The sequence below is a fragment of the Mustelus asterias genome, chromosome 9 (genome assembly GCF_964213995.1).
Source record: "Mustelus asterias chromosome 9, sMusAst1.hap1.1, whole genome shotgun sequence".
NCBI lineage: Eukaryota > Metazoa > Chordata > Chondrichthyes > Carcharhiniformes > Triakidae > Mustelus > Mustelus asterias.
In genome coordinates this window covers 20,194,603-20,266,691 of record NC_135809.1, presented here as the reverse complement: position 1 = coordinate 20,266,691, position 72,089 = coordinate 20,194,603, and the positions used below count along the sequence as shown (strand labels likewise).

Sequence of the window (72,089 nt, the reverse complement as noted above, 5' to 3'; positions counted from 1 at the left end):
AACATTCCACAGCTTGGAGTCGAAGCAGCTGAAGACAAGGCTGCCAATGGTGGAGTGACTGAAATCAGAGATGCTCTCGAGTGAGGCCAGAATTAAGAGAGTTCAGATACCCCAAAGGCTTATGGGGCTGGAGGAGTAGGAATGGGTGAGGTCATGGAGGGAATTGACAACAAAGATGAGAGTTTTAAAATCTAGCCTTTGTTTAACTAGGAGATTTAGGTGAGCAATCATAGGGGTGATAGAATAGGACTTAGAACCATAGAATCCCTGCAGTGCAGAAGGAGGCTAACTTGGCCCATCAAGTCTGCACCGACTCACTGACAGAGCATCTAACCCAAGTCCCCCCACCCTATCCCCGTAACCCCAAGCACTTACTCCACTAATCCCCTTAACCTGCACATCTTTGGACATTAAAGGGCAATTTAGCGTGGCCAATCCACCTGCATATCTTTGGATTGTGAGAGGAAACCGGATGACCCAGAGGAAGCTCAAGCAGTGAGAGTGTGCAGAGGATGCTGAAAGTCTGCAGAGGATACTGAAAGTCTACAAAGGGATATAGATAGCCTAAGTGAGTGGGCAAGAGTCTGGCAGATGGAGTACAATGTTGGTAAATATGAGGTCATCCATTTTGGTAGGAGCAACAGCAAAATGGACTTTTATTTAAATGGTAAAAAATTGCTGCATGCTGCTGTGCAGAGGGATCTGGGTGCCCTTGTGCATGAATCACAAAAGGTTGGTTTGCAGATACAGCAGGCAATTAAGAAGGCAAATGGAATTTTGGCCTTCATTGCTAGAGGGATGGAGTTTGAAAACAGGGAAGTTATGTTGCAGCTGTATAAGGTGCTGGTGAGGCCACACCCGGAGTACTGTGTACACTTTTGTTCTCCTTACTTGAGGAAGGATATACTGGCACTGGAGGGGGTGCAGAGGAGATTCACGAGGTTGATTCCGGAGTTGAGAGGGTTGGCTTATGAAGAGAAACTGAGTAGACTTGGACTCATTGGAATTCAGAAGAATGAGGGAGGATCTTATAGAAACATATGAGATTATGAAGGGAATAGATAAGATAGAAGCAGGGAAGTTGTTTCCACTGGCAGGTGAAACTAGAACTAGGGGGCATAGCCTCAAAATAAGGGGGAGCAGATTTAGGACTGAGTTAAGGAGGAACTTCTTTACCCAAAGGGTTGTGAATCTGCGGAATTCCCTGCCCAATGAAGCAGTTGAGGCTAGCTCATTGAATATTTTTAAGGCATGGATAGGTAAATTTTGGAACAGTGAAGGAATTAAGGGTTATGGTAAGCAGGCGGGTAAGTGGAGCTGAGTCCACAAAAAGATCAGTCATAATCTTGTTGAATGGCAGAGCAGCTCGAGGGGCCAGATGGGCTACTCCTGCTCCTAGTCCTTAGGTTCTTATGTGTGTTAGGACATGGCAGCAAAGTTTATGATGACCTGAAATTTGGAGAGAGGTGATCTGTGGGAAGCCAGCTCAGAATAGATTGGAATAGTCAAGAGGTAACAAAAGCATGAATGAGGGTTTCAGCAGCAGATGCGTGGAGGCAGGGGTGGAGTTGGACAGTCTTACGGAGGTGAAAATGGGCAGTTACAGTGATAGTGCAGATATGTGCTCAGAAACCCATCTCGGGGTCAAGTGTGACAGCAAGGCTGGTTCAGGATGCTTTTCTTTTGAATGTCCTCTTGTGTCTTGCTGACCATTACTGGAGTGATGCGGAGATGCCAGCGTTGGACTGAGGTAAGTACAGTAAGACGTCTTACAACATCAAATTAAAGTCCAACAGGTTTATTTGGTAGCACAAGCTTTCGGAGTGTCACTCCTTCAGGTGAACCTGAGTGATGGACAGTTGAAGCACATTTTCTTTCCGTTACCAACCCCTATTTTGATTACATATCTCAGTTTTTTGATTTACTTGTTGCCCACAGTACTGCAGTCTTTGGACATCTTAAACATGTCGACCAATACCCTGAAGTATCTTTCCGCGTCACCCTTGGGTATTTCCGGAGGACTTGCGTTATATTATTATCTGAAAGTACTTCATAATATATAGTTTATCTGTCACCATTTGGCCCACGTCTATGTTTTATCTGGCTCATTTTGTAATTTCCATGTACTTCTTCAGATTGAAAACTCCTGTTCTTTCCCCCAATCCGCGCACCCCTCCCTCTGCTCACTTCTGTAACCATCGGTTATATAAGATCGGTTGAGAGCAGGCAAAAATGTATGATGCATGTACAATGGAAAAGATTAGTCAGTTTTTTATTGTCCAATGCTTTTGCAATTTTCCTCATAAATGCATTTTGGGTTGATCATTTGGCTAGCAATCTCAGAGGCCCACTGGTATTGATTAAAAAGCAAACTGGTAAATAAGTGGCGCATTCATTTAGAACGGGAGGCAATCTCTTTCAAATCTAGTTTATTCAACTAATAGATAAATACTGATAATCATTTCATTTAGATTCAGACTCGTGTATCTGCAAAGAATCATTTGGCACATACAGAAGCAATTTGCAAATGTTGACTACTTTGCAAATGTCCAGTGGAACTTGGGCATTGTGCAGCCGTCCCAGCTGTTGAGCTTTAGTTCCCTCTGTTCGCTCATATTCTGTTAATACATTTGTTGCCTGGAGTTTTGTTGCCATGATGTCAGTCACTGCATGTCCCTACCCACCTCCCCCCCCGCCAACCTCTTTAAGGCAAACTCATTTTGGAAAATGGTCCAACAAAAAACACTCATGTAGCTAAAGAAGGGACCAGATCCTTGTCTTAGGCAAATTTAGCAGTGATCCAAATGTTTGATTAGATTACATGCAGGAAGTCCCCCTGATTCATAAGTACGGGGGGGGCGATTCTCCCAAAAACATTCTAAGTGCCGAATTCGCGTGAAAACAGGAGTGACTCCTGCCGCTATTTTTAGCAGGATTTCCAGAATGAATCTCCCACACTCTGCGCACTGCAGAGTGCCCGAGAGAGATTCACTCTGAAAATCAGGTGGCGGGGCCTATTCCCGCTGGAGAGGCCAGCAGCATAGCGCTGAGCAGGTCACTGCGCATGTGACAATCTGTCAGAGCAGAGATCAGCACAGCGCAATAACTCCGCAGTGCTGGCCTCCCGATCGCTGGCCAGCGCCCCGTGACCCCGCATAGCTGCCACTACAATACCCCCACCCCATGATCGCTGGCTTCCCGGACCTCTCCGGGCAAGCCCATATGTCTCCCCACGCCCCCCCCCCCATCCCCTCTGGCCAGCCTTGATCTCCTCGGCCAACCCCCCTGGCAGTCCCAACCCCCCCAATCCCCCAGGCAGTCCCGCCCCACCCCCCAACAGTCCCTATGCCCGCCCACCCCCCCCCCCCCTCCACCGGCAGCCTCAACCGCCCGGCAGCCCCAACCCCACTGGCAGCCCCAACCCACCCCAATCCGGATGGCCAGCCCCAATCACCCCCTCCCTCTCCTAGTGATTTTCTGGTACAGTGGCAGTAGGACCTCCCATCCCCACTGATCAGCCCCGAATAGGCCCGACCCCATTATGCCCCACCCCCTTGGCACTGCCCAATGCCCAGTGGGCAATACCAAGGTGCCCCTTGGGCATTGCCAGTTTGCCCCTTGTGCAATGCCAGGGGGCCAGGCTGGCACTGCCCGGGGGCCTTCCTCCTTACTTCTGACCTCGGGGTGAGGGTGGGGGCAGGGGGCTTCAATGGCCTCTGTTCTCTTCAGCGGGATTGGGCCACCTGTTTCCATTAGTGGGGAGCAGTTGTAAACCCCACTGGAGGGAACCAGTCCCGGGCCCGCTAATGGGATGTAAATATTAATTTCAATATTTAAATCAGCTCTGTGCCAATTTCAGGCATGAGGCTGATGACTCCAAAACACTTCGCGGTAGAGACACGTGGAGGTCTGGGTGCCCAATGAGGAGCCCACTAAATGGCCTCCACAGATGTCTCCCGGCTCATTGCACTGCTAAAGCAATGTAGTGGATAGTGTAAGTTTTTCGGGCAACTCAGGTCTTTTTTATGAGCTGGGAAAAGGACTTGAACCCTAAAGAACTGTGAAAGTGGCCACATTTGGCTGCAGGACTTGACCATAAATTTCCCAGGGAGCTCAGCCAGCCTGTGTGTGTGTGTGTGTGTGTGTGAAGGGGCCCAGTCCAAAAATTGCAAGCAGCCAGAAACCAGACGGACTGCTGATTAGGTTATCAGCAGCACATCACCAGACTAGGCCGGCAGCAAGACAATACACCTGGTCTAGACTCAATACAGGTGATAAGGCCTTGTCCCAGAGCGAGGAGAAGCCCATTTCCATAATGGGAAAACAATTAAACGATCTCCGATGGAACAATAAAGGACAGCAAGAGACCTATCACCTGGGATGGGATCATTGGTCTCTATGGACTGTAAGATCGCAGCTACAGATAACACTAGCAAGCCTTTGTCTGTGGAACTGCCGGTTGGAAGGGGGCGGAGTTGGCAGGAAAAAAATTCAAGTTTTACAATATAAAAGGATGGTCAGGCCGGCCATCTCTCTCTTTTTTTCTTCGGACCAGCATGACAGCACTCACCACTCTCTTCTCCTGTTCCTGCCTCTCATTCGTCTCCAGCACGCAGCCCGAAGCCCACTGAGCAATTTAAACTAGGATTGTGACTATCCCCTGGTAATTCGCGAAGTTCCCGAGATCATCATAGTGAATGAGGCTTTGGGGAAAGGGGGGGCTTCTGCATGCACCTTTCATAGTTTAAGACACTGGTAAACTTGTGTAAAGTAAACATTCCGGTGTGTCCGTTTTAGTATTCCTTCCATAGCTACAGTCTTATAGAGCATAAGGCATTGTGTGTTGTTTTCCTGGTGTTTGGTGATATTGACCTTGATGTTTTAATAAATATATATATATATATATCTTTGACTTCCATTGGAGTCCGTTTTGATCTTTTCAATTTCTCACCAATGATCTCTGACCAAGTCACAATATTTAAATATCCCTTACCATAATTCCGGAGTCTAGAACTGAGGGTACCCTGGGCGCTTCGAAACCGCCCACTCAGGAAAGGCTGCCAGGTAGTGGATAGGCAGCAGTTTCCTTTTCTCTCTCTTGGGAGCGCTACTCTAGTGAAGTAGACGCAAGGTGGCCGTTGTTCCATCGGCGAGAGAGAGAATTACTCGGGCATTGGTGGGGTTTGGGTAACGGAGAACCAAACCTAAAATAAGCCCAGTGGAGTTAAAAAGGGGATCCCGCTACAATAGGGAGAATCGCCCCCTACACCTATTTCATACACAGAAGGGCACAGAACATGTACCAAATTCTATTCCTTTGTTGGCTTCAAATAAGAAAGGTGTGACCTTCTTGGTGCCTGGCTTAAGGGTAACCATCACCTGGAATGATTTCAATTGTAAGGAATTCAGGGCAGTGGTAACTTTCGGGGTACTTTTGGTTTGTGTGTCAGGTGGGGGATTGGCTGCCCCTCAGATTTCCATTCCAGTGACGCTACCCATTTCAAGTCATCAAAAATTATAACTGTAGAATTTTGTGCACCTGGAGGTCATGTAGCGCAGTGGTAGCATCCCTGTACCTGAGCCGGAAGCTCCGGGTTCGAGTCCCACATAGGATTTGAAGTCCAATGTAGTTGTGTTCATAACGTGGCCGAACAGGTGGCGTCAGTCTGAAAATCCTTCCAAACATGCCAGTGGCTGCTGACAAGAGTGGGAGAGACTCCTGGTCAGCCACGCTTGATGCGGACTGGCACCCCTCAAGCTATAAGCCCCTGGTGATAGACTAGCGACCTGTTCCAGAGGTGAAAATTCAGGTCTAAGTCTTTCACTTATGTGGAATACAAATAATTTAATTGGCTGTGATGATGTGGAGACACCCCACTAAAGCAAATGCTTTTGCCAGCACTGGGTAAAAGTCATGTGTTCATTTGCCACATGTTTGAATGCCACATGATAAAGTCATATATGAACAAATAACACATGACCAATCAGTAATAGCTGAGGTTTTGACCACAATCTGTCCAACTGATGCGCGATTAATTCACTCGGGAGGCAGGATCGTACCCGGGAAATAAAGGCTTTTATTAGCAACAAGAATGGAGCATACTGCTTAACAATACAATGATGTGGAGATGCCGGCGTTGGACTGGGGTAAACACAGTAAGAAGTTTAACAACACCAGGTTAAAGTCCAACAGGTTTATTTGGTAGCAAAAGCCACACAAGCTTTCGAGGCTCTGAGCCCCTTCTTCAGGTGAGTGGGAATTCTGTTCACAAACAGAATTCCCATTGTTTTGTTTCTTAAAGACTGGATTAGTTGTAAGTATTCACATTCCAACCATTATTCATGTAAATTGAGTCTGTGTCTTTATAAGTTCTGTTTGTGAACAGAATTCCCACTCACCTGAAGAAGGGGCTCAGAGCCTCGAAAGCTTGTGTGGCTTTTGCTACCAAATAAACCTGTTGGACTTTAACCTGGTGTTGTTAAACTTCTTACTAACAATACAATCCCAGACTAAAGGGTCACGAGGAAGTGCAGTGACCTTTATACTCCTATAGGTAGGCGGAGCCAACCGGAGTGTACCACAGAACAATACCAACAGGTGGAACACCCCAACCCTAACCCCAACAGTAACAAGAGTAACATATGTACAAGTACCCATAGTGATAACCATCTATGGTTCACCACACCAACATCGTTGGATATGGAAATTGGGTAGGGGATTGGAAGGTGACAACTCCCATTGAAAATGGGGAAACAAAACAAGGAAACCAGAGGCCTTTAAACAGGTTTAAATTAATGTTCACCTAGTAGTACTCTGCAAGTTTATTAATGTCCTTTGCAATTTGATTCTGGAGCTCTCAGCATTGACTATCTCCCCATTTCCAAATTGGTGTCACCTGCAATTTAGAAATTATGGCCGCAATTCTCCCATCGTGACCCGCAACTTTTCTGTCGGATCACGGTGGGAGAAGCGCTTCTCCGGCCTTGAACATGATTTGCACGTGTCCCGGGAATGCATGCGCAACTTCCAGAGCCGGAGAACAGTCGCTGGTCAGACCACGCTGGAAACTGGTGGGAAGGCAGATAAGTAATTTGAATCCTTTTTTAATATGTTTTAACTATGTTAATTATCGGGAACTTTCAGGTCCCGATTGAATCTCCCACCCACCAGGAGTATTTCATTCTGGTGGGGTTCAGACTAGCTCCCCTTGTTCGGGGAACTAGCAGGAGACCCCGCCAGAATGAAGGGGAGGGCAATCAGGGCCCCCCAGGGAGTCGGGTGGTGGGGGGATGGTGCCCCCTGGGCATGGGCACCCTGGCACTGCCCACGGGGCAAAGTGCCTATGCCCGGGGGCACCTTGGCACTGCCCATCAGGCATCGGGCAGTGCCAAGGGGGCAGGGTCTATTGTGCGCAGAACCTAGGAACGATCAGTAGGGGTGGAGGGTCCCGCTGCCACTCTGCAGACAGGATCGGTCTGGGATGGAGGGAAGGCAGCGATTGGGGGCGGGCTGGGAGGGGGTGGTCTGCCGGGGGGGGCCTGCCTCCAGGGAGGTGAGGGGTGGGCCAGCATGGGTGGGTCTGCTGGGATGAGGGGGGTTTGGGGATCACCACTGCTGAGGGAGGGGTGGGTGCTGTGCATCGGGGCATTCTGAGATGGGGCAGGGTCAGGGTCAGGGCTGGCCCGGGAATTGCTTTGGTGGCCGCGATCGGGCCATGCGGGGGGGGGGGGAGCTGGAGGGGCAGCACTGCGGTGGTTCCAGGCTGGCGAGCGATCAGCTGACCAGCAAACGGGGAGGTTGACAGTTTGGGGCCACTGCGCATGCACAGAGTTCCGGAGCTACCAAACCCCAGTGCGAATAGGCCCCCCCCCCGCCCCCGGGATTTTAATGAGATCCACGACTGGGACCTCTGCAGTGCACAGAGTGCGGAGATTCAGGTGAGCAGCTGAACTGACAAAACAGTCGGGATTTAGACAGTTCTCCCACCAATTCAGCACTTTTGGGAGAATCGCGGCGTATAATTTTACAGTTCCATCACGACGGCCATAAAATGCAGCAAGCCATTCAAAGGTCCATTGTCTTCGGCGGGACTGGAAAATCCTGCTGGTTGGAGGGATGGTAAAATTGCACCCTTTGAATCCAAAGTCCAAATTGGCAAGGTAAATTGTGAACAGCAGTGTTCCCAGCCCTGAACTTTATGGAACACTACTTCCCCCCCCCCACCCCCCCCCCCCCCCGTCTCCCCCCCCCCCCGTCTCCCCCCCCCATCTCCCCCCCCCATCCCCCCCTCCTCGTCCCCCCCCTCGTGTCCCCCCCCTCGTGTCCCCCCCTCGTTCCCCCCCTCATCCCTCCCCGCCCCCCCCTCGTCCCCCCCCTCGTCCCCCCCCCCCTCGTCCCCCCCCCTCGTCCCCCCCCCTCGTCCCCCCCCCCTCGTCCCCCCCTCATCCCCCCGTTCCCGATCTTTATAGAACACCACTTACTCCCCCATCCTTTAGCCATTCAAAGTAACTACTTTTTACTGCCAATCTTGGCTTTCTATCTTGCCGCCGGTTAGCAATCCATTCAGCCACTTGTCCCTTGACTCCACACTCTCTGACCTTATTCATTAGCCTATAAGGTGCACCTTATCAACAGCCTTTTGAAAATCCGGATAAATTATATTTTTTAAAAATTCATTCATGGGACATGTGTTGCTGGCTGATCAGCATTTATTGTCCATTCCTGATTGCCCGAGGGCAGTTGAGAATCAACCACATTGCTGTGCCTCTGGAGTCACGTGTAGGCCAGACCAGGTAAGGACTGCAGATTTCCTTCTCTAAAGGACATCAGTGAACCAGGTGGGTTTTTCCGATAATCGGCAAGGGTTTCATGGTCATCAGTAGATTCTTAATTCCAAATATTTTTTTATTGAATTCAAATTCCACCATCTGCTACGGTGGAATTCAAACCCGGGTTCCCAGAACATTAGCTAATGTCTAGTCTAGTGATTAATAGTCCAGTGATAATACCACTAGGCCATCACAAAAGATAAATTTATCTTGCTCCCTCTCTCTTCACGCCACCTTCTCGCTCTCTCTGTTATTTTGTAAAGAGACTGGTATTTGTGCACATGGGCACAATGTGGTGATGTTTAGCATAGAGCTGGCACAGAGATGTTGGGCTGAATGGCCTCCTGTGCTGAAACCTTCTTTTGTTCCAAGTTGTTATATGGTCTCATTTCAATTGGAACATTGTATTTTGGCAGTTTTGATGCAAGTGGAGTGAAGGGAAACCTACAACTGAGGCATCGAATTGTACACATCCAAGCAACACAAACCTCCATATTCCCATGAAAACTGATCTCTGCCACTGTTGTAACAACAAGCATCAGCTGCCAAGGGGGAAAAAGTGCATTTGGCATTGGCTACACTCTTCTAATGTTAAAGGCCCTCAGGGTGTGTGTAAAAGTGAGCTGGCCTCTTATTTTTCTGCTGCTCCTAGAGGATTGCGCTGTTCCGTTTCAAGCAAGGTAGCCATGATGTGGAGATGCCGGCATTGGACTGGGGTAAGCACAGTAAGAAGTCTCACAACACTTTCAGAGCGCTGCCCCTTCACCAGGTGAGTGGGAGTTCTGTTCACAAACAGGGCATTGTGTCTTTATCTGCCCTGTTTGTGAACAGAACTCCCACTCACCTGATGAAGGAGCAGCGCTCAAGCAAGCTAGTCAGAGCACTGATCTGCCACCCTGTTACTCTGCGACGGCGTGGCATTGTGCATGAGTGCACCGTATCAATGTTCTACCAGTCGCAACCCCAGACTGGGAGCATGGTGACACAGTGGTTAGCACTGCTGCCCTCACAGCACCAGGGACCCGGGTTCAATTCCCGGCTTGGGTCACTGTCTGTGCGGAGTCTGCATGTTCTCCCCGTGTCTGCGTGGGTTTCCTCCGGGTGCTCTGGTTTCCTTCCACAGTCTGAAAGACGTGCTAGTTAGGTGCATTAGCCGTGCTAAATTCTCCCTCAGTGTACCCGAACAGGCACCGGAGTGTGGCGACTAGGGGATTTTCACAGTAACTTCATTGCAGTGTTAATGTAAGCCTACTTGTGACATTAATAAATAAACTTTAAAACTTTAAAATCAGAGTGTTTTTTGTGTACAGTGCAGGTTGTGGGGGTGATGGGCAGTTGCATGGCAACCACAATGCCTGTCTGATGGCACCAGCGGCAATGGAGTCAAGATGAAAACGGTTTTCAAAGTGGGGTGACCGAGCGACCAGAGTTGTGATGCTGGACGAACACAGAAATCAGCGCCACAGTTTGTTATGGGCATTTCAGACCAGTTCAATTGGCCTCTTTAAGAACCTTTAAAGTTGCTCAACACTTGGTTCTGCCAAAAAGCACATGAACTCTGCCCTGTGACCCCCAAAATTGTATTTGATTCCTGCAAATGACACAGGATCCCAAATTAAATAGTTTACAAAATCTCCTGCCTAGTCTGTGCAGGGACACTGGCCAACTATTTTGAAGCCCACTCAAAAGGGGTGATCTTACAAAAAAATGATGGGCAAAGAACAGCTGGATAGTCAATATCTTTTCCCAAGGGCAGGGGAGTCTAAAACTAGAGGGCATAGGTTTAAGATGAGAGGGGAGAGATACAAAAGTGTCCAGAGGGGCAATTTTTTCACACAGAGGATGGTGAGTGTCTGGAACAAGCTGCCAGAGGTTGTAGTAGAGGCGGGTATAATTTTGTCTTTTAAAAATCATTTAGACAGTTACATGGGTAAGATGGGTAGAGTGGTTTATGGGCCAAACGTGGGCAATTGGGACTAGCTTAGTGGTTAAAAAAAAGGGGCGGCATGGACAGGTTGGGCCGAAGGGCCTGTTTCCATGCTGTAAACCTCTACGACTCTATAATTCTGGCCGCCACATTACAGGAAGACTTTTGGAGGGGGTGCAGAAGAGGTTTACCAAGATGCTGCCTGGATTAGAGGGTATGAGCTATAAGGAGAGGCTGAACAAACTAGGGTTGTTTTCTCTGGACAGCGAGGGCTGAGGGGAGATCTGACAGAAGTCTATAAAATTAAGAGAGGCATAGATATGGTTGACAGTCAGAATATTTTTCCTAGAGCTGAAATGTCTAATACTAGAGGGTATGTACTTAAGATGAGAGGGGGAAAGTTCAAAGGAGATGTGAGGGGCAGCTTTTTTACACAGAGAGTGGAGGTGTCTGGAACACGCTGCCAGGGGTGGTGGTGCAGGCAGATATGATAAGGGCATTTAAGGGGCTTTTAAATAAGCACATGAATATGCAAGAATTGAAGGATGTGGAACAAGGGCAGGCAGAAGGGATTAGTTTAATTTGGCGCCATGTTTGGCACACATTGTGGGCCAAAAGGCTTGTTTCTGTGCTGTGCTGTTCTATGTTCTAATAAAGGGCTAGACATCACTGTTGATCTTATTTTGAAGTAAAAAGAAAATCCAGTGAGTGGGTGAGATTTGGAACACAATGCCTAACAGGGTGCTGGATACAGATTCACCACTAACCTTCAAAAAGGAATTGAATGAATACTTGAGTGAGAAAAGGTTGCTGGGATATGGAAAGAAGAGGGGATTTGGACACACTGGATTGCCCATGGAAAGAGCCAGCATCGACTGACTGGGCAGAATGGCTGCCTGATGTGTTATCCTACGACTTCATGTTGTTGTTGAGCCACCTAATTATAAGGTTGAACTGTTCAAATTGAAAGAGCATTTAACATGAAAATACAAACCAATCGTGAAATGGAGGACTAGGGGATTTTCACAGTAACTTCATTGCGGTGTTAATGTAAGCCTACTTGCAATACGAATAAATAAACTTTTAAAAACTTTATATAATCCTGCAGTCGCGAAGGGTGGGATTCTTTGGTCCCGCGGACCTTTTGCCGTTCCGTCAAGTTTTCCATCCCACCTGCAACAATTTCCACAAGAGGCAGGACTGGGAAATCCCGCCCTAAGTTCTGGATGATGAAGCATCTATTGAACTTTGCTTTCATTACTCAAGAAATGAAACTGAACTTGGGAGATAAAAGCCAAGATCATCCATTGCAGTTACACCAGGGATTGGGTATAACCCACACATGATATTATGGAGCTCCTCACTTGCCCCTGCATTTACTGCCAGGAATGGCAGGTAGGGGTATAAGGCATTTGTGGTTTTATTTTATTCCAGCCTGGGTGAGCATATTCATAAACCATCCTTTTAAGCAGATCTTCACACACTTTTTCCCTTTGGGGAATAGTGGGGAAGCAGTGGAATGACTCCCAATCTGATTATCAGCTGGTTATGGAGTTTTACAGCACAATAGCCAACAAGTTCTGCCATTGGACTTGAACCAGAGCTTCTGGTCCAGAGATAGGGGCGCTAACACTTAGCCACAAGACCTCCACATGAACCATGATGACAACACATCAGAGGGCATCCTTTCAAACCTTGGCAATTGCAAAGCATCACGATGGATAGTAAGGGTTAATGAATGTTAATGAAATGTGGTGGGGTTAATCTTGTGACACGCGCAATGAAAATTGCTGCAGCTTTCATTCAGAACATCCTAATGCATGACACATAGGCCCACTTTCACAGGGTGGCACAGTGATTAGCACTGCTGCCTCACAGTGCCAGAGACCTAGGTTTGATTCCCAGCTTGGGTCACTGTCTGTGCGGAGTCTACACATTCTCCCCATGTCCACATGGGTTTCCTCCAGGTGCTCCAGTTTGCTCCCACATTCCAAAAGACATGTTGGTTAGATGCATTGGCCATGCTAAATTCTCCCTCAGTGTACCCGAACAGGCTCCGGAGTGTGGCGACTAGGGGATTGTCACAGTAACTTCATTGCAGTGTTAATGTAAGCCTACTTGTGACACTAATAAAAAAAGTTAACTGAATATAATGCACCCTTTCACTGCAGAATTTTGCCATCTTTTTTGCAAGCAAAGCAGTTGTGATGCAGTGTTAATGTAAGCTTACTTGTGACACTAATAAATAAAAAGAACACAAATTCGAAAGCTGAAGCCTTTGCAATCGATTGCAGGTTAAGAGGAGAGAATAATGCCTGAGTGGCCTCCAGCTTCTCCTGGCAACACGCAAGCATCTTACATTCCAATAGCACACCAGAGGAGGAACATAAGTAAGATATAAGTGCAAATGATCAAAGAACAGTATTTAAGTTTGAAGAAACCTCTTTGGAAACAAATACAGCCACCAGAATAAAACAGACAAACGTAGTCCCGAGCCTCATCATTGGGTGTTTAATGTCACATTAAATATAACAAAGGGCTACAGAGCTCCAGTAGAACTCAAGATCCTAAACCTTCCACTGCGGGAAAAAGTAAAGTGGTACCTTTACTACGAGGAAACCAACTTAACAAAATTAACAAAGAATTTCATCAAAGGCCTTATCAGTGCTGAAAAAAGCATTTTTTTTTTGCATCAAAATGTTCAAACAAATCCAGACAAATATACATATGTACACTTTGCAATATGCAATATAAATATATAGCTTGTTCACTAAATATTCTAAACCACAATAAATATCTAAAATAATTAGGCACCAAATTATAACTGTACTAATCAGTCTGATAACAGAGTCAGTTCGGACTCTTGAAAATAGGGCTTTACCTCTTCAAATTAATAATAGCAAACACTTTACACAAAATATACAGCCAGTTTAAAAATTACAGCTCCCTCTAGCTATCTGTAGCTCATGCCAGCCACTCAATTGTGGTCACATAGCAGAGAAGCACAAAATCTCCATGTTACATACAACTGTTAAAGGGTAGATGCTGTTATCAGGGCGGGAAATTCCTCTCCTCAGAAAAACAAAATCAATGGGAGTATGCCTGTCTTCAACCAGAATTAACAAACTAGCTCAAATAAATTGTGATAATGCATGGCATTGACATATGTAAATTTTGAGAACATTTTGTTACGTTATCAATTATGGAGCATAACAGGAATTCTTCGGGAAAAATTCCCATGATTCCATCCCTCCCCAATAAGGGGCTGCAAAGCGAGTGCCGGCCCAGAAATTCGACCTCCCCAAATACGGGACGTTGGGCCTTGTGGTAACAGCTGACTGGCAAAGTGCAGTGAAGAACTAGGGTGCTGATATGGTACTAGTCATGAGGTGGAGATGCCGGCATTGGACTGGGGTGGGCACAGTAAGAAGTCTCACAACACCAGGTTAAAGTCCAACGGGTTTATTTGGAATCACGAGCTTTCGGAGCGCAGCTCCTTCATCAGGTGAGTGGCCACTCACCTGATGAAGGAGAAGCGCTTCAAAAGCTCGTGATTCCAAATAAACCTGTTGGACTTTATCCTGGTGTTGTGAGACTTCTTACCATGGGACTAATGATACATGGGTCCAGAGGAATAAGACTGGGAGGGATCAGGAATCTGGCTGGAGTAAGTGCAGGGGCATGTGAACATGGGGACAGTAAGTCCAGCCTGGATTAGGGACGATGTTGGGGATTGTGATTGTCAGTCCCACGACTGGAAGCAGTGATGATTGAGTAGGGAAGGTGCAGGGCTGGGAGGGGGTTCACCTTAATGAAGCATGCTCCTACCAGCTCTACAATTGCACTTACTCTTTGTTGCAGACGATTCCTTGGGGCCGGTTTCCCCCGAGTGCAGGCCCACAATGGAGTGGTTGACTCAGAATAAACCAATCTTGGAAAGCTGAGCTCAAACAGGTGCTGAGGCTATTTGCATTTGCAAATGAAAGGCCTAACGCCTGGTTCATTTTTGTTTGTGGGATGTCAGCATCGCTTGCAAAAACCAGCATTTATTGCCCATTACTAATAGTACTTGAGAAAGTGGTGGAGAGCTGCCATCTTGAATTACTGGAGGCCTTGTGATGTAGGGACATCCACAGTGCTGTTAGGGAAGGGAGCAACCTCTTGGTAATCCTTACCCAGTCCAGCAGGCAAATGAAGCCATACATGCTTGCTGGTCCACCATATTGGGCATTGGCGATTGGAGTAACAGCCAAAAATGGGTGCTGTGTGGATTAATTTCTGGGCTTTTGTGTCAGATAATTGGGGATCAGTATACTGTAGTCTAACAGACAAAAATCTGCCTTAGTGGACCACAGGGTGCAGGAAGAGAATTGGAATGGAATACTGTCGTCTTAACACCATCAGTGCCCCCTGCGGATAGAGCTGAGAAATTGCCCCTTACATGGAGGTAAAAACAGTGTTCCCTGCTAAATGCTTTTTCTTCTGAAATAAGATTTTGTGAACACACTGTCGTTTGATAAGCTACCAAATAATTTAGGATGATATCAATTCATATATTGATTCACTGTTTGAAATCCATTTTAAATATTTGCATAAGTTACAGAATGAAAAACTCAAATTTACTAATCTCAGTGACATGGTGAGAAAGAATACTCTCTGATTAGGAAGCAAATTGGTGTCTTTGAGAAAAACAACCAATTTTTTTTCCTAAAGAGGGATTACTGAATAAAATCTGTTGGATGCAGAAAAGTATAATGTTCAGTTTTGCTCACAGCTACTTGTAGGCAACAGTATTCAGACAGTATCATTAATATGGAAAAATATAGTCTATCTACAGGATATACATGATACATGTGCCACATTAGTACTTTGCGTGCTCTTAAGTGGCAATTCTGCTCAACGTAGCAACATACATATAGACGGGCAAAGCTTGCTCAAAAGCTACAAGTCTGATTCAGGCATGTCAGCCATTAAGTACCCAATGCCATAGCGGCCGTTTGGAGCCATGTCTGCTTCTGGAGTGGGAGATCCATTTTGTTTGCGGTAGATGCTATTTCCAGCCACTGGGGAGTGCGCCTCGCTTGGGGTCTTGCTGTGCAGAAGACTGGCGTCGTCTTCCTCCAGGTTGGAGTTCTCCTTCAGAATCCGCCCTTTCTTGTACGAGACTGAGGCCAAGGAGTTGGAGCCGTCATCGATGATGTTAAAGTAACGGATGACAAAGACGATCGGGACAGGGAGAATTGCCACTAACACGAGGCAGATACAGACAGCCAAGCCCCACGGTGGGTAATTCAGAAACCTCTCATCACCCTAGGAAAATGGAGAGAAGAATTCTGTAACCGTGTCACTTGAATAATCTATTATGGGTTCAGTAAATCCAGAGCTAGAATTTTACGCTCCCTGACAGCGGGTTCTGAGATGAGGCGGGGGGGGGGGGGGGGGGGGGGGGGGGCCGGGGGTGGTGTTAATCGGGCGGGAGGGGAGGAGTGCAAAATTTCATGGAGGGGATTCCATCCAGGATTCTGCCTGCCCTAGCTGATAGTGATTTTACACTGGGCTGATCAGGCCTCAGATGGGAGGCCCGTCCTTGCCCCAATTAAGGCACTTAAGTGGCCACTTAAGGGCCTTTTCCTGCCCAGCCTCAATCTTTAGGCCAGTGGGTGGTTGGCAGCTCAGGGAGGGAAAACCATGATTGAACGCAGTTCCATCTTGGGTGGGACGAGGAAAGGCACAGGAGCCACCCTTCCAACCGCAGCCACCCTCCCGTTAAGGCCCAGTGATTTCCGGACCTCCTCCCCCCAATCCCAGCCTATGCCCAAGACCCCGATTACAATCTTCATGACCCCCCCCCCCCCCCCGCCGGTATTTCCTACCCTTCCCATCCTGGGACCCCCTGACATTTACCTATGGTCACGCTAAATTCTCCCTCAGTGTACCTGAACAGGCGCCGGAGTGTGGCGACTCGGGGATTTTCACAGTAACTTCATTGCAGTGTGAATGTTCGCCTACTTGTGACACTAATAAATAAACTGAAACTTATGGTCCGGTTTCTGGCAATTAGTTCCAGGCAGCTCCCTGCAGTGCCTCTTCCGGCCACTGCTGCGCTGTGCCTGGAGGGCAGGACAGCAGGCAGCCAATCAGATTGGCCAGCAGCTCTCCAAAGTGAGACTTTCAAAGCCGCCATATGCCAATCAATGCTGGTTAGAGCGTACTTTGGCGCTGGGGGCTGCTGGAGTTGGTGGGGATGTGTTCCCTGCGGACTTTGCGGATGGCGGGAGCCAAGCTTCTGTCATTCTGCAACCTCAGACCTAGGGTTTTGTTTCAAATTAGTATTATTTCTCACAGGGGGTGAAATTGGTCTGTGTCAGCACTCAAAATTGGTTCATATTGGGATTGGGCAACCACTCCTAAATGGAAAATGGTTTAAAGTGATCTGCCAACTCACTGTTAGCCTGTTTCGTAATCCTGCTGTGGACAAATATTGCCCCCCAGAATCTCACTTTACAGTTTTTCAATATTTCTAAAATCGAGGCCAACTCCATTCGCTTAAGCAGCCTAGGTGCAATCTAACGTGGCAAACATTGATAAACAAATGAGATGCACACAAGTATTCACTTCCAAGGTTCACATAATGAATTAGGAACTCCCCTAAAACATTTCAGGTTTAGAAGTTGCCAGGACTCAATCTTAAAGCATGCAACTAGTAAGGGTGACCCATCTAGCGGCGTTGGGCAGGAATTTCCAGCCGCATGCAACAACCCCGAGACTGAAAATTCCCGTCCAAGGTCAACAGACCTTTAAATGATCATCAAATTTTCTGTCCTGCCTGCGATGATTCCATAGCTGGCAGGACTGGAAAATTCACTCCGTTACATTTGACCCCAAGATGAACTTCTGAATGCATATCTGTGCCATCACTATAGAGGGTGCCTATTTCCACCTGCGTAACATTGACCAACTCCGCTCATCTGCCACTGAAACCCACATCCATGCTTTCGTAACTCTAGATTAGACCATTCTAATGCACTCCCTGGTTGGACTTCCATCTTCCACCCTCCATAAGTTTAAGATCCTCCAAACTGCAGCCTGAATCTGAACTTGTGTCGAGTCCCATTAGCCCAATACCTCTGTGCTTGCTGACCTAGTTTACCTCCAGGTGGAGCAATGCATCTGTTTTTAAAAATTCTCACCCTTGTTTTCAAATCAGCCTCTGGCTTGCTCCCCCTACCCTACAACCATCCAAAACATCTGTGCTTATCCAGCTCAGGCCTCTTACGCATCCCCAATTTTAATCTCCACCATCGGCTGGGTCTTCAGCTGTCAAGGATCCAAGAACTCCTCCCCTACATCTCACCACCTTCCTACCTCCCTTTCCACCTTTGAGACGCGCATTAAAACCTACCTCAGAACAAGCCTACTTGAGATGTTTTACTATTTTAAAGGTATTATCTAAATACCAGTTGTTGTTTATTATGGAGAGTAATCCCCGACCCGAAAGCTCTGAAAGTGGTGCATATCCTGAGCACTGTTGCTTTCCAAGTCTTTTATGTAAATCTGGTGCCCTCTCCTGCCGAAATTCAAACTATTTCTGCCTCATGTTGGAATATTATTAATCTATGCTACAGATAAATGTACCTTTTTTAAAACCCTATTCAAATAGCTGGATGGAATTAATTGAATCCTGACGTTAATGCAGGGGAAGGGAGGGGGTAGTGCACTGCGGGTGAGTATACTGAAGCAGGGATAATCCGTTTGTCGTCACCCCCACCCCCCCCCCGTAACAATTTTAACTCCAGAGCCTTATTGGTTGCCTCGGCATTGACTTTTGATGGGAACAATGTCAGGCGGGAGTAGAAATTTTCAGGCAGTCCAGCCGCCACCAGGGGTCCACAGGAACAATTCCCAATCGGTTAAGGGGTTGGAGAGGGATTTGGAAATGGGGACTTTGGGGATGGGGCAAAGACAGAGGCAAGGGGGGCTCCTTAGGGCAGCACGGTGGCACAGTGGTTAGCACTGCTGCCTCACAGCAGCAGGGCCCTGCTTCGATTCCCAACTTGGGTTACTTTCTGTGCGGAGTCTGCACATTCTCCCTGTGTTTGCGTGGGTTTCCTCTGGGTGCTCAGGTTTCCTGCCACAGTCTGAAAGACATGCTGGTTAGGTGCATTGGCCATGCTAAATTCTCCCTCCGTGTACCCGAACAGGCGCTGGAGTGTGGCAACTAGGGGATTTTCACAGTAACACCATTGCAGTGTTAATGTCAGCCTACTTGTGACACTAATAAATAAATTTTAAAACTTTAAACTTTATGGGGTCAACGGCAGAGTTCCTGTTCCACTTGGCCCACAAGAAACTGGTAAGCAGCTAAAAGTACAAGCTTGCCTGGGCATCCTGTGGTCAGGATGTTGCCTCTTGCCAGCTTTAGTTGGCAGGTCAGAGATCAAGCTGGCATATGTGGCCTGAGGACATCGTCAAGGCCTGGTCCGCGGCTGGGAATATCCGGTCCCGCTGCTGCGAACGGCGATTTTGCTGAGCGCCAAATTCTCCGTTCTCGCTGGCAGCGGAGCGTGCAGGACCAGAGAATTCTGGTTGTGATTTTTTCCCATTATCAAGTAAGCCCTGCTCCTCTGTGGCAGGCTGGTTTCAGGCAAGTTAGGATTGTGGGGCTGATGTGGGGACACATGACCAAAACAACCGGTATTTTTATACCTATCCAGTTTGCCCACTGAAGTATCCCTTTTCAGTTCTAACTCTGAACACAAATACAGTATTTCCTTTGTAGATCTCACCTGCCATTTCCTTAATGTGGTAATGCTATGATCCTGTCAATGTTGTTCCAGGATTGCACGTATAAAACCCAAGACCAACCTTGCCCTGACAGATCTTCCTCCTGCAATAATAGGTTCTGAAGTGTCGGAGGTCAGAAGGCGAAATGATAGCTATGATTGGGGTTTAAATTTATTGCCTTTGGGGGTACCCCAGCATTAGCAATACAAGGTTAGTGCCCCAAATAATACATCTGTACATGTACACCCACAGAATCATCCCCTGGGCTCACAGGCAAAACCACAATGCAACAGAAGATTACTAATGGGTTTAAACAGAACTCACCAATTCACTAATCCAGGCTTGGTAGCCAGGTGGACTCAAGCACATCTGGACAATGCTTGCACCAAGTAAAACAATCAAAATAAACGGAGAAATGTATTTCCATGTGTAATAGTAATATCGGAAAGGAGTGAATCCAAGCATATCCTTCAAGTCCTCCATGAACCTAGGAAAATTCAATACAAAATCAAATGGCCCTCTCATTTGGTTACTTGACGCAGTCTATGAGAAAATGTTTCCAACGGCTCAGAATCTTAGTGTTAACTTGTGTGGCATATTCATTTGTGATGTCATTCTCCACAGGTGAAGCTGGGATATTTTGTAAAGTGCTAAGTGGAGATAATGTTGTTCCTTCCAGGGGGGGTGAGGTGAGAGTTAGCCAAGGCAGTTCATGCCCAGACCCGAGCAATAATCTAGAAAATGAAATTGCCGGTGATACTGCCAGGCCAAATTTATGCACATAGAGTGGGACAATAGAATGAACACTAATGAAATTATGATGACTCTATCCACGGTGGCACAGTGGTTAGCACTGCTGCCTCACAGCGCCATGGACCCGGGTTCGATTTCCGGCCTCGGGCCACTATCTGTGTGGAGTCTTCACGTTCTCCCCGTGTCTGTATGGGTTTCCTCCGAGTGCTCCAATTTCTTCCCACAGTCCAAAGATGTGCGGGTTAGGTGGATTGGCCATGCTAAATTCTCCCTTACTGTCAAGGAGACTAGCTAGGGTAAATGCCTATTATGGTTTTGGGGATAGGGCGTTGGGGGGGGCGGGAGAATTGTGGTCAGTGCAGACTCGATAGGCCAAATGGCCCCTTTCTGCACTGTAGGATTCTATGATTCTATAAGAAATTGATTTGTGCAGGTTGTTCCAATGATGAGACCTTTAGAGTAATACGCCTTTAAGGGTGGGCGATATGACATCACTAAAAGGGAAATGTGACATGCAATCCAGTCTTAGTTCCTCTTTTGCCTGTGAGCAGAACATATCTCTGCTGCCGATGTCTTCAAGCTGCTTATCCATGTCTATCTGTTCTCATGTGCATAGTTTAAATAAGTGAACCCACAACATGATTACTCAATCCCTTACGAGTGATCGGTGCTTTTAATAGCATTATCACAACACAACAGGACACACTTTCCTTCTAAAGATGCCATGCTGCTATCCCTTAAAGTGATATTACAATCACCTTCTGCTTGAGTTCAGAAAGACCAAGCATAAGTATTAGCCTTCACTCAGGTGAACTCCAAGTTACTCTATAAGAGTGACTGTTACTGGTTCTCACTGGTGTCACTAGATGGAGCAGTATAGTATGACAAGAAATCCTACTGTAACTCATAAAGAATAACCACTGCCTGTGCTGCGCTGTGATAAAATTGGGACGTAGCTTGTGGAGAAAGCAAAATGAGCAAAATGCAATATTCTTCAGTCACTCTCTGTTACACATTTTACCAAAATGTAGATGAATCATTCGCACCACGGGTACGTACTTGTCTGTGCCATAAACCCAAGCAATAACGACATTCTCCAGGATAACCACAATTAGTAGGGGAAGTGTGGCTGAGTAATCATCAAACATGGTTACAAAGTAGTTTCCAGAACGCTGAACAAAGAGGAGGCCTACACTGAAAGCCATGAGACAGCAGCCAACTGGAGCAAAGGAAAATATATATTACAAAACCTGACACATGGCCAAAGTACATTGCAAATCACCTACAAATAAGTTGACTGTAATCCTGTAATTGCCAGCAGAGCAAGCGTGAAAAGGAAGTAGAATTTAAAAATCGTAAGACTTTTCCACACAGTACGCTACTACAAGCAATGTTCCTTGAATAAAGACACCAGTGTTCCATGTCCAAAGCCTTTCATGGGGTTACACTGAAAATAAAAAAATTATACATTGTCCACTGTGAGAGTTCCAATTTTTATTTCTTTCACGTACAAAGTCAGAGACAGAGAGCTCGCTTGTTGGCCGATCTTGAATTTGAAGAATTGCCCTGAAGTCAATGGCTGGACAAAGCTGGACAATGAGATACTGAACCTTTAATATAATTCCCATGGAGGATCAGGCCATTGGATCAAAAGGAAGTTATGCTGAGCAAGCAAACTTTCTGTTGGCTCAATTGTGGCCCTTTACTCAATGTTTTTTTTCTAATAACGGGGGTGGGGGGGGGGGGGGGGGGGGTGGGGTTGGGGGGGGGGGAATCTCCCATTAGATTTACCATCATTTTCAAAGCTGTTGATAGCGATCAGTAGTCAGCATGTTTAACTGAGTGAGTGCATGGTGTGTGAGAGTTCCCATTACAGCGTGTGGGGAGGGGGGAGATTCAGGCCGTGGCGTATTCATTGGACTAGTAATTCAGAGACCCAGGGTACTGGTCTAGGGACATGGGTCCAAATCCCACCATTGCAGATGGTGAAATCTGGAGGTTGGGGGGGTGGGGGGACGGCAGGGGCGATTTTCCCATCCCGCTGCGTTGATATTTTAACGCAGCGATCCAGGAGATTCGAGCGGCGCCCAATTAGCGCAATCTGTGCTGGACACCCGGCCCTGAGCACGTCTCCCAGCGCCGGAATTCCGGAGCTGTCAATTCCGCACTGGAATTAGGCACAAAGTTACATTATATCTGCAGGACCAAATTTAAATATAATTAGCGGACCCGGGACTGAAATCTCCAGGCCCGCTAGCATCTCCCCCAAGCCAGGAATATTTCACTCCAGCAGGTTTACAGTAACTCCCACCAGAGGGTTAGGAGTGGGGGGGCGCACCCTGGCCATTGGCACATTGGCAGTGCCAGCCTGAGCAGGTCCCACCCGGTCTGGGGCAGTGCCAAGGGGGCGAGGCCAAATGGAGGGAGAAGTCTGATGGGGGCAGGATGCCTGGGCAATTGGTGGGGGTGAGGAAGAGAGCTCCCACTGCCACTCTATAGTCAGGATCAGTGGGGGAGGGAGGCCAGTGACCCGGGCTGGCCATCAAAGTGGGGGACAAGGGGGGGCAGCCTGCTGGGTGAGTCAAAGCTGCAGGTGGAGGAGTCAGCACTGAGGGAGGGGTGGTTGGGAATGTCGGTGGGAGGGGATCGTGGGGGAGGTGGGGGATGTCTTGCGGTGGTCGGGGGACTGACCAGCGATTAAGCTGGCTAACTATCGGGAAGCCAACAGGCAGGGGCCACTATTCATGCATCCTCTGCGGGTGAATTTTGACGTTCCGATGGGTGGACCATGGAAAGGTCCGTTGATCTCAGGCGGGGTTTTCTGGTTTCGGAGTGATTGCGGCTGGAAAATCCCAAATCCTGCTCATTTATATTCAACCAAAGCCTTTTGCACATATAAGACATTTATCATGGTAAAAATGTACAGTTTACTTTGAAACAATGCTGAAAGTTTCACATCGTAACGGTGCCACTTACTGGTGAGAATTTCTTTGCGCACTTTGAATGTGTCGACAAGAGGTGTGAGTATTCCTTCAATAGTGCCAAACATGCTGCCCAGGCCCAGATTCACTAACATCAGGAAGAACAACACTGACCAGAAAGGAGATGCTGGGAAGTGAGTCATTGCCTCGGTGAAGGCAATAAAAGCTAACCCAGTTCCTTGCACAGCCTACAAAACATAAAGCAAGTAAAGAGTCTGTTAAACTTAATCCTGACTGTATACAGTAAATGTGACTGAATTCAAGCACCTCAGAATGCAACATGGCCCATGTATATAATTTGAATAGCACTGTACTCTCTGTAATGAAAATATTGAAATTACATCAATCAATCACTGGGACTTTTTTCCCTGAAGCATAAGAGGCTTGGGGATGATCTCATAGAGGTCTATAAAATAATGAGGCGCATAGATCAACTAGATAATCAACACATCTTTTCCCAAAGGTAGGGGAGTCTAAAACTAGAGGGCATAGGTTTAAGGTGAGAGGGGAGAGATACAAAAGGATCCAGCGGGGTAATGTTTTCACACAGAGGGTTGTGAGTGTCTGGAACAAACTGCCAGAGGTAGGAGTAGAGGCAGGTACAATTTTTTATTTTAAAAAGCATTTAGACAGTTACATGGGTAAGATGGATATAGAGGGATATGGGCCAAGTGCGAGCAATTGGGGCTAGCTTAGTGGTTAAAAAAAAAGATGGCATGGACAAGTTGGGCCAACGGGCTTGTTTTCATGCTGTAAACCTCTATGATTCTGGAATCCTTACAGTGTAGAAGGAGGCCATTCAGCCCATATAATGTTCTCATTACAGCACCTCAGAATGCATCTTGATCTCTGTAGACAATCTGAATATCAATGCACTTTCCTATTGTGATAATTTGAAATGTTTTATAGTGTTTATTTCAAATATTTAATGAATAAAGTATACCTTTTGCAATAAAAAGAGTAAAGAGTGTGTTAAGAATAAGATGGTGGGATGCTGCCTTTCTTTCTTAAATACTGCAGTGGCGTCATCGTGCTTATGATTCTTCCAGAATGTCTGGGACCCCACAGGCAAATTAGACATTTTGCAGCCAGTCTGAGGGATGCAATGAAGTTTCATCACAGCTCCAGAGACTGTAGCTAGTGCCTTCAAGAAGCTGAACAACTTACGTTCAGATGTCAGAATTGTGATTAAGTGTATGAGAGTGTAACATTCACTGCCACCTTGATCACGTGTGGCAATCACAGGCACTGGAGATCTGCCTGTCTCAGGAGCTGATGGACCACGCCCGGGGTGTACGTCACTTCTGGATTGAGCACCGTCTGTAGTGGCTATAGAGGCCGACTCGTGAATGCCAAGCACAAATATCTGCTTTATTTGAGCATTGACACTGTTGAGCCCTTGACGGGTAGAAATGAAGAGATTTCAGATGGATTATAATCAATCCTGAAGCTGTCCCATCATCAGGACGGCACGGTGGCACAGTAACTACCACTGCTGCCTCACAGCTCTAGGGACCCGAGTTCAATTCCGGCCATGGGTCACTGTCTGTGTGGGGTTTGCACATTCTACCAGTGTATGCGTGGGCTTCGTTTGGGTGCTCCAGTTTCCTCCCACAGTCCAAAAATGTGCGTGTTAAGTTAATTGGCCATGCTAAATTGCCCCTTAGTGTCAGGGGGATTAGCAAGGTAAATACGTGGGTCACGGGGACAGGGCCTGGATGGGATTGCTGTCAGCACAGGCTCGTTGGGCCTCTTTCTGCACTGTACGGATTCTATGGTTTCCAGGCACCCACTGGCAGCTGGAGGAATCTTCTGGTCCTATCCCCCTGGGGACCAGAAATCCTTACCTGAAGTCAGACTTTTTAACGGTCTGTTAAATTGTCCATTCCCCCCACGAAAATTTATCCCAAACGTTTCCAGCATCTGCCTTAGTTGAAGCAATATTATTCACATACAGTTAAACAGTTCAGCATCCTTATACCAAAATACCCTCTTCCACCCCCTCCCCCGCCTCACCCTTACCCAGATAGTGTCAACCTTACTCCGAAAAATTGGAGCAACTCCAGCACTCTGTTCTCTTATTAGTCTGTTTTACTGTAGACTGACCTGGTTAAGTTCATCCTCCAGTTTACATGGATCCAGACCCAGTTTTAGGAATTCTTCTTCCTTCACCTCCTTTATAATGGTGTACATCTGATGGTAATCTGTTGCTGAAACATCGGACAGATTAACATGCCGAGGGATCAGATCGTGACTGACGGCGCCGACTTTTAGCATCTCCAGGATCTTGTCTGCATTTCTGCAAGGAATACCAACACGGGAGCTGAATCAGCATGAGAAGCAACATGCAAACGTGAGCAATGAAAGAGATGGGATATGGAATTTTGACCTACCTAGCAATGCATTTTTCATTGATAATGTTTGCCTTAAAGCCCAAGACGGCAAACACCACAAGCGTGGCTAAGACAGATGTGAAGAAATTGATGAAGGACACGAGGACTGCGTCGAAATGGCAGTTGTTGTCTCGTTTATTGTAGCTGGAGAAAGCAATCACGCCACCAAATCCCAGCCCCAGAGCAAAGAACACTTGGGTTGCGGCTCCTCTCCAGACCTGGGGGTCCAACATGATCTCCAGCTGCGAGGTTTGAAAAGAGTTTGTGATTAGAGCATTGTGTAAGCTCAGACTATCCCAGAAACACACACCACAAAAACATGCTCGAATCGAAACTGATTTTTTAAAAATGTGGAGTTGAGGTTATAATCAGATCAGTCAAGATCTAATTGAATAGCGGAGCAGGTTTGAAGGGCCAAGTGGCCTACTCCGGTTCCTAATTGGTATGTTCCTATTCAAAATTGGCCTGAGGACACCAGGTAAATAATACTTGTCCTCCCCCCACACCTTCAACTGTCACCCTCTGATTTCAGCTTCTCTGCCATTTGGCCATTCACATCTTCTATATGAATGGAGTGGGAATGGAGGGATACAAAAGAATGGTCTAGTTTGGACCAGGGAGCGGCATGGGCTTGGAGGGCCGAAGGGCCTGTTCCTGTGCTGTATTGTTCTTTGTTCTATGCTCTCTATGGACTGCCATTAACAGCCTTGTTTTTGTGGCTATGACTCATCTTTCATTCCCTCACCCTGCAGTATAAACATCTCCCCTTTCTGTGCCTTTTAGCTTTGGCACAGGGTCATCTGAACTCAAAACGTCAGCTCTTTTCTCTCCTTACAGATGCTGCCAGACCTGCTGAGATTTTCCAGCATTTTCTCTTTTGGTTTCAGATTTCAGCATCCGCAGTAATTTCCATTTATTTAAATAATAATTAGAAATAAGTGGCACTCTTGCAATAGAGTGATGATTTTCAAAAAGAGGCACGTGCCTGAGGTTTGCTATTGTAATTTCCACTGGCTGGAAAATATTAACCATTCAGCTTTCGCATGACCATTGCCAGTGTGCACTCTATGGGCGAGATTTTATGCCCTCGCTCGAGCGAGACCGGAAATTCCCGCCTGAGATCAACGGATATTTCCGTTGTCCAACCTCGTCCGCTCCGATTCCGTGGCAGGCGAGACAGCAGAATTCTGGTGTATATGAATTTCTGAGATATAGGGCGAGATTTTCCAGCTGCGCTTGCCTGGGAACCGGAAAATCCTGCCCAACGTCAACGGACCTTTCCACGGTCCGCCCCTCACCCGCTCCGATCCCTGTGGCAGGCGGGATGGTAAAATTTGCCCCATAAAGGCCAATAGTAATTCAAAGATGGCTGATGATTGCCACAGAAGGTTCCAGCTGAACTTGTACTCAGTATTTTCTTTTCCTAACCAATCTCCCCGCTTGTCACTCTGAAGGTACTGGGAATGATTTCTGGGCTTTCCTTGCACGTGTTACAAATGGTGCTTTGCCTCTTTGCATATACAAGTGCAGGTCAAGCATCTTTTATCTGAAATCCTTAGGGTCCGATCATTTCAGTTTTTGGATACTGCAGTTAGGACTAGGCTTATCACATTATAATAGCCAAAGCCGAGGCTTGCTATAGTCTAAACTAAATACAATGGCTAGAAAAGTAAGATGTCCCACTAAATAATAAACACAGGTCACCTTGAAATGTTTCTTGGGGCGGCACGGTAGCACAGTAGTTAGCACTGCTGCCTCACAGCGTCAGGGACCCAGGTTCGATTCCCGGCTTGGGTCACTGTCTGTGTGGAGTTTGCAAATTCTCTCCATGTCTGTGTGGATTTCCACCGGGTGCTCCGGTTTCCTCCCACAGTCCAAAGATGTGCGTGTTAGGTTGATTGGCCCTGCTAAATTAACTCTAGTGTCGGGAGGTTAGCAGGATAAATGTGTGGGGTTATGAGAATAGGGCCTTGGTGGGATTGTGGTCGGTGCAGACTTGATGGGCTGAATGGCCTCTTTCTGCACTGTAGAGGTTCTATGAAAATGCTCACCACAAAGATCGCAAGGTAAACAGTGCAGACAAACAACTAGACTAAACTTGCTAAAAGTTGATGAGATTTTAAAACGTGCATTTTTTGGACACGATTTTTGGATTTATGGATGAAGAAAAGTGAACGTATATTATCTTCAAACTACCATAAAATAGGAGGGACAAAGAACAAAGAAAATTACAGCACAGGAACAGGCCCTTTGGCCCTCCAAGCCTGCACTGACCATGCTGTACGATAGCAAAATGAAACAAGCTGCCTCCTTGAATAAGTGCAGTAAGTAGCAGGTGCTAGGCTTGTTTGGTACATGACCTCAGACTTTTGTATCTTTTTTCTGACGGAAGAAGGTGGAAGGGAGTATGTCCAGGGTGCGTGGGGTCCTTGATTATGCTGGTTGCTTTTCTGAGGTAACAGGAAGTGTAGATGGAGTCAATGGATGGGAGGCTGGTTTGCGTGATGAAACCTCTCCTTACAGACTCCAAGGCTATTCACCTCATCTACTCCACGTGGTAGGAAGTTCTACATTCCAACTACTCTCTGGATAAAGAAGTTTCTCCTGAATTCTTTATTGGATTTATGAGTGACTAGCTTATGTATCTATAAACATATATGTGAGAACTTTGCCTCTGGTAACTGTTATAATCGCTTCTCGGCCTTTTGGCTAAGATCAGGTGTAGTATGGATAGGAGGATGCTGCGCTTGGTTGAGGTCATTAGGTTACATTTAAGCTTCATTTGAAGCAATTTTTAAAAGCGGCATCTCGGCCTTTTGGCTAAGATGCAAATGAGATCAAGCCTTGGAGGAGGTGAGTCTGCACCTACTCCAATCAGCTTGGCTCATGTAGATCAGGTCCAAGACAGGAGTGGAGGCCCTGTCTTGTCAGCTTGGATCGGAAATGTCTCAACTTGTTGAGACTCTGAATTGGACTTGATTTGATTGAATTAGAAAAGTATTTTAAAAAACTGTTATAACCCTTGTATCATTTGCTGATGTAGTTTTAATCCTTTCCACAATATAATCAGCACCCATTATTGAAACTGTGATCGGAAACAGCCAATAATTATATTGACAGATCCATTAATTAGGCAGCATACTCTTTTCTGAGCAATACTGGGCTTGACTGTGATTTTCTGCTGATCTTTGTAAAATAAATCAAGATCTTAGGTCCTTTTGTTATTTTTGTATCAGCTTGTGTGCACAGCTTGATTTGATTACATTTATTAAACTAACAGAATAACCTGGTTTGTGATTGTCAGCGTAGATACTAGTACATTGTGCCACTAGGTGGCATGCAGTATAACAATCATTTATAACAAGCATTTATCGGAAATCCCATCACCAGATCGTACCGGCAGTGTCAGTAAAAGAAGCATTTCCAACTTAACAATGAAACTCAGTACAGCATACCTTTGGAGTAAACATGTAACGGATGCCATCGAAAGAACCTTTCAGAAGGAGACCTCGAGCCAGAAAGCAGATAAGTACAACATAGGGAAACAGAGAACTAAAATACATCACCTGAAAAAAATGGATCGAGAGGTCAATTGTTTCAGCAAAAAAAAACACTTTTTCTTTACTTCTAAATGATATTTGAAAGCTTAACAATTCGATAACTGCATTTCAACCAACACTGCATGATTGAAACTTTGCAAAATGCAATGATAGAGAAGTATCAGGATTAGTTGTGCTGGTATCCCAGTCACAGAATTGTTATGACGCAGAAGGAGACCATTTGGCCCATCATGTCTACACTGGCTCTCCAAGCGGGCATCATGATTTAGTGCCATTCCCCTGCCTTTTCCCCGTACCCCTGCACATTGTTCCTATTCATCCAATGCCTTCCTAAGTGCCTCAGTTGAACCTGTTCCCACCACACTTCCAAGCAGTGTATTCCGGATCTCAACCATACGCTGTATGAAAAAGTTTTTTTCTCACAGTGTCTTCTGTATAGTCATGGATTTTAATACAGCTGTACATTTGGAAGTTGTTAAACTTCCGGTGTTCTGGTGTTGTTAAACTTCTGGTGTTGTTAAACTTCTTACTGCATTTGGAAGTATCCAGATAACACCAACATTGTCGAGATTAAAGATACACTGAATGTACAAGATGATCAGCTATTAAGCCTTTGTTTGTTTCATCCTTAACAATGATCTCCATCCTATCAGCATTCACCAATCTCATAGAATCCCTACTGTGCAGGAGGAGGTCATTTGGCCCATCAAGTCTGCACTGACCACAATCCCACCCAGGCCCAATACCCTTAACCCCACTTATTTACCTTGCTAATGTCCCTGACACTATGGGGCAATTTAGCATGGCCAATTAACCTGATCCGCACATCTTTGAACTGTGGGAGGAAATCGGAGCACACGGAGGAAACCCATGCAGCCATGGGGAGAACGTGCAAACTCCACACATACAGTGACCCGAGGCCAGAATTGAACCCGGGTCCCTGGCGCTGTGAGGCAGCAGTGCTAACCACTGAGCCTCCTGTCCTCCTGAAGGCACATCTTCAGTCTCCTAAAGGCACTGGCTCTCCAGATGGCGTACAGTGGTATAAATGCCAGTCACTCACTGGCATCTCACCCGAGTGGCTATTCTTCACATTGAGCTTCACCAGATAATTATCCTGTGTGTGTGTGTGTGTTTGTGAGGTGGGGGTGGGGGGGGGGGGGGGGGGGGGGGGGGGGGGGGGGTGGGAGGTGGTCAGCACTCATAATGCCACATGTCTGCCCGAAAACAAAAACTTGAATTTGTGTGCTTCTATTAACACACAGTGACTTTTCCAGTCCAAAATACTCGGGAGCAAGTCATTTCTGGATCTCGGAGTTTTCTAGATTATAGAATGATGTTGGAATGCGGCTAAGTCCAAACATTTCACCCGCTTTGTGGATCAGGGCAGACATTAACCATTATATCAATCTTAATTTCGAGAAATGACTGGGAGGTCAAATCTTGGGACCTTCCACAGCGAAGTATTCTACAGATACATTTCTTCCATTGCTTTAGCAACATTGTTTGGACCTCTAAATTTCCACCGAGTTGTCAGAAAAAATAAACCTTATCAACACTTCAATTTTTAAATGCCACAGGATCTTTAAAAAAACATTTATATTGGATCACTGTCACTGCCTCACATCGAATAAACATAACCCTGGAATGGTTCGGGGGTATCAGACGAGTTATTTATTTTGGTGAACAGTATGCTCTCTAATAATCTTCCCAATCCAGAACGTGGCTTTCATTTGCTTTCGATGACCGAAGCTGACCTTTGAACTTCTCTGATAAAATTACTATCAAACCCAAAAATATCTACTCAGCCTCCAGACACTGGAGCCAGTTCAGCGTCAATTAAATCGACCTATTTTATTACTTTTGTTGAATGGGAGGAGTTGAATAGTTAGCATAGTTTCTGCCTCATTGACTATGAGTGCACGAAGGGCCCATTGTGCAGTTCTCCAAGATAGAGGAGCCTGTCTCTGAGCTAATTTCATCCTTTAAATCAGAATCTGAGACATCCCAAAGGCCCTTTTTTTAATGATTTGAGTGCTCCTTACACTGGGTGTTTTTTCTATCAATCTGCTCTTTCCACGATTTCTAATACAAAATTAAGGATAACTATACAAGATATGGGAGCATAGAACATAGAAACACTACAGTGCAGAAGGAGGCCATTCGGCCCATCAAGTCTGCACTGAGAACAATCCCACCCAGGCTTTATCCCCATAACCCCACATATTTACCCCACTAATCCCTCTAACCTACGCATCCTGGGACAATAAGGGACAATTTAGCATGGCCAATGCACGTAACCCGCACATCTTTGGACTGTGGGAGGAAACCAGAGCACCCAGGGAAAACCCACACAGACATGGGGAGAATGTGCAAACTCTACACAGACAGTGACCCAAACTGGGAATCGAACCCAGGTCTCTGGAGCTGTGAGGCAGCAACGCTAACCAGTGTGGCGTACATGAGCAGTCAAACAATTTTCAGATATGGGCCTCACAAAGGCTACTCTGAAGGAGTTCTTGTTGTGTCTGACCCGACAATCCTTTCAATGCCAGCGAAATGGATGAACTACTCACTTATTTCACTTATGTCCATCAGACATCACTCCAAAGATGTGTGGGTTAGGTTGATTGGCCATGCTAAATTGTCCCTTGTCAGGGGGATTAGCAGGGTAAATACGTGGAGTTACAGGGAAAAGGGCCTGGATGGGATTTTGTCCATGCAGGCTCAATGTGACGAATGGCTTCCTTCTGCGCTGTAGAGATTCTAGGATTCTATGACATTGTTTGCTACTCCATAACAAGAGTCACTGCTCTCCAAGAGTCGTTACTTGCAATGTCACAAAAGACCACACAATGGAAACGCCTTTCTAAAATCACGTACAATAGGCAGAATTTTCCAGGCCGCAGCAGTGTGTTTTCCAGCGGAGGAGGCGACCCACCACTGGCCGCCCACAGGATCTTCCAGTCCTGCCTATGGAGTTTTGCATGCTCCATACCCTCCACCACCAGGGAACGTGCCACTGGAATGTGGCCGCTGGCGGGACCAGATGCTCCCACCGGCGGGAACAGCCAGAAAAGTTCGGCCAATATTTTTCGTAGCTCCATGAATGAAGTTACTGATTATCTTCCACCTGTGGAATTGCTTGGTGCTTCATTAAAAACACAGTGGAACATCGTTATCCAGAATGAAGGCAACAACAAAGGAGAGATACCCCAGCAAGCGGACAAATGACAATTGGTCTTGTTTGTATGGTACAGCAAAATTCTTGAGACAGCAATGAAGAAAAAGATAAATAACATTTAAATGTAATCTTTCTTACATTGTTGAATTGACTGCTAAACAGGACATTGGTGCTAGTATACTCTAAAGTGGGAACAAGGTACAAGAGGGATTGGGCTATTCTTGAGGTAGATAAGGCATCTGGTCCTGATAGTTTGTATCCCGGGTTCCTAAAGGAAGGGGGGGTGGAGGGGGGGGGGGGGGGGGGGGAGATATTTGAAAGTCTTCCTTAATTTTTCAATCTTCACTAGATATGGAGGCGATGTCAGCAGATTGGAGAGTGGCAAATTTGACACCCTTATTCAAGAAAGTGTGCAAGGACATTCCTAGCAGCTACAGGCCAGTTATCAGTGATGGATAAGGTTTTAGAATTCTTAATTGTTTCAGGGATAAGGGGGTTTTAGTTACAACGTTTGGTTGGGAAGGCTGGAGTTGTTCTCACAGACACATAGACACAGAACAGTACAGCACAGAACAGGCCCTTCGGCCCACGATGTTGTGCCGAGCTTTATCTGAAAGTAAAGTATCTCCTTGGAGTAAAGGAGATTAGATGGAGGTGTATAAGACTGCGACAGGCTTAGTAAGGTAGACAAGGAAATACTCTTCCCATTAGTTGATGGTAAAGGGATTTAAAATTTTGGGTAAGAGATGCAGGTGGAATGTGAGGAAATACCTTTCTCTGGAGCAAGTAGACATCACCGAGAACTCATTGCTCATGAAGGGGGTGGAAGCAGAAATTATCAATGATTTCAAAAAAGAAACTGAATGGACACTTGAAGGAAATCATTTTGCAGAGTTATGTAGATTGAATGGGGAACTGAGACAGACTGGATTGTTCTGCGGAAAGTCGACATGGACTCATTGCGAAGAATGGCTTCCCGTAAATGACTTTGTACAGGGTGGAAATTAATGGTTGCAGTGTAGGCCTATCCACTGGCTGCAGAGCTGGTAGCAACCCCGCATCTGCAATTCCAACATCCCCCACTCCGCCCACCCTTCCCCAATCTAAGTCAATTAGTTGTTTGGTGACTGGGTCAAAAGCATCTTCAAGGTGGATATCTCACCTCCGAGAGCCGCCAGCCATCAAATGTCAGCAGCTCTCCCGTACCAGAGGGATCGGGGCAGACCAGGGCCTTCTCATGTGGGTGGCCTTTTCCATCAACAAGTCCCTTCATTGGGCACAGGCTGCCCAAGTAGGAGGGCACCCCCACCCCAAGCCACAGGGGTGCCCACCTAGAATGTACCAGAATTAGGAGGATCATTCAATTCTTCCCACCCTGTGCAAGGGGATACCCTGCAAAATATCTGGTGGAAGATAAGGAAGGGATTAATTGGATGCCCGACCATACCACCATCAATTTAGGGTCTGGAGATCACTGTTACATGACCAGTACACTCAGTATCGATGGGTTACTGAGGTCAAATCTGCCCCCTGGGTGGCAGGGTGACATTGGATGGCACGGTGGCACAGTGGTTAGCACTGCTGCCTCACAGTGCCAGGGATCCAGGTTCAATTCCAGCCTTGGATGCCTGTCTGTGTAGAGTTTTCACATTCTCCTCCTGTCTTTTTGGGTTTCCTCCGGGTGCTCCGATTTCCTCCCACAGTCCAAAGATGTGCAGGTTAGGTGGATTGGCCACAGTAAATTGCCTCTTAATGTCCCAAAATGTGTAGGTTAGGATGATTAACTGCATAAGTATGTTGGATTATGGGGATAGGGCCTGGATAAGATGCTCAAGAGAGTTGGTACAGACTCGATGGGCCAAATGGCCTCCTTCTGCACTGTAGGAATTCTATGATAAAATTTTTGACTTAGTGATCTCCCTCAGTGAGCAGAATAAGGATTAATTCAATCCGCAGGTAATTGAATAGTCCAATCTGATGAATAACGCACATGTTGATGTGAAATCAAGGAGGTGTAAATAAGGAAGCACACTCATAATATTAAAAATGTTGGTGTTAATGGTACTGTGCTGGTGATCACAAGGTTTTAAAATGGCCTGACACATGTTTAGCAGCAAAACTAACTGCTACTTATGGGTATCTCCTGAGTAAGTGAATCAACTCGATGTTCGAAGAATCATAGACTCCTTACAATGCAGAAAGAGGCCATTTGGCCCATCGAGCCTGCACCAACAACAATCCGACCGGGCCCTATCACTGCAACTCCATGTATTTACCCTACTAATCCCCCTGATACTAAGGGATAATTTAGCATGGCTAATCAACCTAACCCGCACATCTTTGGCGTGTGGGAGGAAACTGGAGCACCCGGAGGAAACCCACGCAGACACGAGGAGGACGTGCAAACTCTACACAGACAGTCACCAGAGGCCGGAATTGAATCCGGATCCCTGGCACTGTGAGGCAGCAGTGCTAACCACTGTGCCACCGCGCCACCCACATGAAGGCAGAACCTGAAGGACAGAATGGGAAGCCCACATGAAAGAAAACTCTGGAAATTATCAGAGCTCTGCACGATAGTGCCTTGCTATAGCTTTCCGTAAAGCATTAATGTGCACGAAATGCAATTCACCAATTGATATGCACATAGAAAAAGGATGATACAAATAGATTTTTTAAAAGAATTATTAATTAAAAAGTCTTCTTTCATTGATCGAGTCACGAACTGCTCATTATGGTTGAAGTTGTGCTGTGGGATTAAGCAAGCATCATTAGTGTGGTTCAGGTATACTGGTCAGATGGCATCATTAAACAGTCTGAGTAGACAGTGAACTCACAGCCACACTTTTGAGCCAATCTCATTTAAAACTGTTCAGTTCTGCAGAAGGGTGATAAAAACTTGAAACATTAACTGTGTTTCTCTCTCCAGAGATACTGTTTAAAGTTTATTTATTAATGTCACAAATGGGCTTACATTAACACTGCAATGAAGTTAATATGAAAATCCCCGAGTCGCCACACTCTGGCGCCTGTTCGGGTACACTGAGGGAGAATTTAGCACGGCCAATCCACCTAACCAGCACGTTTTTTGCACTGTGGGAGGAAACCGGAGGGAGCACCCGGAGGAAACCCATGCAGACACGGGGAGAATGTGCAGAGTCTGCACAGACAGTGACTCGAGCCTGGAATCGAACCCGGGTACTTGGCACTGTGAGGCAGCAGGGGCTAACCATTGTGCCCCACCCTGCTGCCCACACTGCCAGACCTGCTTCACTTACCCAGCATTTCCAGTTTTTATTTAATTTACATCTGTTACACCCGTTTCATTATGGGTGCTTTCTCAGACAGGTGTAACAGATATAAATGAAATGAAAACAGATTAAAAGAGTGACACTTTGACTGTACAGGCGCCAAACTACTACGATCAGGACTATTGCTTCAGCATGGGGGAGAAAATACACCAGCAACATCAGAACCTAAAACTCTTGATCATGGAATCACAGAATCCCGACACTACAGAAGGAGGCCCTTCAGCCCATCAAGTTTGTACCAACCACAATCCCACCCAGGCCCCATTCCCGTAATCCCACACATTTACATAGGAACATAAGAACTAGGAGCAGGAATTGGCCATCTTGCCCCTCGAGCCTGCTCCTCCATTCAATAAGATCATGGTTGATCTTTTCGTGGACTCAGCTCCATTTACCCACCCGCTCACCATAACCCTTAATTCCTTTGCTGTTCAAAAATTTATCTATCCTTACCTTAAAAACATTTATCCTGCTAATTCCCCTAACACTGGGGGCAATTTAGCATGGCCATCAATCTAACCCACACATCTTTGGAGTGTGGGAGGAAACGGGAGCGCCCGGAGGAAACCCACGCAGAAACGGAGAGAAAGTGCAAATTCTACACAGACAGTGACCCAAGCCAGGAATCAAACCCAGGTCCCTGGAGCGGTGAGGCAGCAGTGCTAACCACTGTGCCACCATGCCGTCCCAGCGGGTCAGGAGAACCAAAAGTTCAGGTTTCAGGTCTGTGACACAGATGCTGCCCGACCCACTGAGTATTTCCAGCATTTTCTGTTTGTTTCGGATTTCCAGCATCTGGGGCTTGACAGGGTAGATGGTGAGATGTTTTGACTAGTGGGGGGGGGGTCTTGAACAGGGGAACATTGCTCCAAGATAAAAGGCCGGTCATTTAAAACTGAGGTGCATAGAAGTTTCTTCTTGAAGAGAGAGGTGAATCTTTGGAATTCTCTGCCACACAGGGTGGTGGAGGCTTGTATCACTAGAAGTATTTAAAGTGGAGGTGGATAAATATTTGATAGACCAGGAAATAGAGGACTATGAGGAAATGGCACAGAAAAGGAGTTAAGGCCAGCGTAGATCAGCTGTGATCAGATTGAATGGCGGGACAGGCTTGAAGGACCTGGTGGCCTATTAATAGAATCGTAGAATCCTACAGTGCAGAAGGAGGCCATTCGGCCCACCAAGTCTGTACCGACCACAATCCCACCCAGGCCCTTTCCCCATAATCCCTAGCTTATTCCCCTGACACTAAGGGGCAATTTAGCATGGCTAATCCACCTAACTCACATTTCTGGAATTCCTACCTCTATGGGGCAAATCTTCCCATTCTGCCTGCCACAGAATTTGTAGCGGACAAGGAGCGGATCATGGAAAGGTCCGTTGACCTCAGGTGGGATTTTCCGGTTTCAGGGCGCGTGCAGCTGGAAAATCCCACCCTTTTTCCTGTGTGCAGTGTTTTACTTTTGTCCTGAGAATGGGAAAAGGCAGACCTTCCATTTAGCCTTTGTCTGCTGAGAGAGAGTGTGGCTGATATTCGTTCACGGAAGAGGGCAAAGAGCCGAATATAATAATGCACTTTAATAAAATGTCACTTTCTGTATTTTAACAAAAGCACTAAGTAAGCCGTTGAATGCTTTCCTGAAATCACAGGCAATGGACTTCCTTATAAATTCGTGTCCTTTCCTAACATTGGGAAATATGATTTCAATGCCACAGTATTATATATTTTAATTAGTTTTTGTGTTACCACAAATGACAGATTTTATAACGCAGGACACAGGCCTGTCTGCCCCACTGTTAGAGGCAGTGGGAATATGCATTTCTGCTCATTCTGCGCACACACATCCCAGACCGCCAGAAACGTGTTTATTTTTGCTGGTAGTACATCCTGGGAATTATACGTGAAAACAAAATCCCTTCACAGGCCACCTGCTTATCCTGCCATGTTTGGATTATGATTTCTTGTGGGTATCATGTTGTCAGCCACTGATAAGTCATGAATGCCATGCCTCTCTGTCAATTTGCTTCTTTCTGGGTATTCCATTTTCTTTAAATGTTCATCAATCATATTGCAAAAAACAATTCTTCCTAATATATCCTCCAGCCAGCCATATTTGAGGGAAAATACCTGAAACATCTGGCATGACAGTTCCTTATCCCAATGCACCTCCTCCATCCCCCAACATATATCCTCAAAACAAGTCAAACATAAAATATTTACATGAATCGTACACATACTCATTAACCCAGCTTCAATTCATCCCCTTTATGAACTTCAGATTTATTCATTCATGGGACATGGGCGTCGCTGGCAGGCCAGCATTTATTGCCCATCCCTAGTTGCCTGAGGACAGTTAAGAGTCAACCACATTGCTGTGGATCTAGAGTCACATGTAGGCCAGACTGGATAAAGATGGCAGATTTCCTTCCCTAAAGGACATTAGTAAATCAAATGGGTTTTTCCGACAATCGACAATGGTTTCGTGGTCATCAGTAGATTCTTAATTCCAGGTATCTTTTATTGAATTCAAATTCCACCATGTGCTGTGGCGGAATTCGAACCTGGGTCCCCAGAACATTAGTTGAGTTTCTGGGTTAATAGTCTCGCAATAATACCACGAGGCCATCACCTCCCCTGCATTCTCGCCCACATCTCATGATCTTCACACAATCACTGAACGTTCAGAGACTCCTAACGTAAAAAGAAACAAGAGGTATTTTCACAGGAAAGACTGTGAACTATTGCATGGTCTAGGCTAAAACCCAGAGAAAAAATGGTTAACTTTCTTTCTTTGTTCATGTAATGCAGACTCCCTGAGGCAATGTACGCCCAAGGATTCTGTCTCCAGTGAATAAGCTCCTCATTCTATTTTAGTATGCTGCCTTTGGCAATAAGGGAAACAAACACATGGGGGTAAATTTTCATCTGCGCTGCCAGCCTGATCAGCAAGCGAGAACAAACACTTGCCCTGTGTGAAAACCTTCCTGGTTTTCATTTCGTGACTGGCTTTGTGGTGGCAAAAATGAAAATTTATCCTGTAATGTTGAATGAAGCGAGAGGGCGAGATCCAACTGAAGGTGGATGGGAGAGGAAGAGGAAGCCTGGAGGGGGAAAGATAGAGCTAAAGATACAGGGTGGGATTTTTTGCCTGCGACCCCCTTCCCCCCCACCCCCCCTCCACTCCCACATGCCTTGGCATGTTTTGTGGCAGCGAGGGCAGCCCATCATTGGTGGGCGGAGGAACGTTCCAGTCCCGCCGCTGTCGCCGGGTTTTGCCGTTGTTCGCACCCCTGGCAGCGGGCGTCCTCTTCGATAGCACTGGGCAGGGACAGCTGGAAAATTTGGGTGGCTGATTAGGGTGCATAGGAGAACAGAATGTCATCTCGCTTTGCATGAGAACATCGCTGGGAGGCCTGACTGATTTGTATAGTTCTAGCCACATTTAAATAGAAGAGTTACGCTATCAGTGAATTGCTTGTGGTTTGGGAAGGTGAAATTTCTGACAAGGCAAATGTCTAACAGGGGCATACAGCTGCATCTTCAAGAAAATAGCGAGAATTAAACAAAGCAGCAGATTTCAACAATAAATTCCATGAGTACACATAGCAGCAAAGAGTTGGACCTAGCCTTCGAGGCTCAGAGATCTCATGGGACTAAAGAACACCATGTGTTAAATCTGCTTGCAGCTTCTCCTAAATACATGTAAATAGTGCCACACTATTAGCCTTAGAATCATAGAATCCCTACAGCCCAGAAGGAGGCCATTTGGCCAATCGAGTCTGCACCGGCCACAATCCCACCCAGGCCCCCTATCCCCATAACTCCACTTATTTACCCTGCTAGTCCCACCTCGCCCCCCCTCCCCCCCCGCCACCCGCCCCGCCCCGGCGACACTAAGGGGCAATTTAGCATGGCCAATCAACCTAACCCGCACATCTTTGGACCGTGGGAGGAAACCAGAGCACCCGGAGGAAACCCACGCAGACACGGGGAGAAAGTGCAGACTTCGCACAGACAGTCACTCGAGGCCAGAATTGAGCCCAGGTCCCTGGTGCTGTGAGGCAGCAGTGCTAACCACTGCGCCACCCTTCTTCTGACTTGTATCACTTACGGTGTGTTTATTTAATTTATTTATTTATTAGTCACCTGTAAGGCTTACATTAACACTGCAATGAAGTAACTGTGAAATTCCCCTAGTCGCCACACTCCTGCGCCTGTTCGGGTCAATGCACCTAACCAGCACATCTTTCAGACTGTGGGAGGCAACCGCAGCACCCGGAGGAAACCCACGCAGACACGGGGAGAACATGCAGACTCCACACAAACAGTGACCGAAGGCGAGAATCGAACCCGGGTCCCTGGCGCTGTGAGGCAGCAGTGCGAACCACTGTGCCACCGTGCCGCCCCGTGGGAAGATTAAAAGAATAATACTGCAGTGCGAATTAACACATAACTGGTGTTGGGGGTCCTGGCAATGTCACTCAACTCCTGCCTGAATATTTTCATTATTCTGCCGCCTGATTGCATTTACAGCTGCTGCGGTACTGAGACAAAAATTTCCCAGAGGCTAGAAAATTACGATCAGTATATGGAAGGAAGGAAGGTGCACTGTCTTGAGAGCAATAAGAAGGGAGAAGGAGATACCATGTCCTGTGGGGCACATACTGTAAAACCACCTGGAAGAGGGAGGAGAGGAAGGCAAAGAAGAGACCTGGGTAAGCTAGAGGCGTTAAAGCAGGATTATACCTTAACCCTAAGAACCAAAATTGCAACTGATATATTCTAAATAAACAACACATAACAAATCCCAATTTTTAATTGGTAAAATCTAGGACAATGGTCTTTTTTAAATTCATTTGTGCGACATGGGCATCGCTGGCTGGCCAGCATTTACTGCCCATCCCTAATTGCGTTTGGAGGACAACGGAGAGTCACCCACATTGTGGGCGGCACGGTAGCACAGTGGTTAGCACTGCTGTTTCACAGCTCCAGGGACCTGGGTTCGATTCCCGGCTTAGGTCACTGTCTGTGTGGAGCTTGCACGTTCTCCTCGTGTCTGCGTGGGTTTCCTCCGGTTTCCTCCCACAGTCCAAAGATGTGCGGGTTAGGTTGATTGGCCATGCTTAAATTGCCCCTTAGTGTCCTGAGATGCGTAGGTTAGAGGGATTAGTGGGTAAAATATGTAGGGATATGGGGATAGGGCCTGGGTGGGATTGTGGTCAGTGCAGACTCGATGGGCCGAATGGCCTCTTTCTGTACTGTAGGGTTTCTATGATTTTCTATGATTGCTGTAGTTCTGGGTTCACATGTAGGCTGGACCAGGTAAGGACAGCAGATTCCCCTCCCTAAAAGACATTAGAATGTACATATAATATTTATCCTCATTCTGCGTGAAAGAATCTATGAACTGGTGAACAGAACAATTCTCTACCCTGAAGGATTGTGGTTACTCCACCATTGAATACATTTAACTCAGATTTTTGGTCTCGCAGCGACTTCAGGAATATGGGGAGAGAGTAGGAAAAGGGAGTTGAAGTCCAAGATCAGCCAGGATAGTATTGAATGGTGGAGCAGGCTCAATGGGTCATGTGGTCTACCCCTATCTCTTAGGTTCTTGTGTTTTAAGAGGCTGAAAAGTTACGAGTGGACATGGCTCAAAGGATACAAATTCCATGTTGATTCACTAACTATTCCATTTTAGTTTCTCTGCCAATTGTTTAGTGGCTGCTGTAGTGTTCTGATGAAATGAACCCTTAAATGATTTGACTCAAATTCAAATCAAGGGCATACCATTTATCAGCTGAAGCATGAGTCTACGAAATTTATCCTAACCTTTGTTTTATTCCTACGTGGGACATGGTTGCCGCTGGCTGACCAGCATTTATTGCCCATCCCTAGTTGCCTGAGGGCAGTTGAGAGTCAACCACATTGCTGTGGCTCTGGAGTCACATGTAGGTCAGACCAGATAAGGATGGTAGATTTCCTTCCCTAAAGGATATTAATGAACCAGATGGGTATCAAACTTTGTCCGAGCCTAGGTTAGGAACGCAGCAACAAAAGCAGCTACAGCTTTGCTTATGACTTGGCAAGATCTAGTTAACAGCATATCAGATCAAAATGAAAGGGTTGATCATAGAATCCCCACAGTGCAGAAGGGCATCATTCAGCCCATTGAGTACACACCGACTCTCTGAAAGAGTATCAGAGGCAGCATGGTGGCATAGTGGTTGACACTACTGCCTCACAGTGCCAGGGACCCGGGTTCAATTCCGGCTTGGGTCACTATTTGTGTGGAGTCTCCACGTTCTCCCTGTGTCTGCGTGGGTTTCTTTCTGGTGCTCTACTTTCCTCCCACAGTCCGAAAGACCTGCTGGTTAGGTGCATTGGCCATGCTAAATTCTCCCTCAGTGTACTTGAACAGGCATTGGAGTGTGGCGACTCAGGGATTTTCACAGTATAAGCCTACTTGTGATATTAATAAATAAACTTTAAAAACTTATATTACCCAGGCTCTCTCCTCTGCTCTATCCCTGTAACCCCACCGATTTGCCATGGCTAATCTATCTAATCTACACATTTTGGAAGAATAGGGAGCAACTTAGCATGGTTAATCCAGCTAACCTGCACATCTTCAGACTATGGGAGGAAACCGCAGTACCCAGAGGAAACCCATGGAGACATGGGGAGAACCTGAGTGCCTGATGTTATGAGGCTGCAGAGCTAACCACTCTGCCACCAATTTTGGAATACATTTTGTATACCTGCTAAGAAATATGGAAGCATTCTTGTCCTTAAATTTAAAATATCTAGCCAGGTTGACAATTGTCCATGTTAAATAGGTACTAGATTCACAGAATATTAAAATTAATGACCAGAACATAGATAATGGGGTGATTTTACCAAAACAATTCGAAATGCCGAACGAGCGAGCTCCCAGATGCTATCTTGTCACACTTAGGGAAAAAATATCCCAAATATGATTCTCACCAGTAGGGGGAGTGGGCAGAACCCTCCTGGCTGCTGAGGTGTAGGAGCACCATTACGCAGGCACTCTGATTTCCCAGTACACTGTGTACAAGGAGGTCTATCATTCCCCCCACCCCTCCACCACCTCCGATCGCCTCCCTGGACATGCCCCCCCGCCAGACATCACACCCCCCGGACCACTCCCCGGATATCCCCTACATCCACTCTGGCCAATTCCCACCTCTGATTCCCCCAACACCCCTGTGCAATCGCCGCCTGGCCGATCCCTGATGCAGAGTACCCTCACTCACCCTATGGAGCACCCCGCCCACAACTCCCTGTCATGGGCCACCCACCATTCAGGCCCCGACGTCTTAGACCCTGATCCCTTGGATCTACTGGCACTCCATGGTGCCAGGTGGACTGCCAAAGGGCACTGCCCACCCCTGCCTTCGACCACCCAGGCCAGGGGGGCCTCCCTCCCATCCACCACCTCCCCCCCCCCCCCCCCCCCCCAGCGAGATCATGACGTCAGGTCCCCGTTGGTGGGGACCATACGTGATCCTCGCTGGTGAGGACCTCCACCACGAGGTCACTAAGGCAAGCCAGCACGGACAATCGCATCCAGGACTCACTAATTACATCAAAATAAGTTAATGGATATTGAAATCAGCCTTCCACCCATCCCGGGCGTGAGGCTGATTTTGCCAATTACAATGGAGCCGGTAACATCATCAGAGGTGAGAAACTGGGCACGAACCTGGTTTCCCACCTCCCTACGACCATTCCGGCTCGCCAGGCCGATCGACTAGCGTGACGAGCCAGTAAGATCAACCCCAATGTTATGAATCAAGCACTGATCCCCATGTCTAATCGTCCAATCTGTGTTTCCACTGGGCAAGTCTCAACATTTTCAGGTCTGTAATTTCGAATTCAAAATATTCTACATAATACTGACTAAATACAGTCATTCATATTTTCAGCTGTGAATAAGAAAGAATTAGTTTGCCTATTTCACGAGGAAATAGGTATACTAAGCACAAATTAAAGACGGAAATCTCAACATTAGCAGTGAAGAGAAACACTAACCTTTCCTGAAGATTGGATGCCTTTGATCATGGCAAGACAGACCATCAGCCAGGCTATGAACAGGCAGATAGTCATCTTCCAATTCAGACCTCCACTCTCTGAGATGGAGTTAGATATATCCAGAGCTTCTCGGTACCAGAAATAGGTAGTGGCGGAGCTTTTTTCACATTCTGGCACCACGACTGGAAAAAACCGGAAGACATCACATTGTTCGTACATCTTAACACACAAAGACATCTTGTGCAACAACAGGATATCATGGCTGGATACTCACAGGTCTGGGTACCGTTTTTCTCCAAGGGACACTGATCCCAGGGTAACGGATGCTGAAAGGACTTGGACAAATAAAAGAAGCTCCAGCCAATAATGACATTGTAGTACAGAGCTACAAAGAAGCACACCTACAATCAAAACAGCAAGACGCATTTTATAATCCTTTCATCTGGATGAAAACAAGATACCCCACTGATTTATTCTAATAGAAAATATGTTAAATTATTTCTTTTTAAATTTAGAACAATTATAATCTGCAATTTATGATGTGCAATATTAGTGTTTAAATTTTGTAAAGTTTATTTATTAGTCACAAGTAGGCTTACATTAACACTGCAATGAAGTTACTGTGAAAATCCCCTAGTCACCACATTCCGGAGCCTGTTCGGGTACACTGAGGGAGAATTTAGCATGGCCAATGCACCTATCCTGCACATCTTTGGACTGTGGCAGAAAACCAGAGCATCTGGAGGAAACCCACGCCGACACAGGGAGAACTTGCAACCTCCACACAGACAATGACCCAAGCTGGGAATCGAACCCGGGTCCTTGGCACTGTGAGGCAACAGTGCTAACCACTGCGCCACCATATATAATGTTTCTTACCACATGTCTGTTAGTGATTTAATATGAATGCACAAAATTAGAGCATTTTATATTTTTCCAACTTTCTAGATCAAACATTTGTGCCTGTCGTGTCATCTGATCACCAAAATCGTTGAGTTTGGTAGCTACAACATGGCTTTCAATGAACGAGAAGGAAACACATTGGTTGTTTATTCCATTTATTATAGTTGCTAATGAAAGGATGGCAGCAATTTTATTCCGATCTGATCTAATTACCACATATTTAGAAAAACAATAAGCACTCTTATTTTTTTGCACTTCAATTAAATGTAGAGGCCTTTGAATAAGTCAGTGTGGGAATGTGGAATTAAAGCAGGATTGTGTCAAACTGGGAGGAAATCTGTTCAGTACATTGTGCATATAGGGGAACAACTGAGAGATTGAAGCAACAATACAGCTTTGACAGAAACCTGCATTATGGTATAGCAGGTTAGGTGTATTGACCATGCTAAATTCTCCCTCAGTGTACCCGAGCAGGTGGCAGGCGGAGTGTGATGACTAGGGGATTTTCACAGTAACTTCATTGCAGTGTTAATGTAAGCCTACACTAATAAATAAATTTCAAAGTTAATTTCTAAACAGTTTGGGGGAAATTCATTACTGTGTACAGCTATCCAACATGCAAATTTGCATTTCACACTTAACAACAATTATTTCGTTCCTCATTAACAGAAAACATTTTCACATTGATTTCAGGATCTACATTTTAAAATAATATAACAAAAAACAATTGGATATGAAATTGGCCTAAAGATTTATTTCATACAATTAGTTTCTAATTGAACAAGTATCAAGAACCAAATACTTTTTTTTTGCCTTAAAAGTGCACACTAAGGTTTTTGATATTTATTTGGGACTGGGAAGAAGAATGAGTCGGGGGCTGGTGGATAAAAGCAAATTACTGCAGATGCTGGAATCTGAAACCAAAAGAGGAAAATCTCAATGGGAGCATCTGTAAGGATGGAAAAGAGCTGACGTTTCGAGTCCAGATGACCCTTTGTCAAAGCTAAAAGGCATAGAAAGTGGGAGACATTTATACTGCAAGGTGAAGGAATGAAAGATGAGTCATAGCCACAAAAACAAGGGGAAAGGCTGCTAATGGCAGTCCATAGAGATAACAGAAGACGTGAATGGCCAAACGGCAGAGAAGCTGAAATCAGAGGGTAAACTGTGACAGATAAAGATGTGGGGGAGGGGGGGGAGGAGAGGTAAAATTGAGAAAAAAGTGGGGAAAGGGGAAGCAAAGGGGAAGAAAAGGTAAGGACAGGGGGATAAAATGGGGGAAAGAGTAGGGGGGGGGCAAGAAAAACAAAGAGAGACAATAAAGAGTTGGATTTTCAGACGAGAAAACCAGAAGTCTGGGTTGTACTGCAGAACTTACCTACAGGATATTTCCTCAATTTCTTTTTCAACAGGTTTCCCATCTAAGTGTCAGCCCATGTTCAGAGTCTGGCTGCCATTCGGGGAGGGAAATGAATGTCAGGGAAGCCTGAGATTGCGATGCGTTTGAGGCCAAACCAGATAGGAGGATGGCAGAACCAAAGCAGAAAATGCTGGAAAAACTCAACAGGTCTGATGGTATCGATGGAAAGAGAATTCAGCCAACACTTCGAGTCCGGATGAACCTTCGTCAGAGCTGGTGAGGATGGGGGAGCTGGGCAGGTTGTGGTGGTGGCCTATTGGATATCATGGAGAGCTTGTGGGCACTGAACCATGACGGTAAGCTTGTTGGGATTGCGGGTACCACTCCTGCTTTTTCTTCTTCTACCCTCTGCAGTTCAATAAAGATACTTGCCACAGGCATCCACTTCTTCTCACCTTCTTTAACCTGTTGGGATTCCTGAGATTCAGGATTCACAGCCTTCACGTGTTAGAAGCAAAAGCCCAGCTGAAATAGAGACACATCCCAAGTCCCCCCAACCTTTTGCAACCCCTCCCTCCATTAAAATCAGAAGCGATTGGGGGTCAGGTTTAAGGATTTAACCATTTTTACCTCACAGTTGTCCAAGGGGGTTAAATTTCCCACCACGTTGCACACAGCTGCAATTCAACAGTTGAATAATGGTGTTGTACCATGTATTTCAATGTCCTTTTAAAATAATGATGCTGATGTTACTGTGGACAGCCATGGGGGTATGCATTTCCCAAGACATTGCTGACACTCCAAGAATATGGTGTTTATTTCAAAAAAAGTACCCAGATCATCAATCCATTGTGATGCAATCAGTCAAACAGAACTTTTTAATTGTTTTCTACTATGGAAGAATTTCCAATTTGATTTGATTTATTATTGTCACATGTATTAGTATACAGTGAAAAATATTGTTTCTTGCGCGCTATACAAAGTATAGCGTACATAGGGAAGGAAAGGAAAGGGTGCAAAATATAGTGTTACAGTTATAGCTAGAGTGTAGAGAAAGATCAGCTTAATATAAGATAGGTTCGTTCAAAAGTCTGATGGCAGCAGGAAAGATGCTGTTCTTGAGTCGGTTGGTATGTGACCTCAGACTTTTGTATCTTTTTCCCAACGGGAGAAGTTGGAAGAGAGTATGTCCGGGGTGCGTGGGGTCCTTGATTATGCTGGCTGCTTTTCTGAGGCAGCGGGAAGTGTAGACAGTGTCAATGGATGGTAGGGTGGTATGCGTGATTTGTTTAGATAGGTCCATATTTTACTCAAGTTGGAAATCTGAGTCTTGATCATTATTTTGTGTAGATTGATCATTATGGCTGTTTTGCTATGCACTGATGTCTTAAATGCTTTTAAAATGCAGAATAGATATCCCAGATGATTGCTGGGTAGGAGTGATGTTGGGAGAGTGGTTCTGTAGTCTGAGACTCCTGGGAGAGGGATATGAGAAGATTAGAAAGTTGTTGAGTTTTGGAAATATTACAGGGAGAGGTCCTTGAGTCTGGGAGGGAGGGTCCAGAGTATGGGATTAGTAGAAAGTTTATTTATTAGGGTCGCAACTAGGCTTATATTAACACTGCAATTAAGTTACTGTGAAAACCCCCCAGTTGCCACATTCCGGCGCCTGTTTGCATACACTGAGAGGGAATTTAGCATGGTCAATGCACCCAATCAACACATTGTTGGAGTGTGGGAAGAAACCAGATGGAAACCCATGCAGACACGGGGAGAACGTGCAGACTCCGCACACACAGTGACCCAAGCCGGAAATCAAAGCCAGGTCCCTGGTGCTGTGAGGCAGCAGTGTTAACCACTGCCACCCAAGGAGAATCTGGCAGTGGGAAGGAGGTGCTAAGGCTGGGCTATGCTGGGACCTGAATATTTAGGCTTAGCAGCAATGGAACTGAGCGTGGAGCCGTGGGAGGGATGGTCACAGGAGTTAGATTCCAGGAACTGAGGATGGGAACATTGACAGGGAAATCGCAGGAAGGTTTCCAGGGTCAGGAATCAACAGGAGGTGGATAATGGATCTTGCGTCAATAAATAAATTAGCAAGTATGAATCATCAGCAAAGGTTGTAAATGCCAAAAAAACCCTTTTGTGATAATCAACTGAGAGGCCCTATTGCCAAGTACCCAGATATGACCTGGCTAGACTGGGAACCCTGAAAGCACTTGAGATGCTTTTGCTATCCAAGTAAAACAAATGCCACAAACGACTTGAAGAAATTAATGCTGGCTCCATGTTCACAGCTGGGATGGTGCCAATGTGCTCCTCCTTGGAGCGAGGGATAAATGGCAGCAAGGAGTGGGGACGATGGGGGTGGGGGGGAATTAACTGCCAACCTTTAGATTGGAAATGGGGAGATAGCAGCAAATCCCAAATTGGAGCATTTACAAGGATTAGGGTATTAGGCAGCAGCAGGGAGAAACAGGAAGGTTTCAAATCAGGAGCCTGATCATCATCTGCTTCAGGGCGAATGAAACAATTGAAAACAGAGCAACCTGCAGCTCAGGGGACTGAGATTCTAGTGAAGTGGGCCACATGGGAAAATTAAACCAATCAAGAGTGACTAGAAGAAATACAGCTATAAATAGGAAGTTTAAGCAGGAAAGCTTAGCGTTATTGTGTATTCCTTTTGTTGCTACATTCGTCAAATATGTCAGCTTTGACACTACACCACAAATAGTCAGTGCTAAGACCTATACTGGCACAAGAAAACTGATTGATGTTTACAATGAACGAAAAGAATTAAGTGACTAATAAATGACAAATTCAGTTCTGCTCCTGACATCATTGTACAACAATCCTGATGAACTGGAAGGTGGGTAAGTGGCATGATGACGCCTCCCAACATTGGGCTAAAAAAGGGGCGAAGCTATATATATATATATATATATATATACACACACACAAGGAAAAGCCGAGAAGGTTCTGGCGAAGAGGGAGAGGTAAGGTGACATGCCATTCCAGATACTGACTCATATCATGGGTACCAGTGGACGGCATGGTGGCACAGTGGTTAGCACTGCTGCCTCTTGGTGCCAGGGATGAAGGTTCAATTCCCGGCTTGGGTCACCGTCTGTGTGGAGTTTGCACGTTCTCCCCATGTCTGCGTGGGTTTCCTCCCGGGTACTCCGATTTCCTCCCCGAATCCAAAAGACGTGCTGGTTAGGTGGATTGGCCATGTTAAATTCTCCCTCAGTGTACCTGAACAGGCGCCGGAGTGTGGCAACCAGGGGATTTTCACAGTAACTTCATTGCACTGTTAATGTAAGCCTACTTGTGACACTAATAAATAAATACATTTTAAAATATATTATTAAATTCACTTAGCTCTGTAACCCGGGCCTTTGGGGATGGGTTGTGAAGCAGGAAGTCTGGCAAAGTGGCATGGGAAAGCTATCATTTTCCCACTTCCATACCATCCTTTCATCCCTCGCGGGAAAAGTGGTATTCTGCCCACCCACTGGAGACCAATTGAGTCACTTTAAGTGAACAATTAAAGGCTGCTTTCTTCTTCTGCTGGCATTTTACCAGCATTTGCGGGGCCCCTCCACCAGGTGGCGAAAGCACCAGCTACCCCCCCCCCCCCCCGGCAGTCTCGGGGTGGGCATTGGGGAGATGGAAGCCACATTTCTGAGCATTCTTTGGCCCACACAGGGAGATATTCAGTCGGGAACGCATCCTCACCAATCACTGCAGGGAGGGAAAGTGAGGCTAAAGCGAGTCGGGGTCTTGCTGAAGAGGGCAGAGGGAAGAAAACATCCTCACCTTGGGTGGGACCCGATATGGAAAGGGGGCCCTTGAGGGAGGCCACACCCACCCACCCACCACCACCTCCTTCCCAATCGAGGCCCAAGCACGATGACCTTGCCCCTGAAATTCTCCTGCCAATCTCTAAACTGAGGCCTATATTTTTCCAGTTAAGGGCCTCAGTTGAGGCCAGGGTGAATGGACTACCTGAGGCCTCACCCCTGTAATATTGCAGACAGGTCAGAGACAGGCAGGAGGGTAGTCGGAAGGCCATCTGGGAAATTTTGTGTGCCTCCCTATCTGCAAATCCACTGGCACGAGTGGGGGGAGAGGGGGAGGAGGATATAAAGTTCTGCCTATAGAACCATTGCTATTTGTTACTTCAAAACTGTAACTTGGGTTGGAATTCTGTCATCCTGCCCGCCACTGGAGTTTTAGTGGACAGGTTGCGGACAATGTGAAACCCCATTGACAGTCGGGCGTGACTTTCCAGCTTTTAGACCAGCGCGGCTGGAGAATTCCACCCCAGGTGTGTAAAACACAGAAAAAAAGATTATATGAGATAAACACATTAGTAATGTTACACAGCAGGTGGCGAGAGGGTAGAAGCGAGTGAGAGAGCAAGAGAAGAGAGTCAGTGATCTGAAAAGAGGCAGCGAACAGACTGCAGAAAAGACATGTGAAGACTGTGAGTGGCCCACAGACTGCACAATGAATAACGTGGCTTAAAATAGTCTTATCTGCAACTTTTATTTTGCTGCAGTAACTCTGACGTTGAGGCAAGAAGACACTGTGGGTGGAATTTTACAGTCCCGCCGATGCGGCAGCGGGGCCGTAAAATGCAGCGAGGCATTCAAAATTCCATTGACTTTGGCGGGACTGGAAAATATTGCCAGTGGGAGGGTGGCCAAACATTCTGCCCCATATTTCTCTTTAGGAAAGTTGCCAATGTACCAATGTACTGAGATTTCATGCTAGTTATTCAAATAGCCTGGCCCCCAAATAACCTGCATGCAATTTCAGGGGCAAGGGGAAACCTCAGTGCATTTTAGACTAATTTCGTGAAAAGGAGGCAGCCATTAAATCAGAGCCTATAATTACATGCACAGTGAGTTTTAATTACAGTTGGGACTGATCTGTAATTTTAAAATAATTGCAAGCAATGCTGACATTTTTGTTCCTCCGATAAAGCTCAAAAGGGGGTGAGGCAATAAATGCTGGCCGAGCCAGCGATGTCCACATCCACATGAATAGATAAAAAGGGAGAAAGATTCTATGCCTGATTTCTACGTACTGGCAAGTTCTCCAATATACGCTGGAAGATTTAAAACAATGGGATTTGAATCCAAAAATCCTCAAATTATCATATCAGGAAGAAAGAACTTTTCTGTCCTATTGGAGAAGATTTGGGGTTGGGGGAAAAATCAAATCATTGCCAGAGGCATAATTCGCTATCAGTCATAGTCATAGAGGTTTACAGCATGGAAACAGGCCCTTCGGTCCAACTTGTCCATGCCGCCCTTTTTATTTAAACCCCTAAGCTATCCTCAATTGCCCTCATTTGGCCCAATAGATTGCTTTGAAGAAGAGTCACACAGACTCAAATATTAACTCTGGGCTGTTCCCGCTGGCGGCATCTTCCAGTCCCGCTGACAGATTTCCCAGTGACGTGGGGCAAATTCAATGGGAAATCCCTCTGACAGTGGTGAGAGCAGAAGATCCCACTGCCAGGCAACAGCAGGGCACCTCCCTTCCGCCGAGAAACATTCTGTAGAAGAGGAGGGGAGAGCTAGAGAATGTCGCCCACACAAAAAGAGGAAATGCTGGAAAATCTCAGCAGGCCTGACAGTATCTGTGGGGAGAGAATAGAACCAACGTTTCAAGTCTAGGTGACCATTCATCAGAGCTGAGAGCAAAGAGAATCAGCAGAGATTTATACTATGAGGCTGAGAGGGGAGGGGGCAAGGAAATGTAATTGAGGATACAGAAGACTGAGAAGATGCTAAAAGTATCCATTAAATGATCAGAATGCATAAAGATGCAGATTGTTAAGGACTCCTGTTAAAGAGAATCTCGCCCTCTGTTTCTCTCTCCACAGATGCTGCCAGACCTCCTGGGTTTTTCTATTTTTATTTCAGATTTCCAGCATCCGGCAGTATTTTGTTTTATTCACTATTACTTTTGTGAACTTCCACAGATAAAACAAAATATATATTTTTTGAAATCAACATACAATGCAGCTTGAAAATCCTATTCCTCCGAGTCTTGGACTGATGAAATTCCACACACCAATGCTGCCTCGTCTGATTCTTTGACCCACCGCAAGCTCCAAGAAAAAGAGTGGAATCCCAATGATAAGCAGCAAAATCAAATACGGCACCAGGTAGGCACCTGAAGAAGAGAAAACATGGTTTTACATCCTGTCATCATCATTCCATATTAAACCTTTCTGCCGTTCAGTTTTAACAAACATTCGATTTAATAAAAAGTCCGACAGGTCTGTGATATTTTGATGAAACATGTTGGACAAGATTCTTTGGCCCACCCCTTCCCACACCATGTTTCTCAGTGGCGGGAGGTGCCCCACCATTGGCCAGCGACACGATCTTCTGATCCCGCTTCTGTCTGTGGGATTTCCCATCGAAACCACCCCGCACTGCCGGGAAACCCATGGAGGGTTTACAGTCCCATTGCAATAGCAGAAGGGCCAAGAAATGCACGGAGCCGTTCAAAATCCGGCAGGACTGGAAAATACTGCCAATGGCCGTAAAATCCCCGCTGGCGTGAAAAGCAGGAAGATCTCACCCATTGACTTTGATTCATCAATTTTGTGGCACACTTTTCAAATTGATGGGGGTTAACCTATAAAATTTGATTTTCATATTCTGGTTTCATGTTGACGTAATTTTGCCACAGTCAAAAATTCATTTGAATTTCATACACAGCTATTCAAAGTGAGGTGCATTCATTCAGTCTGATTTCTGTTAAAAAATGGTGTGACTAACATTTCGTAGATGCGTAAGAAAAACACAGTTCTGTTCAAAACAAAATTAAAAGCAGGGAATTGCTGTGCCACTCTGCAAAAAGTGAACTGTGTGACACATTTCTTAAGCTTGCAAGTGACCACAAAAACTCGAGGTCCAATTAAATTATTAGACATGGCTGCACATAAATGTGAGACTGGAATGCAGATTATAATCCTCCCTATCATAAGGAACCTAACTATACTTAATTATAAGAAAACACAGTAAGATTGCTAAATTTCAAACACAGCTCACAGTAACGACAAGGTTTTGAAAACTACAAAGAGCGATTTTATACAAATTCAATCCTGTCACCATTAATGACACCACGATTTTATTGCTCAATGCGTTTATTAGACCCAAGGTAGATCATTCTGATGGTTTAACACTTACCTCCACCATTCTTTTGACATAAATATGGAAATCTCCAGACATTGCCTAAACCAACCGAGAATCCGACCTGTGCCAGAATGTACTGAAGTTTGCTATTCCAGGCAGGCCTCTCATCTTCACTATCAGATCCTTCTTCAATGTCCACATCTTTGTCAGTCTGGGAATCATCCACATACAATGTGCTCTTCTTAAACTGATCGTCATTCATGTCCTCATTGGAAAGAAGGTCCTTGACGGACTCTGTGACATCTTCATCCAGTTCCCTCTTCGCAACTTTGCTATTTTTAGGCATTGGAAACACTAGATCACAGATTCTGTAACACTCTACAAAAGTCGAGCAGCAAAACTTTCAGTCAAATGTAACTCAATGCAAGTAGGCCAGGGATGACACCAATAGACAAACAGAAGGCTGTTACTGAAGGTCTGAGGCGTTGATTCTGAAAGATTATTCTGTACTTCAAAGTCTGCAGGGGAAAAAAACATTTACAGTTTGGTCACTGGAACAACAAATATTAGGAACAGTAGTTGATCCAACAATTTAAAGATCGGTATCATATACCATAACTTGTGTTTTTCATATTACTCTTGAAGATTGGCTGCAAAGTCATAGATTTGCATCTATATAACACTCTTCACCTAGCATCAAGTTTCAGGTGCTGAATGAGGAGGGCATTACGCAGTGGTGGGATGAATTAAAGAAATGGACCAAAGCATGGTCCAAGAGTTTTAAGCAATATTTGAGAGCAAGTGGGGATTGGGATGAAAGCCCAAAGGAAGAAGTGTAGTGGCTGAAGCATTTATCCCAGATGACAGAATGGGGCAAAGGAGTCAGACGAGTGGAAGATGAATGGTCAGTCACGTGGTCGGAAGGTGGACAAGCGTACTCCCGAGTCCAGCCCCACCCCGCAACTTCAACCCCAAACCGAAACTCACCCCAACCCCATTACTTGTTTTCAAAAATCATAGAATCCCTATAGTGCATAACCCCATGCATTTACCCCAGCTAGACCCCCTGACAGTAAGGAGCAATTTAGCCTGGCCAGTCCACCTAACCCGTTCATTTTTGGAGTGTGGGAGGAAACCGGAGCACCCGGAGGAAACCCATACAGACACGGGGAGAACGTGCAACTCCACACAGTGATCCAAGCCGGGAATCAAACCTGGGTCCCTGGAGCTGTGAAGCAGCAGTGCTAACCACTGTGACACCGTGCCGCCCCAGGTCCTGTGGTCCTGGAAAATAATACTTGAGGGGTGGGGGGAGTGGGGGGGGGGGGGAGGTTGGCGCTGGCGTTAGTAAGGCAGTTGAGTTCTATTGAGATGGACATAGCTATTCATAAGAGGGCATCATATCCCACAGAAATTTGATTAATTGGTGTTATTGAATTATTAAGGAGAGGTTAGTCAGACATAATGAAGGTGGGAAAATTCCAGACACAGAGAAGTGTAGCCTAAAAAATAGTAAATGTAAGCTGTGTACTTCACTGGCAAACTGTTCCTACTGTGCATAATGACTGTGGCTGCTTAGAGAAAGCAACTGAACAATGCAACTCTTGAATTAATTAGATTGACGCAGCTATGTGCCAGCTATTCCCAACCAAGGAGCATCACAACTGCTTCGCTTGCAAAAACGATGGCAAAACTCTGCAGTGAAAGGGTGCATAATATTAAGTTTATTTATTGGTGTCACAAGTAAGCTTTATATTAACACTGCTGTGAAGTTACTGGGAAAATCCCCGAGTCGCCACACTCCGGTGCCTGTTCGGGTACACTGAGGGAGAATTTATCATGGTCAATGCATCTAACCAGCACGTCTTTTGGACTGTGGGAGGAAACCGGAGCACTCAGAGGAAACCCATGCAAACACGGGGAGAACATGCAGACACCGCACAGACAGCAACCCAAGCCGGGAATTGAACCTGGGGTCCCTGATGCTGTGAGGCAACAGCGCTAACCACTACGCCACCGTGCTGCCCTATTAGGCAACATAACTGTTAAATTAATAGAATTAGCAAGTCTCAGCAATTCCTGTGTTGAGAGCTGCGAGGTGGCAAACCTCAAGCTGTTGCTTCTCGTCACCAACGGGTACCTCTTATAATTGGGAAGAAATCAAAGGGGTAAAATGTAGTGTAATCCAACATTACAGGAGTAAAAAAAAAATTCCGAGCCAATGAGATCAAAGGTTCAGCACATAAAAACCTTGCACGATCTGTAAATTGTTAAAACAAGTCTTGTAGTTTCAAATGCAGGGTGAGAAATGTATAACACTAGTAAGCAACACATGACATTTGAAGAATGAGATTATAATAATAACTCCATTAAGTCAGAGAAATGTTCAACGGGGTAGAGTAATGGAGGTTTCTCTTGCCAAGACATTGCTGTCCTTTATTGTAACATTAACTAGCTGTGGACTGAGTGATTGCTGCAACTTGTAAGAGGCACGCTCCCCAAAGTAATGGAGATGGTTTGAAATAAAGGTGAATTTTGCTACATTGCAAATAAATCTTTGCCAATGGAAAGGTTGTACATTTTATTATCAATTGGTTAATATTTGCTTTGTCTTCCTGATAAAAATGGAAAACTGTTTTTTCTAGCTGAACGATATCTACCCAGTTTCATCTAAGTGGCACTCTTTATCTAACCAGTCAGCTAGCCAGGGGTGATTGAACATGCGTATTTTTTTAGTTGGTCCAAAGAAGCTGCTGACAAAAGAATGTCACAGCGTACAAGGGCAGGAAGGTTACATTCCATGGAAAGCTCCCTGCTAGTCTATGTCACTATGTTGAACTCAGTTCTATTGTAATTATGTACTGATAATTATAAGAAGGTAGGTGGCATTGAGTCCAAAGTCGATATTACAGGGAAATATTCTCCTGACTTGAATTTCTTAAATTGACTTTGATTTCTTAATTTCTTTCCAAAGGTTAGAAAATCAACATTAAATGTGCATGTTAAAGAATAGTGATGATTAGGACTACAGATTGAGGTTTTCTGTGTACAATGTGCTGCTAAATAAACCAAAATGATTTGTGTGCAGAATACATTACCTTCGAGAGCCATCAATCGGTTGACATTGTAAAAAGGATATAGATACTTACTTGAGAACGAGCATATTAAAGAATGTAAATAATGGTTAGGGAATTGCAATTTAAAAGATATACCCTTCCATGGCTAACGAAATGGTGGACCAGGCACAAGATGTTGAAATTCTAACACTGTCCCTTTGTTCGTAAATTTGATCATGGTGCAAAAAGATGACCAAGTATTCAAAGCATTAGTGTTTTGAAGCAACAGGGGTGGTTTGGTGTCCAATCTGAACAATTATTTTGTTTATTTGACAGCGTGCATGGAAAGGGGTTATGCGAAGAAATTATAAATCTGGACAAATATTTGCAACCGATACCAATAATTACTTTTTAACCATTTTTTCCATCAAAGCACCTCAATACTTGAATTGAACAATTAACTCTTTCAGCACAAAGTTTATCACTTTCTATTTTCTTAAGTTTTTAAATTTATAAAGCTGTTGAGAAGGATTTTAAAAAATCTGATAAAGCCCACTTGAGGGGTTTTGATGAAATTAATAGAAAACAAACTGTCTCTGCTGACAATAACCAGGGAGTTTGAATTTCAGATTGTCACCAAAGAAATTCTAAGATTTTGTTTAATGCAGAGGGTCATGAAGACAAATGTCTATGATTGTAGGGGCAAAGGGAGGGGAGTGGGCCTCAATGTATAACTCTTCCAAACCCAATGGCAGAATGGTATCTTCCAAGCTATAAAATGTCGTAACTCTGGTCACCAAGAAAATAAAGATCTAAGCCACTTCCACACCTACAAAGACAATAAATGACCTTCCAAGGTGAACCACACATTAATGTTTCAGGTAGAAAAGCTGTCAGGTACTTTGACATTAACATTAATGAGAATGACTCCTTCTGCTGAAGGTGCCACGTGTTTCAAATTAAAAATGATCATTTCTTTGTCAGTACACCTTTTCCATCAATTTCCCATGGAAAATTCCAATCGAAATTCTGTTTTATTTTCCCCACTGTGTTATCTTTTCTCTTATTGCAATTAAAAATTGATGTTGTCCTGTATCAGAACTTGATACCAACTCCTTGAAAATGAATGAACTGATGTCCTGCTACCACCCCCAAAGCTAAGTGACCAATGTCCAAAACCTTCTTTATTTTGTGTATGAGAAACGTCTTGAGATGTTACATCACATGAAAGATGGCATATAAATGCAAGTTGTGTTGTTTTAATTGCTTTCCTACATATATTATCCTCATTACTGATACATTGCCAGCATCATATGGCCTTCATGGCTTTGAACCAGGGAGATGGGAGTAATCTATGCAGACACTGTTCCATATGATCTTTATGGCTTTAAACCAGGGAGATGGGAGTCATCTATGTAGATACTGTTCCATGTCAACCATCAAGAGCCATCCTTTGAATGAAGCAACTGAAAGCTTTTGGTCTTTTCATTCCATTTAATTACTCAGAGATTGAGATTTTCCCAATCAGACGAATCAAGTGATTTTCCCAATCACTTCCAGCCACCTTGTAAAAACTTACATAGAAATGGCACAATTTAGAGAGAGAGCAGTATCAGAGGCATTTGAGGATTGATGCACACAAATCTTTGATGACAGTTGATCAAGTTCAAAAAGCATCCGGGATCCTTGGCTTTATGAACAAAAGCATAAAATTTATTTTAAAAAAGGAATTATGGTTAAGTGATCATTAATTGATGCTTAGGCCATGGCTAGAGTATTGGGCAGAATTTTCCAGTTCTTGGGAATTTCCCACCCAAAATCAATGGACCTGTTGCTGGACTGTAAAGTGATCGGAAAATCCCTCCCATTGTCGTGATGTTGGAAAGGATACCAAGGAGGTTTACCAGACTGGTGCCAGTGTTAAGGGACTTCAGTTACATGAGTAAGTTAGGGTTATTTTCCTTAAAGTAGGAGAAGTTAAGGGGAATTTGATGGAGGTGCTCAAATTTATGGTTGGTTGTGGGGGCGCATCCTGATAAAAGCCGATGGCTAGAAACTGTTTCCATTGGCAGCAGGGTTGTCATTCAATGGACACAGATTTAAGAAAACTGGCAACAAAAGTTGTTTTTTTTAAATCGTCATTATGATCTGGAATTCACCATCTAGGAAAGGTACTGGAAGTAAGATTCAATGGTTTCAGCAGGGAACTGGATGTATACACGGAAAGCCGAAATTTGAAAAGCTAAAGTCCAAAGATGTGCGGGTTAGGTGGATTGGCCATGCTAAATTGCCCCTTCGTGTCAAGGAGACCAGCAGGGTAAATACATGGGGTTATGGGGATAGGGGCTGGGAGGGATTGTGGTTGGTGCAGACTTGATGGGCCGAATGGCCTCTTTCTGCACTGTATGGATTCTATCAAACAACAAGGGAGTGGTAATAACTGGGTAGCTCTTTCAATAAGCTAGCACAGGCAAGATGGGCTGCTAGGTCTCCCTCTGTACTCTAAGATCCTGTGAAAGGTGAACCATCACTTTTGTACAGTACAAATGGTATCAGCCTTCAAACAGTTCACTGGGAAAATAAGGTCCCTTCGTCTAACAACATCATGAATCCATTTATAAAGAACAGGCATATGATTCAGTTAGAAACACACAGAAACCCCAGCCCAGTCCACCAGGTATCTCAATGAAATAGAAACGTTCAACCCAAAACATGACCAGAATATTAGCATTATTTAGTGTCCATTCAAGACACCAAAATCTCCAGCAACATTAGATCTGAACAATGACTTTATCTGTAGGTAGCATTTATTCCCAAATAATATCAGTTATGCAAAGATTTGATTACTTCAAGCACGTTGAGGTCAGGGCATAAACATTAGGGAGAATTAATAGGTCTGCAGGAGTGTCATTTAACCATATTTATCATCCGTAATGTCGACAAATGCCTAAAAGTTCCACCTACAAATCTGAAGCAAAGAGTGGTGTTAACGTTTGGCAGGATTCTTAATGGGTTTTTTTTAAACAGAAAATATGGCACATGATCAACTAATGTCTTTAACAAATTCACTCCTCTGTAAATTTAATTGCTGCATGTAATTAACACCAACCGGGCACATTATGTGCATTAGCAATTTGCCATTTTTAAACAAATTAGTAAGCAACATACGACTGTCGAATACTCTTTTCCAATTCAATAACTAATTAAATCTCCATGCCATGCGGATAGTCACACAATGATAATCTGAGGTTGCCCTGCTCACATTTGAAAACTTGCTGAAACACCAAGCCAGTCAAACCGAATAGTGTTCGGTGTTAATATCTGAGAATAGAGCAGGACAGTGCAAACAAATGGGACTGGCCATTCCAGGAGGTGGATTGTGGCTCAGATTTGTTAAAGACATTAGTTGATTGTGTGCCATATTTTCTGTTTAAAAAAACCCCATTAAGAATAGTTAGTCAGATAATTTGATGTTTCCAGCCTGAATCACAATATCAGGAAAGGTGATGCCATCATTTCAGGTGAAATGTATATCAGCTGCCTCTCCAGAGAGGAATCAAACAGATTCCACTCCAATGACTGGCAAGTAGTCCCCATGAAATCAATAGCCTCTGTCAGAGCAATCCGATTGAAGACAGCTAACCCATGACTGCATTGAACAGGCTGACTGGCAAATCACTGCAAGGCTACTAGGCCAGTGTGTAGAATTAAAATGAAATGCACTGCAAAGAAAACATGCACACAATCATAATGTCAGGTAAGTGAGATACTCAATGATTCCCTTTGCATCACCCTGACACATTCAGCAATTCGTCATTTTATTTAATAATCCGGATACAAGAGTGATGCTCACTGCCCTCCGCAGTTACGGTATATTGAAAAGCAGCTAGACCAGTGACATTGTCTCCTTCACACACCCTGGACAGCAAGCTGCATCTGTACACACAGTCTGAAATTAGTCTACTCTGTGTACACACAGTCTGAAATCAGCCCCCTCTGCCTACACACAGACTGAAATCAGTCTCCTCTGCGTACACACGGACTGAAATCAGTCTCCTCTGCGTACACACGGACTGAAATCAGTCTCCTCTGCGTACACACGGACTGAAATCAGTCTCCTCTGCGTACACACGGACTGAAATCAGTCTCCTCTGCGTACACACGGACTGAAATCAGTCTCCTCTGCGTACACACGGACTGAAATCAGTCTCCTCTGCGTACACACGGACTGAAATCAGTCTCCTCTGCGTACACACGGACTGAAATCAGTCTCCTCTGCGTACACACGGACTGAAATCAGTCTCCTCTGCGTACACACGGACTGAAATCAGTCTCCTCTGCGTACACACGGACTGAAATCAGTCTCCTCTGCGTACACACGGACTGAAATCAGTCTCCTCTGCGTACACGCGGACTGAAATCAGTCTCCTCTGCGTACACGCGGACTGAAATCAGTCTCCTCTGCGTACACGCGGACTGAAATCAGTCTCCTCTGCGTACACGCGGACTGAAATCAGTCTCCTCTGCGTACACGCGGACTGAAATCAGTCTCCTCTGCGTACACGCGGACTGAAATCAGTCTCCTCTGCGTACACGCGGACTGAAATCAGTCTCCTCTGCGTACACGCGGACTGAAATCAGTCTCTTCTGCGTACACGCGGACTGAAATCAGTCCCCTCTGTACACAAACACAGACTGAAATCAGTCTCCTCTGTACACAAACACAGACTGAAATCAGTCTCCTCTGTACACACACAGACTGAAATCAGTCTCCTCTGTACACACACAGACTGAAATCAGTCTCCTCTGTACACACACAGACTGAAATCAGTCTCCTCTGTACACACACAGACTGAAATCAGTCTCCTCTGTACACACACAGACTGAAATCAGTCTCCTCTGTACACACACAGACTGAAATCAGTCTCCTCTGTACACACACAGACTGAAATCAGTCTCCTCGGTACACACACAGAAATCAGTCTGAGACCCTCATCATCACACCCTCATCATTGACAGGGCGGATTGTCAATCCTTAAGACAGCGCGTTTACCCAACAGAAAGATAACCGGTTCCGGGGAACCGCCTCACTGACACTTATATCATCAAATATAAAAGCACAGGGAAACCCATTTCAGAACCCAAAGAAAAATTACCGTTCAAGCCGGACCGGTGCGGCTCCGAAGAATGAAAGGGGAAGGAGGGAGGTGGGTTGACAAGAGAGACACTGTCGTGACCTTGAGGGATGGTTAAGTTACCGAATACAGACTGCCGCAGATGAAAAGCAGCGCAGATTGCAGAGACACAGAGAGTAGGGATGCTGGAGAATAGAGAAAGCAAGTGCCGGGCGTGTGGGTACCTGTCTGTGTTCTATGTGCATGTACCAGTATTCACATGTATGTCAATGTATGGGTGGGTGTAAAGGTGAATGGGTGTGGCGGGGGGGTGGAGAGGTGAATGGGTGTGGGTGAATGTGTGTAAATGTGTGTGGGGGGTGTGAATGGGTGTGGGTGAATGTCTCCGTGTTTTGTGGTCATTGTATGTACAGTATGGGGAGAGAGGGAGACGCAGTGGGCTGAGCAGACAGAATAGCTCCTTGAAATTTGCATACAAACCCAAACAGACACTCACTCACCATCACCTCCAACCGAGGCAGGGGCCAAATAATAATAAAAAAACTAAAAGGATGGATTTGTCCCTCCTATTTCCTTCAATGCGATAAATGCAGTCACTGCCGCACTGTGAATGAAATGCTGCCAGACCCAGCCTAGCGCCTCCGCACACTCAGCATCATTTCCCCGAGTTTTCCAGCCACTATTCCAGCAGATTTACCTCTGCCTTCCTGTGCCACTGCGACGCACCCAACATCACCTATTCGTCTCAAACCAGGATTTTGCTGCAATTTATTAACGGCGCTCTTGACAAATGAAAATTACCATTTTTTTAAAAGAAAAAGGCTAGGATTTGCGCATCTGTCTTACCTCCTGGTCAGGATGGTGAAATGAGTGGGGGTCCGGGTGCAGGATCTGTGCTGGTGTGATCAGGGACTGGAGTAGCGGCTTTCACATGATAAGAGGCTCAGTGCTTCTAACAGAAAGCCAGCCACACCTTCACTCAACTCCAACCCCCCCAGAGTGACGACAGGCAACAACACAAACCCATTCACTTAAAGGGAAACGCTTTTTCTAAATCCACACCCATATTTTCGTCTAAACAAGATTTTTTTTAATTTAAGCAATTTATACTCCCTTTGATTAGTGTCGTCCTATTCTCAGGGTGGTCAGCCAAGGGCTCCAGAGGGGAGTGGGGTTAAGATTACATTGTGACAGTTTGCAATTTGCTGTGTCATCTGCTTTGGATTAAACATTAGGATCGATCCATCCAAGGTAGAGAAGCCGAGTAGAATCCCGACACTGCAGAAGGAGGCCATTCGGCCCATCGAGTCTCCACTGACCACAATCCCACCCATGATGTGGAGATGCCGGCGTTGGACTGGGGTAGGCACAGTGAGAAGTCTCACAACACCAGGTTAAATTCCAACAGGTTTATTTGGTTGCACGAGCTTTCGGAGCGCTGCCCCTGTGGGACAGTGCTCCGAAAGCTCGTGCTACCAAATAAACCTGTTGGACTTTAACCTGGTGCTGTGAGACATCTTACTGCACAATCCCACTCAGGCCCTATTCCCATAACCCCATATATTGACCCTGCTAATTCCCCCACACTAAAGGTCAATTTATCGAGGCCAATCAACTTAACCCACATTTCTCTGGACTGTGGGAGGAAATTGGAGCACCCAGAGGAAATCCACACAGGCACAGAGAGAATGTGCAAACTCCATACGCACAGTGACCCAAGTCAGGAATCGAACCTGGGTCCCTGGCGCTGTGAGGCAGCAGTGCTAACCACTGTGCCACCGTACCGCCCCAGTATCAGGTTTCAGACACTCCCCAATCTCAGCAAACCTCTTTTATTTTCAATGTGCAAATTATCCATACAGTAGATAAAACAGAAAATGCGGGAAAATCTCAACAGGTCGGATAGCATCTGTGCAGAGGGAACAGAGCCAACATTTCGAGTCTGGATCACCCTTTGTTAGAGCTATCTATACAGTATTTGGCCTTCTCACTTCCATAATAAATAATATTTTTTACCGTTTGACTACTTCAGTCATTCTGAAGGGATGTTAGAAATTGGTCATTGGGGATTGTGGATTTTCCAATGGGAAATGCATTGGACTTGAGACTTATGCTGAAGGAAGATAAAGCTCTATGTTTAAAGTTTGTTTATTATTGTCACAAGTAGGCTTACATTAACACTGCAATGAAGTTTCTGTGAACATCCCCTCGTCACCACACTCCGGCGCTTGTTCGAGTGCACTGAGGGAGGATTTAGCATGGTCAGTGCACCTAACCAGTGCGTCTTTCAGACTATGGGAGGAAACCGAAGCACCCGGAGGAAACCACGTAGACACAGAGGAGAACGTGCAGACTCCGCACAGACAGTGACCCAAGCTGGGAAGCAGTGCTAACCACTGTGTCACTGTGCCGCCCCTATAGAATAGGGGGTGTTTGAGATGAATCAGGAAGTACCAGGGATAACTAAGTCATGTGGTGCAGTGAATAGTATTCCCATCTCTGAGGCAGGAATGCCAGGTTCAAGCCCCACTCCATGATTGTTCATAATACAGCCAAACAAGTTGAATCTCAGTCTGCAAATCCTTCCAACATCTGCCAATAGCAGGTGGTAAGAGTGGGAGAGATTCCTGGTCACCCAAGTGGTGACACAGTGGTTAGCACTGCTGCCTCACATCACCAGGGCCCCAGATTCAATTCCGATGTTGGGTGACTGTGTGGAGTTTGAACGTTCTCTCTGTGTTTGTGTGGATTTCCTTCGGGTGCTCCAGTTTCCTCCCACACTCCAAAGATGTGCAGGTTAGATGGATTAGCCATGGTAAACATGCCGTGTTACAGGGATAGGGTAGGGGAGATAGTCTTAGTAAGATGCTCTGTCAGAGAGATGGTGCAGACTCAATGGGCTGACTGGCTTCCTTCTGCACGGTAGGGATTCTATGATCTTGATGGAAAGAACTGGAGCCGCCACCATCACCATCCATAGCTCTGGACTACAACGTGCATGTAAAAGTGTGTGTTACCACAGCAACTCAGATTACACAGGAGGCCTGTTGGCTGGTTGATCAGTGTGAACCAGATTGGTGCCAATAGCATGGGTTTGGTTCACTGTGTTCGGTGGAACTGTATTTGGAACCTGCATCCTTTTCTTACTCATGATGGAAGATGTGGTGTTGTGGGTCGGACCTGTCTTTGTGCAGAAAAGTAAAGACAGACAGGAGTAAGCCCGGCCATCACAGCACTATCCATCTAGCGGGATCCAAGTACATATTTCAACTCCTGTTCCAGCAGCTGTATCTCAGGAGCTTTCCTCACTAAGTTTAGAAAAGTTCTATTGCAGCCAGATCTGCCAATAGAATACGTTGTGGCAGGGAAAGTAACCATGACTGTAAACTTTTATATCACAGTCTTATTCCGGGAGGCACAGGAAACTTTTGCAAGATTATTACATCTGCTCTTCTTTTAAGACACATCACCAACGCTGTCTTTGCAAAATTACACAATTGTTACAGCACAAAAAGAGGCCATTTGGCCCACTGTGTCTGTACCAGCTCTCCAAATGTGCAACTCACTTAGTGCCATTCTCCCACCTTTTCCCCATAATCCGACACATTCTTCCTTTTTATGCAACAGTCTAATTCCTTTCAGAATTCTTTGATTGAACCTGCCTCCACCACACTGTCAGGCATTGCATTCTGGACATTAACCACTCACCATGTGAAAAAGATTTTTCTCTGTCACTTTTGTTTCATTTCCAATTACTTTAAATCCGTGCCCTCTCATTTATGATCCTATCATGAGTAGAAATAGTTTCTCCCAATCTACCCTGTTCAGACACTTCATGATTCTGAATATCTCAATCAAATCTCCCTTCAGCCTTCTTTTCTCCATGGAAAACAGTCCCAACTTCTCCAATTTATCTTTATGACTTAAGTTCCTCATCCCCGGAGCCATTCTCGTGAATCTTTTCTGCACTCTTGCCAATGTCTTCACATCCTTCCTAAAGTAGGGGACCCAGAAATGGACATAGTACTGTAGCTGAGGGCAAACAAGTGTCTTATATAAGTTCAACAAAATCTTATTGTTGTTGTACTCTATGCCCTTATTAATAAAGCTTAGGGTATTGTAGTTTATTAACCACACTCTCAACCTGCCATACCACCTTCAATGACTTATGTCCAGATATGGCCAGGTCTCTCTACTCCTGCATCCCTTTTAGAGTTGTACCTTTTATCTTATATCGTCTCTCCATATTCTTCTAAAATATATCAATTCACATTTCTCCACACCGAACTTCATCAGTCACCTCTCCACCCATTCTACCAACTTGTCACTGTCCATTTGTAGTTCCCCACTATCCTCCTCACAGTTCACAATGTTTCCAAGTTTTGTATCATTTGCAAATTTTGTAATCATACCCTGTACCCTGAGGTCCAGGTCATTGATATGTATATGTCTGTCACATGAGGAGAGACTAAGTCGGTTAGGATTATATTCACTGGAGTGAGAGGGGATCTCATAGAAACTTATAAAATTCTAACAGTGTTATACAGGGTAGATTCAGAAAGAACGTTCCCAATGGTGGGGGAGTCCAGAACTGGGGGTCATAGTTTGAGGATAAGGGGTAAACGTTTGGAACTGAGGTGAGGAGAAAATTCTTCGTCCAGAGGGTGGTGAATGCGTGGAATCCATTACCACAGAATGTAGTTGAGGCCAAAACATTGTCTGATTTCAAGAAGAAATTAGATATAGCTCTTGGGGCTGAAGGGATAAAAGGATATGGGAGGAAGGGGGGGATCAGGATATTGAATTTGATGATCAGCCATGATCAAAATGAATGGCGGAGCAGGCTCGAAGGACCAAACGGCCTATTCCTGTTTCTAGTTTCTACGTTTCTACATATCTTATGTCCTCTCTCAGTTACATCAGCCCCCTTTTCCACACCTGAATCTTTTGGTTTCCTTGTGCTTTGTGTCTCGCCACATTTCAATTCCTTCTATCCGCTAGCTGCGCTATCTCAAGCTGATGTCTCTGAGCGTTTATGTAAGGAAGAAGGTGGGTGACAAGGTGCGTGAACGGTTGCCAATGTTGCCAGAAGTAGACAGGACTGCAAGCTCATATTCAGCAATGTTCTCCATGGTCTTGCAGCTCGCAACTTCTGAAGAAAAAAGCGATTCAATCAACTTTGATGTGTTTGATTGTGTTTTTATTTTTCTTAGCTGCTATGTAGATTTCTTACAACAAAAGCAGTAGCTGGTGAAGAGATTGAAGAATACATGCAAATATTTTAAAGAGGTAGACTTTCTCACAAACTGACTGAAGGAACTTCTCCACCTTAAACAGCCATCCAAGGGTGGAAGCCATTTATGGCCATTACTTTATCTTCATGTGGTGTCACACACCAGATGGCAATACATTATGGGCTGCCTTCTGAACAAGGAATGGATAGTGTTTATTGATGTGTCTCTGTACATGTCTGAGAAATCAGAATTGACGGAATGGATGGTATGATTGATAGGTGTCAGCGAGAAAGAAGCTAGGTTTTGCTCACACAGAGAGCAGGACTTGAGGCACGGAATGTGTTCAAGTGACTTTGTTTCTGGGACAAGGAGCCTGATGTCATGTGATTCCTTCAAAGGTAATCCTTGACTACAGTGATTATTGTGCTTCACTGCAATTTAGTTAACTCCCTTTGTATTCATCTCAAAATATTCTATCCCCTGCTGACCTATGAAGTTATTAAACATCTTCCACCACTGAATGGGAGTCACCTGGGGTTATAGACTGCCAACTCACTGCCACATCCCATATCCTTTCTCATGTCCTGTGCTCTTACACGTGATACCCATTTTCTGGTATTGCAGCGAGGAACTCGAGCTTATTTAGTCCCTTTTCTAAGAACTGTCTCAACCACTTAACGCTGTGAAGCTCTTTAAATACAAAAGCCCCGCCCTTATTAGCTGACCCCAGGATTTCTGACAGTTTCTCCAATCCCTTTGATGTCAGCATTTAACTTTCAACTAATATTGCACTAAAGCAAGTTAACTAGTCATTTTATTATTTTCTTGGGACCTGGCTGTGAACAAATTAGTTGATGTTTTTCTCTACAACAGTGACCACATTTCAAAACACGTTCATGGCTGTAAAGTGCTTTAAGATATCATGAAATGCACTAAGTAACTACAATTGCCTTCTTGTACCACTGAATTATTGATTATTCTTTCCATCTTCTTATCCAATTACTGCAATCTTTGGGAATCCTTGTATCTAGGTGTCTTGTCAACTCAAATTTTTGATTTGATTTGATTTATTATTGTCACATGTATTTGTATACAGTGAAAAGTATTGTTTCCTGTGTGCTATACAGAAAAAGCATACTGCTCATAGAGAAGGAAAGGAGAGGGTGCAGAATGTAGTGCTACAGTCTGCATGGTAGCACAGTGGTTAGCACTGTTGCCTCACAACGCCAGAGGCACAGGTTCGATTCCCGGCTTGGGTCACTGTCTGTACAGAGTTTGCACATTCTCCCCATGTCTGCGTGGGTTTCCTCCAGGTGCGCCGGTTTCCTCCCACATTCTGAAAGATGTGCTGGTTAGGTGCATTGACCCGAATAGGTGCCGGAGTGTGGCAACAAGGGGAATTTCACAGTAACTTCATTGCAGTGTTAATGTAAGCCTTACTTGTGACTAATAAATAAATAAATAATAAAATACAGCCATAGTTAGGCTGTAGAGAAAGATCAACTTAATGCGAGGTAGGTCCGTTCAAAAGTCTGATGGGAGCAGGGAAGAAGCCTGTTCTTGAGTCGGTTGGTATGTGACCTTAAACGTTTTCCTGATGGAAGAAGGTTGAAGAGAGTATGTCTGTGGTGTGTGGGGTCCTTGATTATGCTGGTTGCTTTTCCGAGGCAGCGGGAAGTATAGACCGAGTCAATGGGTGGGAGGCTGGTTTGCGTGATGGACTGGGCTTTGTTCATGACCCCTTGTAGTTTCTTGCGATCTTTGGACAGAGCAGGAGCCAAGCTGTGATACAACCAGAAAGAATGCTTTCTATGGTGCATCTGTAAAAGTTGGTGAGAGTCGTAGCTGACATGCCAAATTTCCTTAGCCTCCTGAGAAAGTAGAGGCGTTGGTGGGTTTTCTTATCTACAGCATGTTCTGTTACTGCGATCGGTTTTTGCTAGATTCACATTCAGTCGTTTCATCCAGGTTTGCCAAGTTGCCTGTTTCTTGTGAACAATCCCAGGCTGTTCATTCTTACCCTTTTGTTTCTCACTGCCAGTCTGATGCACTTCTAACCATCCTACATTGGCCATAATCATCATGCAGTTATGTCAGTAATACTGATTCACTGACCAATTTACTGCCATTTCTTATTTTTTGGAGTTTTGCTCTTGTTGTGCACTTTTTCCAATAATAGCAACACACAGATTGGGTTTGTCCTGCAGTTTCCTGTTCTTCAGCTTCTCAGCAGCAATGATTCACTAATCAATTTCATCTCCTGCATTCCGGTTAATATAAACAATTTAAACTGTTGGTTCCAATAACCCCACAGATGAGAGAAATCCATCATTACCAATGATGAGAAACCAGAATGAGAAGGGAAATTATTGAGAAACTGTGGGATGACTAAGCTCAGGGAATTTCAAGTGTGCCATGAAACCACAAATAAATGCGTGACTGGTCGCAAAATAAAACTGAGATGTTGGTTAAATCAACAATAACGAGTCAGTCGGTTGCATAGATGTTGTGATTGCTGTGGGGTGTTGGTTACATCTCAGTTGGTTCGATGAAGGCTTTGCTGTCTTTAGCAGGTTAACTGTAATTCTTTATTAACCACTAGAACTATTTATAGATACACAATAAAGGGTACAAGCTTGGAGCTGAATCGGTGCTTAGGTCTGCATGTGGCTCTGTCCAACACCCCATTGGCCTAGAGTATGGGTCATATGTTCTCTTACGTCACTGTGTGGATGGTACTGTACTCAATCCCACATTAATCCTATCTGTGCCAGACCCTTATACTACACATCCTCCCCGCAAGTCTTTTTCTCTTGTTCAGTGTTTCAGTTCTTTTTTGACTCATGAGTCTGTTGAATTCGAGCTTCTGTTTGAAACTCAACATTCATGATGTTCCCCAAATAGTTACTCAACTCTTTCTCATTTTTTTCAGATGTGCTCTGATGCCACATGTTCAGGCTCTGACTTGATTGGTTTAAGTGACGGTTTCTTTCAAACTATACTTCTAACACTAAGTTACATTAAAGATTTCTCAGGACTTGCTTCAGCCTGGAATTTTAAAAGATTTGGCTCACCCTTGCAAGTTCTGCTGACTCTGCGCTTTGAAGTTGGACTTCCAAAGGAGATTCAATGAAGTCTTCACTTCTGCTGTTGGACGGAATTTCAAATCTCTGCCTTCAGCTTCCAAACCTTTCTTTGGAGCTCTTTCCTTGCAATTTTCCTCTTCACCACTCATAGAATCCCTGCAGTGCAGAAGGAGGCCATTTGGCCCATCGAGTCTGCACCAACCACAATCCCACCCAGGCCTTATCACTGTAATCCTACCTATTTACCCTGCTCTACCCCCTGACATTGAGGGGCAATTTAACATGGCCAATCCACCTCACCCGCACATCTTTGGAATGTGGGAGGAAACCTGAGCACCCGGAGGAAACCCACGCAGACACGGGGAGAACGTTCAAACACCACACAGACAGTGACCTGAGACTAGAATTGAACCCGGGTCCCTGGCGCTCTGAGGCAGCAGTGCTAATCCCTGTGTCACCGTGCCGCCTCTGCTTCTTTTCAGAATTCTTTGTTGAATTTTTCTCAATCTTTCAGCATTTCAGTTTGTCTCTACATTTTAGCGAGGTTCTAGGCTTTATCCCTCTGCTCCTCCATGTTGCAGGGTGTTGGTTACATCTCGGTAGGTTTGATGAAGTCTTCATAAGCTTTATTAACCACTAGAACTATTGACAAATATACAGTACATGGTACAATGTAGGAGCTGTCTCCATGCTTAGGTCTACACACAGCTCTGTCAAACACCAACTGGCCCAGGGTGTGGGTCATATGTGCTCTTACATCACTGTGTGGGCAGTACTGTACCCAGTCCCACATTAATCCTTTATGTGCCAGACCCTAATATTCCAGTGACCAGTATTTGTAAGTTACAATGCAGATGATCTACATACAAATCACACAGGTTCTGACAGGCAGTAGAACTACAAAGTGGATTTCCCAGAATATTCTGCATTTCTGTGAGTTATTGCACTCCATAAAACTCTCCCCAATCTGGTTCTTTAATAAAGTATCTATAAAATGTATAAATGTACAACAATAATTGAATTTATTTTATTCAGATCTGTGTAGGTTAACACAAAGGTTGAATTAACAATCTGTTATTCAACAGCACTGTTAAATCAGTGTGGTAAATAGAACTATTGAATCCATATAGTGCAGAAGAAGGCCATTCAGCCCATCGAGTCTTCACCAACTCCCCAAAAGAACATTTTACCCAGGCCCAAATCACCCCTCCCCCCACCATTCCCATAACCCAACATATTTGTCATGGCTAATCCACCATCTTTGGACACTAAGGGGGAATTTAGTATGGCCAATCTAGCTGCACATCTTTGGACTGTGGGAGGAAACTAGAGCACTTAGCGGAAACCCACGCAGACATGGTGAGAACATGCAAACACCACTCGGACAGTTACCCAAAGCCAGAATCAAACCTGGCATTGTGAGGCAGCAGTGCTACCCGCTGTGCCACCCCAAATCACAGTATTGATAAGTTATTTAAAATTTGCAAGGTGATTTAATCTGAGGATCACCACCCCTCAGGCAAAGTTGAGAAGGTAGGCCTTCCTGAATAACTTCAGCTGGTACAGGAATTGAACCTGCACTGTTGGTGTTGCTCTGTATCACAAACCAACTGCCCAGCCAACTGAGCTAAACTGCCACCCTACTGAGCACTCTACTCTTATCTCATTGTATTTGTCAATCGGCTTTTATTTTGGAACCCAAATTTGAATAGGATGGGAATGGAAGGATATGGACTCCATAAGTGCATATGGTTTTAGTTTAGGCAGGCATCATGATCAGCGCAGGCTTGGACGCTCAAAGGGCCTATTCCTGTGCCGTACTGTTCTTTATTCTTTGTTATAGATTGTATTAAGTTAGTGGTATCATTTAGATCCCATAATAAATAGCAATTTTGAGGAAAAGACTATCACATTGGTGCAGCAGTGACTGATTTTAGAAATTAGCGTCAGTCCACAATATTCACAAAAAAATTAAAGATCATAATAAAAGTAAAATTCATGGTACTGGCGTTGTTGAATAATTTGGATTTGATATCCTACCTGGGTAGAAAAAGGTGTCAAAGCAATTAATTTTACTTTCAGAGGATCAAATTTTGTGTGCATATTAGACAATTTAAGAGCAGTAACTTGTCACAGCATAAGACAGAATGTCGCACATTATTTGTTAAAAGAGTCATGTTACACACTGTATTTTTTTAATCATCATCATATGGCCATTAGGAAATGAGATGCTCCCAACACAAACTAATTAAGTGAAACAAATCAAATTGATGAATGGAAAGTTATGGGGACTGTGTACTTGCTTTTATTTGTACTCCTGATGGTGAAGCTCCTTGTCAGACACATGAATTCAGAGGGTAGCATCATTTGAATG

The 72,089-nt window shown here is 45.2% G+C and overlaps 1 protein-coding gene across 1 annotated transcript; it reads right to left on the bottom strand.

Moving 5' to 3' along the window:
- Positions 1–15,697: 15,697 nt before the first annotated feature.
- Positions 15,698–53,550, bottom strand: slc6a15 (solute carrier family 6 member 15). The gene is made up of 11 exons (XM_078221156.1): positions 53,259–53,550; positions 52,076–52,233; positions 44,053–44,179; positions 43,779–43,960; positions 29,123–29,233; positions 25,668–25,909; positions 25,381–25,573; positions 23,270–23,462; positions 21,353–21,512; positions 19,865–20,027; positions 15,698–16,066 (listed from the first exon to the last, which is right to left on the bottom strand). The coding sequence occupies exons 1-11, from the start codon at positions 53,548–53,550 to the stop codon at positions 15,698–15,700; spliced, it is 2,190 nt and encodes a 729-aa protein (XP_078077282.1).
- Positions 53,551–72,089: the final 18,539 nt, after the last annotated feature.

Excerpts from the sequence above, each read along its gene's own strand:
- slc6a15 (XM_078221156.1), bottom strand. The coding sequence starts at position 53,550 with ATGCCTAAAAATAGCAAAGTTGCGAAGAGGGAACTGGATGAAGATGTC. Across the intron at positions 44,180-52,075 it reads TAGGATTTTCAAGCTGCATT|GTGTGCTTCTTTGTAGCTCT; the intron begins GTATGTTGATTT and ends TTTTGATTGTAG. Across the intron at positions 25,910-29,122 it reads GTTACATGTTTACTCCAAAG|CTGGAGATCATGTTGGACCC; the intron begins GTATGCTGTACT and ends CAAACCTCGCAG.